This window comes from Monodelphis domestica, chromosome 8 (assembly GCF_027887165.1).
Source record: "Monodelphis domestica isolate mMonDom1 chromosome 8, mMonDom1.pri, whole genome shotgun sequence".
NCBI lineage: Eukaryota > Metazoa > Chordata > Mammalia > Didelphimorphia > Didelphidae > Monodelphis > Monodelphis domestica.
Window position 1 is genome coordinate 241934459 of NC_077234.1, and position 72089 is coordinate 242006547.

The window sequence follows — 72089 nt, forward strand, 5'->3', positions numbered from 1 at the left end:
GGCTTATAAAGATACATTGAATAAATGCTATGTGGTCTGAAATAAATATATCTGATGATTTTTGTTCTGAGAAAGGCGAAGTATGATAAGTAAATTTCTGTATTGCTTAGAAATAAAACAAAAAGAAATGTGCCTTAAAATGAAGCTCAAATGATTCAGGTTGCAATCAGAAAAGCCAAAAATATACTTCACAGGGAAAAGAGGGAACATTTTGACAGACAAATAGGGAAGAACAGAGAGATGAGGAAAGGAGGGGAAAGACAGGAGAGAGAGGGAGAGAGAGAGAAACAGGAAGGGAGGGAGAGAGAAAAGTCAGAGGAAAGAGGACAGAGGAAGAGGTAGGGATGAGAGACAGAGACAGAGAGAGAAAGAGAGAGACAGACAGAGACAGAGGGGCAGAGACAGAGAGATATATACAGAGAGAAAATAAATTAAAAATAATAGTGAAAAATACTCAGTTGATTATGGGTGTAGATATTAAGGGTATATATTTGTTAGTAATTGCTGGTGTCCGTTTGGTTTGTGGAGAATGAAGGCAGCTGTAGTAGTAGAAGGAGGGCTATTTCAGGTGTCCCAGCAGATCTGGGTTTAAATGCTGCCTCTACTCTTCACTATATGTGTGATTGTGAGCAAGTCCCCTAATGTCTGTGTCTCATTTTATTCATTCATAAAGTGGGCATAAAGATAGCACATACTTTATAAGACTTTTGAGATCAAATGAATCTATTTCAAGTGGTTTTAAAACCCTCAAACTTGATATAAATATTGGATGTAATTATTAGAATAAGCTGACAATGCACTTTACCAGTGGGAAGTTGCTTGTCTGATTTTCTTTGGAAACTTCAGTAAACTTTTAAAGATTCGTTTTAAAACAATCAGAATTCTGGAAGTTTTACAGTGAGTATTTGTCAGCTTCCTCCTCTTACCTGGAAGTTCCCTGGATGTGTGTAAACTGTTTTATTTTTGTTCTTTGAGGGATCAGGGATACTTTACTCTAAAAGGCCTGCAAGTTATACCTGTGAGTGATATTATCTTTTGGTACTTGCCTAAGCAGGATTAATTTAAGTCCAAAAATGGATACTGCCATAGAAATAGAGATTCTTTACTTCTCGATGAGGCTTCAGTATTGGTAAAATAAGATAATTCTGCTTTCTGAATGGATTTGAGCTTTGAAATAACTTGTCTAATTATATCTTTGACCATTGATCATTGAATGGCCTATACTTCACTATTTTGTTATAGATTTGATCAATGAGTATTTGAAGGGGAGATAGATAAAACATTGTTAAAAATTATTTTCCTAAAAACCTCAAAGATAGACATTTCTAGGCAATTATTTTAAAGAATCCACACCATAAAGAGTGATGGATTCTGCTTGACACAATATTAAGTCCCTCTGTCCATTCACAATTCTATGACATTAGAGTATTTCATGTTTCTGTCTGGCTTCAAGATTCTCCTCTTATAGTTCTTCTCTTAAAAGGAAGGAATATGTCATCAATAACTACAGCTTTTAGAATTTACCTCAATATTCTAACAAAGAAAAATGATCAATTATGAAGAAATCATTGGAAGTCATGTAATCATTTTAATTGTGATCTTTGCCCATTTACTATTTTCTTTTACATATTAGAGTTTAACATGGAAATATTTGATGGAAAAGCAAAAAATTAATCCCTCTGTATTTTAGAATTTTGCAGGGAAAACATCCCAGGGACTGAATTGGCCAACCTATTGATTTTTCCTTAAAATACTTTGGCTTGAGAGTATTTTAAACAAAGGTTAAAGTTACTGTGAGAAAAAATGTTTTCCATTTATTACATTTTCTTTAAAACAAAAAGGTAAAGAGAGAAAAAAGAATAGAGGTGAGGAGAGGAGGAGAGGGGAGAAATAGGGCAGAGATATATTTCCTTAGAAACACCAATCTTAAGATACCTTTAGGAAAAGAATTTTAACAATATCTTATCTATAACCCCTTCAAAAAGTCATTGATCAAATACATAACACAAGTCGTTAAGTATAAGCCATTTAGTGATCAATAGTTAAAGATATAATTAGAAAAGAGGAGAGGAAAGAAAATAGAGGAAAGGAAAAGAGGAGAGAAGAAATATTATAATCCCTATATACTCACATAGCTCTGAAAAAAGGATTCAGAAGGGAAAGTACAGTTGTTCTTTGTGAAGATGCTTTTCAGTGACTACATTTCAAAATCAAGCACTTATTTCTATTTGCTTCAAAACCAATAATCATCATATACAAGACTGGGTTCTGACCTTGGGGACTTTCTGTATATGTGAGAAATGCCTCCATAGTTTCCAAGATTTCTCCTTAGGATGAAGTAAATTTGCCCTAATGAGACTTGGAGACTTGATCAACAAATCCCATCAGACATGCCCAGTTGTGACAATTAAAATTGCACTAAATGTCTTCAGTCACTTGCAATTATAACTTCCCCAAGAAGTTTATGATACACTCCATAGTATTTAATACATATCTAATAAATTGTTTTAGATATTAAGAATACCACATCCATAAGGAGCTTACAATATGATAGAGAAGATGAGTTGCACAAAAATAATGTAGCTACTAGTAGTATACGAATAATGTATACAATATAATGGAGACATTGAAAGTGTAATAGAAGAGGTCTTCCAAGAGTCCTGGAAAGGAGAGAAGGAGACAGAGATACATAAAGAGAGACAGAGTTTTGGATTCATTTCTCTGTGTGCAATTACTAGTACACAGGACTGCAAGTAACGTGAAGATGAGAACAAAGCACTGTGTCCATTTATAGATACATTGATACAGAGAAAGGTTTTCTTCTCTCACAGGTGACTCCTCTATTTCCAAGAGTACATCTTGCAGATCAGTGCCCACTTCTCGCAATGGGATGCTGGCTATGGGATTGTGGGTAATCATATGTGCAGGAGAAAACAGACATGTCATGTAAGCTCCTTGAGGTCAGGGACTGTTTTGCTTGTCATTAAATCACCAGGACCAACATAGTACTGCAAAGGGTTGTTGATTTACTGCTTTACCTAAGCCAACCAAAGGAGAGTGTTCAAAGCAAAAGATACTTAATTGAACAGCATGATAAAATAAGTTACAAGGAAGAGGGAGAGGTTTCTAGGCTACAAGGGTGGGTTTCTATGTAAGCCTGAGTTTTGTTTTGGATCTGCTAGTGTAGCCTCACTGCTGGTAATATGGGAGATGGGCTAGAGAAGCTGAATGATCTCAGGGTCAATGAGCACCAGTTCCCAGGTTTAGGGTTTTTCTTTTTAACCTCATTTTGGGTTCTTGGTGCCTTGGATCATGGAGACAGCTAAAGTTGCTTTATCTTTGATGCATACTTTTTGTTTTGGAAAAGTTTAAGAGGTTTTAGGGATTGGGAACAATGTCTAATTTGCCAATTTTTTGCTTACACGACCTTATATTGTCTTTATTAATGTCTCCTGTAAGTTATATGTATTTAGACAACCTTTGAGCATCCTATATGGGCATACACAGCTATGTATATTAAATATCAATATCTATACCTACTACTATTACCTATATAGTAGAGAAAATATTGATGCATGTTCTACATAAGAGATGAAGTTAATTTGAGATCTTCAGAGAGGAAAAACATTTCTATTTTCAAGAGGACCTATGGGGCCAGCATTCTTTCTACAATTGGAGGATGATAGTGCAAGATGTCACTGGTTTGACTAGAAACCAGTGTTACAAAAAAAATCTGTGGGAGAGAATACTATTAGTCATGGTAAAGTACAGAAAGAACTATGATTGTTATTCAATGCTAAGATGAGATGAGATGGAAGCAATGCCAATGATGATGAATGGCGCTAAATTAGTAGACTTATATTGCTGCTCTTTTCTACTCCAAGAAGAATTATGATTGGACTGAGAAGAATGGAATAAAAACTATTATCCAAAAGTGGATAAATAAGATAGTCAATGTCTTCAAGTCATAAGATAAGACCAGGACAAATTACATCCCAGAATATGGAAAGAATTATTAAATATCATTGTTGAGTTGCTATTGGTGATCCTTCACAGATAAAGAATGGGAGAACATACACAAGATTAGAGAAGGTTAAGTGTCCCAGTGTGCAAAAAAGAAAGTTTGGTAGAACATAAACCAACGGACAATAAACTTGATTTCTATTCCTAACAAAATTCTACAACATTTTATGAAAAGGAACTCTAAGAAAAGGAAGACTGCTATCATGAATGGACAGACTGCTGGCCTTAGAGTCCAAGAGAATAAGATTCATGTTTTAATTGGACACTTCTTGGAAAGGGAGAGAGTTTAATTTGACACAAATCACATAAACTCTCAGAACTCTATGTAACTTTCTGAAACTATAACTAGAAGTGCCAACTTGCATTTGTAAAAGGGAAATTCTTCATCTGAAAGATACTTCAGCCAATGAAATCATAGATCTATCCCCTAAACCTAGACTAAGAAAAGGAAATCAGTGATCACTAAAAATCCAACATAGTTTCATAAAGAATACATGCCAGACTAATTTTATTTCATTTTAATAGGGTAAAAATCTAGCACATAGTAGGTACTTAATAAATATTTCTTGACTTAGTGACTGACTAGTAGATAAGGAGAATGCAGTAAAGATAGGATTGTAGAGTCACAAACTCAGGGCTGATAAAGACCTACATTCTCATTTTACAAATGAGAAAACCCAAAAAGATAATATGACTAGTCCAAAGTCATGCAATTCGCAATTATTAAATATTGTTCATTTAGGGTTTTCTTGGCAAAGATGCTGCCCCCACTTAATAAATAGGAGAACTAGAATTTGAACTTAGATCCTTCAATACAAGATCCAGTCTTCTTTTGAAATTAAACTTCAGTCAACCACTTAACAAAATCTCTCAGATTATCCTTGTGAAGAGGACAGAGATATGGTTTCACTAATAGTATAGTTAGGTAGGTGTGAAATACTAGACAAAGTGTGCATTTAGACCTTTAAAATGGGCAAATGCTACAAATCAAGGATTGATTTATTGTTTGGTTAATTGTCTTAACTTAAGAAAGTGATAAAGAATAAACTTAAAAGTATAGTACATACATATTTTTGAGGGAGAAGAGCTTGGTTGTTAAACATTTGTCAATACACTTCTATGTATAAGTAAGAAGGATAATCCTCATTTAGGAGGTTGTAACCAATATTAGAAGGGAAACAATAAGAAGGGGTATGTGGGGGTAGTTATAACAAATTTCTCTGATAAAAGCCTCATTTCTTAAATATAAAGGAAACTAAGTCAAATTTATAAGAATACAAGTCATTTTCTAACTGACAGATTATTGAAGGATAAATCAAAGCTATCAATAATCATATGAAAAAATGTTTTAAGTCACTCTTGGTTAGAGCAATGGAAATTAAAACAACTCTGAGGTACCACCTCACACCTATCAGATTGGAAATTATGACAGTAAAGGAAATGTGGAAAAATTGGGACATTCATGTTTTGTTGGTGGAGTTATGAAATGATCCAATCATTCTGGAGGGCAAATTCAAACTATACCCAAAGGACTATAAAACTTGTGCACACCCTTTGATCCATTAATACTACTACTAGGTTCTGTATCCTAAAGAGATAAAAAATGGGGAAAGGACAAACTTGTGTGAAAATATTTGTAGCAGTCCTTTTTGTCACAGCAAAGAATTGGAAATTGAGGGGATGTCCATCAATTTGGGAATGGCTAAGCAAATTGTGGTATATGATGGTGATGGAATAATATTGTGCCATAAGAAATGATCAATAGGATGATTTCAGAAAAAGCTAGAAAGGCCTACATGAACTGATACAGAGTGAAATAAGCAGAACCAGAACATTGTACACAATAATAGCAATTTTGTTGGATGGTCAACTATGAAAGACTTAGTTACTTTCAGCAATAAAATAATCCAGGAAGTTGAGGTAAAGTGGCACCTCTTCCTTCACTAACTGTACCGTGATATCTAGCACCATGGTTATACGTCTATCCTTTTCCTAATATTGAAAAGAACAGAAGATCAATAGATTAATCAAACTCCTACCTGGCTCACCAGGCTGTGAAGGGTTAAAATTTCTGATAGGAGTTTGAACAAAGGTCAGGAGAGCAGTTTGATAAAACACAAAACAATTAGTTTAATTTAAGGAAAGTTCATAGAGGAGATAGAAAGGAAGAAAGTGAGAGTAATCTTATAACTATACCTAAAATCCCAATCCTAATTAAAAATTAAAAAAAAAAAACCCTAAATCTATTTGCCTTTGAGGGAAGTTTCTTCTGCCAGGGCCAGACCTGACCTACTCTGCCTACATTGACTAAGAATTTAATCACCATCTAACTACCTATATAAGCTAATCAATAAGCATTACCTTCTTATAGGCTTTAAGACCTTAAGTCTGTTTTCTCTATCCCAAACTGTTAGTTAGTCTGAACTGCCAGTCTCAGAGACACAGAGCCAGACTATTACTCTCTAGGGAACCTGGAGATAAAAGCCCCTTCCAACTGACACTTTTACTTATATACCTCCTTCATCATCTAGGTAATGGAACCTTCCACTCCCTTTCACTGAGGCTGCCAGTTGACTTTTACTGAGAAATGTTTTTGTCCCTCTGCCTCTTAAAGGGACAGGGGGAGAGATTAAGAACACTTCTTTAACACAGGTATAGGAAAATAATATAAGATGATAACAGATTAGAAGGTTTTTTAGGCTTTACATGACAGGATCATGAGTTTATACTTTATTACTCAAAGGAATAGGATGGCCTTTGGCATATATTTGGGAAGATTATTCCCAAATATATACCAGCATGGTGAACAGATTTAAGAAGAAATAGGCTAGTATTAAAATTATCTGGGTGATGAGAAATTAGGGTCTTAACTACAGTGTTTGCAAGGAGAGTACCTAGGAAAAACCAGGTGAGATAAATGTGGCAGATATAGAAATGGTAAGACAGCAATTTTCTGATTTTATATGAGGTGAGAGAGAATTTAAGGTCAAAGATGATTATATATTAATGTATACCAAGTCTGGGTAACTACAAGGATATTGATGATATTAACCGACATAGAGAAGCTAAAGATATTTATAAAGTAAGAAAAGGAAATCAGTTTGAGACAGCTTAAGTTTGAGATTCTAGAAAAAGGGCTCAAATTGTAGTTTATGAACATTTTAAAAATACTTTGATAACAATATTTAAATAACATTGGATTCCATTGTTTTTGATTTTGATTTTTCAAACATTTTGAGAAATATGTAAACTTCATCAGATGATTAAAGGGGGAAAAAGAAATGTTCTAGGAGGACATACACATATAGACATCAACAAAACTGTTGGAAATATGAAACTCAGGGAAAGGTTTGAGATCACTATAAATTTGAAAATCACTTGTAGAAGTTATGGAAGATGTGAGAATGTAGAGATCAGAAAGTGACAGAATATGGAGGGTAGAAGAGAAGAGGACCTTGGACAGAACCTTGAGAGTACACATTTTTAAAGAGTGGGGGAATGAGGATCCAGCAAATAGAGTGGTGAGAGAATAATCAGAAGGAAAAACTGTGAAAATAGAGTCACAGAAACCAAGAAATTAGAGAGTATCAAGAAAGGGATGGACTTATGGGTAAATATGGCAGCAGTCTAGATGCAGGACTCTTCCTCTCCCCACCACCTACCGATACAGATTACCTCAAAAATCCAAAGAAACCCAAATTCGTAGGAACAAAGGGACTTTATAGTAGGGCACAGCACTTGAGGTACATGATATTTGGGCATTTCCACACCATAAGGGGGTTACTCCCACCAAAACGTGAACTGATCCACCCTCCCCACCTATGGAGCCAGAGCCAGAGTCAGCATATGTTAGAATCAGAGTGAGCAAGGGGCACCTCTGGAGTGAGTGAGGGGCACCTCTGGGTCCTTGGCAGCTAACTGAGACCACTGATCACCTACCCCTGAGAGAAGATAGACTTGAGGCCCCAGCAGGCTGAGGAGCGCAGACCATGGGTGCCCGCGCAGGGAGATAGCACAGAGAAGGGAAGCAAACAGCGGAAGCTGCAGAGACTCCAGAGTGAGCCTTAGCCAAAATCATTGCTCCTTAGCTTTATACACAGAGGGCCTGCCCATCTCACTCAGATTTCTGACTGAAAAGGGAAAACGACCACAGTAATGGCAAATAGTGCCCAGTAAAAACAACTTCCCAAATAAATGCAACAAAATCTCCCCCCCCCCAATGGAAATTGTCAACAAGTTCTTGAAGAATTTAAATTGGAGCTTATCAAAAAGATGGAAGCCTTCTGGCAAGAAAAGTGGGAAATAGTCTAAAAAGAAAATAAGAGTTTAAAGGACAAGAACACCCAATTGGAGAAACAGCTGGAAGTCACAAAAAGCAGGATAGACAAAACCAAAAAGGAAATTCAAAACATTATAGCAGAAAATCAGAAGACTAAATCAGAAAACCAAAATATTATAGCAGAAAATCAAAAGATTATGACAGAAAACCAGGCCCTTAATGACCAGAATTGGGCAATTGGAAACCAATCATCTTGTAAAACAGCAAGAATTAATAAAGCAAAGTCAAAAGACTAACAAAATAGAAGAAAACATAAAATATCTCACTGAAAAGATGATGGATCAGGAAAAGAGAGCATGAAGAAACAATTTGAGAATCATTGGTCTACCTGAAAACCCAGAAATAAAACAGAAATCTTGACATCATACTATAAGAAATTATCCAAGAAAATTGCCCTGATATTCTTCAACAAGATGGCAAAATAGACGTTGAAAGAGTTCATAGAACACCCTCTACACTAAAGACAACTCCAAGGAATGTAATTGCCAAATTCAAGAGCTTCCAAGTTAAGGAGAAATTTTTGCAATAAGCCAGAAAGAGACAATTCAGAGATCAAGGAACACCAATCAGGATTACAAAAGATCTGGCAGATTCCACACTAAAGGATCATAAGGCTTGGAATATGATATTTAGAAAGGCAAGAGAATTGGGTCTTCAACCAAGGATCACCTATCCATTAAAACTGACTATATACTTCCAGGAGGGAAGTATGGGCATTCAACAAAATAGAAGATTTCCAAGTATTTGCAAAGAAAAGATCAGAACTAAGTGGAAAGTTTTTTATCCAAACACAAAGATCAAGAGAAACTTGAAAAGGTAAATAAGAAAGAGAGGGAAAAGGGGAAAAATGTTTTTTTTTCAAGCTCTCTTCTTTAAGGGCTACAATTAGATCAAATTACATATGTTAATATATGGGGAAATGTTATTTGTAACTCTCAAAATCATATTTACTATTATAGTAATTAGAGGAATCATTCACCGGAAGAGACTGAGGTAATAAATGCTATAAGATGATATGTAAAAAAAAAAAAAAAGAAAAGAAAAAGGGAGGCAGGGATCGAAGATGGCACCAAGAGATACTTGAAGAAATAAAATAAATAGGACAGTCTTTATCACATAAAGATACACAAGGGAAGGGGAGGGGAAGAATACTCTTATAAGGAGAGGAAGAGAGTGCTAATAGGTAATACTTTAAACCTTACTCTCAGTGAAATCAGTTCTGAGAGGGAAGAGCATCTAGATCCATTGGGGTATTGAATTCTATCTTACCCTACAGGGAAAGTAAGAAGGGAAAACTAATGGGGGGTAGGAGGGCAGGGAGTCCAAAAAGGGAGGGGAAAAGAGGGGGGAGGGAACTTAACAGACCTTAAAAAATAAGAAGGGAAGAAAAAGGGAGGGGGCAGAAAGGAAAGGTTATTAAGGGTGGTGATTAGGGGGACTGATTAAAAGTAAACCACTGTTTTAAAAGGATATAGCAAAAGAAGAAAGGACAGAACTAGGAGAGGATATCAAAATGCTGGGGAATACACAAGTGGCAATCATAACTTTAAACGTGAATGGGATGAACTTACCTAAAAAAATGAATAAAATAGGAGAGTGGATTAGAAATCAAAATCCTACCATATGTTGTCTGCAAGAAACACACTTGAGGCAGGGAGACACTCAAAAGGTTAGAATTAAAGGTTGGAGCAAAAACTATTTGGCCTCAACTGATAGAAAGAAGGCAGGGGTTGCAATCATTATATCTGACAAAGCCAAAATAAAAAGAAAGCTGATTAAAAGGGATAGGGAAGTTAACTTCATCATGATAAAAGGCAGTATGCACAATGAGGAAATATCAGTAATCAACATGAATACCTCAAATGGTATAGCATCCAAATTTCTAAAGGAGAAACTAGCAGAATTGAAGGAGGAAATATATAGTAAAACTATACTAGTGGGAGACCTGAATTTACCACAATCAAATTTAGATAAATCAAATCAAAAAATAAATAAGAAAGAGGTAATAGATGCAAATGAAATCTTAGAAAAATTAGAGTTGATAGATATATGGAGAAAAATAAATAGTGACAAAAAGGAATACACCTTTTCAGCAGCACATGGTACATTCACAAAGATTGATCATGTACTAGGGCATAAAAACATGGCAAAAAGACGCAGAAAAGCAGAAATAATAAATACAATCTTTTCAGATCATAATGCAATAAAAATAATAATCAGTAAGGGTACATGGAGAGACAAATCAAAAATTAATTGGAAATTAAATAATATGATTCTCCAAAATTGGTTAGAAAACAAATCATATAAATAATTAATAATTACATTGAAGAAAATAACAATGATGAAACATCCTTCCAAAGTCTATGGAATGCAGCCAAAGCAGTACACAGGGGGAAATTTATATCCTTGAATTCATAGATTAACAACTAAGAAAGGCAGAGGTCAATGAATTGGACATGCAATTCAAAAACTTTGAAAGCAAACAAATCAAAAATCCCCAGATGAAAACTAAATTAGAGATCCTAAAAATTAAGGGAGAGATTAACAAAATCAAAAGTGAAAGAACTATTGAACTAATAAATCAGCCTAGAAGCTGTTATATTGAAAAAAAAAACAACAAAATAGACAAAGTCCTGCTCAATCTAATAAAAAAAAAGGAAAGAAGAAAACCAAATTAAAAGTATCATAGATGAAAAGGGAGATCTCACCTTCAATGGAGAGGAAGTTAAGAAAATCATTAAAAACTATTTTGCCCACTTATATGGCAATAAATATGCCAATCTAGGTGATATGGATAAATATTTAGAAAAATATAAATTGCCTAGATTAGCGGAAGAAATAGAATTCTTAGGTAATCTCATATCAAAAAAAAAAAAGAAATTGAATGAGCCATCAAAGAACTCCCTAAGTAAAAATCCCCAGGGCCTGATAGATTCCCAAGTGAATTCTATCAAACATTCAAAGAATAGCTAATCCCAATACTATACAAATTATTTGACATAATAAGCAAAGAGGGAGTTCGACCAAATCCCTTTTATGACACAAATATGGTACTGATTCAAAAGCCAGGCAAGTCAAAAACAGAGAAAGAAAAATATAGACCAATTTCCTTAATGAACATAGATGCAAAAATGTTAAATAGAATACTAGCAAAAATACTCCAGCAAGTGATCATGAGGGCTATTCATTATGATCATGTGGGATTTATGCTAGGAATGCAAGGATGGTTCAATAGTAGGAAAACCATCCACATAATTAACCATATCAACAAGAAAACCAACAAAAATCACATGATTATTTCAAGAGATGCAGAAAAAGCCTTTGACAAAATACAACATGCAATCCTATTGAAAACACTAGAAAGTATAGCAATAGAAAGTCCTTTCCTAAAAATAATAAACAGAATTTATCTAAAACCATCAGTCAACATCATCTGCAATGGGGATAAACTAGATGCATTCCCAATAAGATCAGGAGTGAAACAAGGATGCCCATTATCACCTCTATTATTTAACATTCTACTAGAACACTAGCAGTAGCAATGAGAGAAGAAAAAGAAACTGAAGGTATTAAAATTGGCAATGAAGAGATAAAGCTATCACTCTTTGTGGATGATATGATGGTCTCCTTAAAGCAGTGGTTCTCAACCTTTCTAATGCTGTGACCCCGCAATACAGTTCTTCATGTTGCAGTGACCCCAAACCAAAAAATTATTTTGGTGGCTACTTCAAAACTGTAATTTTGGTACAGTTATGATTTGGAATGTAAATACCTGATATGCATTATGTATTCTAATTGCTACAAACCACAGGTTCAGAACTGCTGCCTTAAAGAATCCAAGGGAATCAATAAAAATCTTAGGGAATCAACTAAAAAGCTATTGGAAATAATCAATAACTTTAGCAAAGTTGCAGGATACAAAATTAACCGACACAAATCATCAGCATTTCTATATATCTCCAATACATCTCAGCAGCAAGAAATAGAAAGAAAAATTCCATTTAAAATCACCCTAGACAATATAAAATACTTAGGAATCTATCTGCTGAGACGAACACAGGAACTATATGAACACAACTACAAAACACTCTCTATACAATTAAAACTAGATCTAAACAATTGGAAAAGCATTAACTGCTCATGGGTAGGATGAATTAACATAATAAAAATGACTATCCTATCCAAACTTATTCACTTATTTAGTGCCATACCCATCAAACTACCAAAAAACTTTTTTTACTGAATTAGAAAAAACCATAACAAAGTTCATTTGGAAGAACAAAAGATCAAGGATATCCAGGAAAATAATGAAAAAAAAATGTAAAGGAAGGTGGCTTTGCACTCCCAGATCTCAAACTATACTATAAAGCAGTGGTCATCAAAACATTATGATACTGGTGAAGAGACAGAAAGGAGGATCAGTGGACTAGACTTGGGGTAAATGACCTCAGCAAGACAATCTATGATAAGCCCAAAGATCCCAGCTTTTGGCACCCAAACCCACTATTTGATAAAAACTGCTGGGAAAATTGAAAGTCAGTATGGGAGAGATTAGGTTTAGATCAACATCTCACATCTACACCAAGGTAAATTCATAATGGGTGAATGACTTGAACATAAAGAAGGAAACTATAAGTAAATTAGGTGAACACAGAATAGTATACATGTCAGATCTTTGGGAAAGGAAAGATTTTAAAACCAAGCAAGAGTTATAAAATAATCACAAAATGTAAAATCAATACTTTTGATTACATCAAATTAAAAATCTTTTATACAAACAAAACCAATGCAAACAAAATTAGAAGTGAAGTAACAAATTGGACAACAATCTTCATTACAAAAACCTCTGACAAAGGTTTAATTACTTAAATTTATAAAGAGCTAAATCATTTATACAAAAAAATCAAGCCATTCTACAAGTGATAAATGAGCAAGGGACATGAATAGGCAATTTTCAATTAAAGAAATCAAAACTATTAATAAGCACATGAAAAAGTATTCTTAATCTTTTATAATCAGAGAGATGCAAATAAAAACAACTCTGAGGTGTCACCTCACACCTAGCAGATTGGCTAACATGACAGCAAGGGAAAGTAATGAATGCTGGGGGGAATGTGGCAAAGTTGGGACATTATTGCACTGCTGGTGGAGTTATGAATTAATCCAACCATTCTGGAGGGCAATTTGGAACTATGCCCAAAAGGCGCTAAAAGATTGTCTGCCCTTTGATCCAGCCATAGCACTGCTGGGTTTGTACCCCAAATATATAATAAGGAAAAAAGACCTGTACAAGAATATTTATACTGTGCTCTTTGTTGGAAATTGGAAAATGAGGGGATGCCCTTCAAATGGGGAATGGCTGAACCAATTGTGGTATATGTTGGTGATGGAACACGATTGTGCTTCAAGAAACAATGAAATAAGGGAATTCCATGGGAACTAGAACAACCTCCAGGATTTGATGCAGAGTGAGAAGAGCAGAACCAGGAGAACAATGTACACAGAGACTGATAAACTGTGGTACAATCGAATGTAATGGACTTCTACATTAGTTGCAATGCAGTGATCCTGAATAACCCAGAGGGATCTATGAGAAAGAACACTATCCACATTCAGAGGAAAATTGTGGGAGTAGAAACACAGAAGAAAAACAACTGCTTGAATACATGGGTTGAGGGGATATGATTGCGGATGTAGACTCTAAATGCACATCCTAGTGCAAATACCAACAACATGGAAATAGATTCTTATCAAGGACACATGTGATACCCAGTGGAATTACATGTGGGATATGGGAAGGTTGGGGAGAGGGTTGGGAGGGGTAGAATATGATTCTTGTAACCAAGGAATAATATTCTAAATTAACTAAATAAAATTTTAAAAAAGGGATGGTTCCCGGTATAAAAAAAAAAAACAAGATAAATCAAGAATAATGAAGTTAGATAAAAGTCCAGTGAACTTAGTGAAAAGAGCTCATTAGTAATCTTGGAGCAAGCCATTGCAATAGAGTTGTGGGAGCAAAAAATTCAGACTGCAAGGGAAGAGTGAATTGTTAGTGAAGAATTAAAAAAGGTAAGTGAAAGGAACCATAATATAATAGAAAGAACTGATGTCAGACTAGACATGGGTTTTTACATTCTTACATTCTCTTTCGGAAAAGTATCTATCTTAAAGAGTCAGATATTTAAAGTACTTTGCAACAAATATGCTTTGTCAAGTAAAATAAATTTCTGCATTGGCCCTGTCCAAAAATGTATGTCTCAGTCTACACCTTGAGTTCATCACCTTTCTATGCTCTAGAAGGCATATTTGTTACAAGTTTTCTTTTTCTTTTTCAGTGAAGGAGAAGGAGGAATAAAAATTGTAACTGAAAAAAGTTAATTTTTTAAAATTAAGGTATTTTGCAAGCCTTAAAACCCTGTATAAATGCCAGTCCTTCTCTCTCTTTTTTTCTTTCTTCTTTCTTCTTCTCCTGTTTGTCTTGGATTTAAGATAATAGCATTAGAGGGCTTTGGAGTTAAAGTTTTTTGTTTGTTTGGTTGGTTGGCTAGTTGCGTTTTTTGGGAAAAAAGAGAACTAAACATGTCTGTAGACTGAGGAAAAAGATCCATTAGAAAAGAAAACATCAAAGACAACAAAATAAAGATGATGGTTGGAACACCTCCTTTGTCCCTTGATAGAACAAAGTCATGGAGAAAGTGGTCAAAGATGGAATCAAGGCTATACGTAAAACCATTTACTTCAGCAGAAGAGAGAAAAGAAAAGGTGACTGGAGGAAATTCATGTTATATGAGCATCAGAAGCAGCTGGTGGAAGAGTAGATAGAGTACTGGGTCTGGAATCAGGAAACCTTAAGTACAAATTTGGCCTCAGACACTTACTAACTGTGTGACCCTGGTCTAACTTCTGTTTCCATTTCCTCAACTGTAAAATGAAGATAATAATAGTGCCTACTCCTCAGTGTTGTGACATATTTGTAAAAAGTGCACCTGGAACATAATAGGCCCTTCCCATTTCCCACCTCCCTATGGGGTCTCATTCACCATAAAATAGTTTAGAAAAGTATTATTATACTGACTCAAAGAGATTAACTGTGAGATCACAGATTATAAGAAGGATGATTAATAGATATGTGATGAGTAAATGAGTGGGAAAGATGAAAGAATATGAAATTTTTGTTAGCAAAAAGAATTAGAAAATCCAAGATCCTGAAAGGGAAGCAGTTTTGAATAATCCTTATATCTAACTACCCCAATATGTAGCAAAATAGAGAGAAGCTGAACATGATGGGAGTTAAGAAGTCCAAAAATTGATATTTGTTGTCAGAGGATTAGAAGGTCATCTCCCTGTTTATTGTAATCTCAGAGGGTGAAGACAATAGATGACAATGTGAAGAAGAATATGAGCTAGATACCAAAATCAAGGGCAGGGGTGGAAAATGACTAGTATCCATTCTGTAGGTCCCAATAAATGCATTTTGCTTTTGGCATGAAAACAGAAGGATCTAACATAGAAAATTTGGTGCAATTTTTGTTCCATACTTGTGATTTCAATAGGTATAGGGAACTACCTATGAGGAAACAAACTCCTATTTACATAGATGGCAATTGTAGTGTCACACAATCAGAATATGTTAGAGTAGGACTTCAGCTCTGGTCTTCAATACTTTATCCATGTTTCATGTCCTATATGAAATGACACGGACCAAAACTGGCTTGGGGAAGTGAATAAATGGATGCTTTTGGTCTATAGATTTTGCAATTTTTTGGAGAAGTTCCTCAGCTAAAGGAAGAATGGGGATGGGTTGGAAACTCAAGAAAGGAAGAGGATCAAGAGCTCTTTATAATTGTAAGTTAGAGGAAGCCTGAGCATATTGATAGATAGATGTGAAGATGTCTGAAAAAAAATAAATGAACATCTATAGATGTAATTTGTTTAGACAAAAACTGAAAAATGAACAGTTTGGGAGTACATTTCAGAAACACCTATTTCTTTATTACTTTTTTCAGGGAACTGAGGACTTCTTTGTTTCTCAAACTATAGATAAATGGGTTTAACAGGGGAATTATGATAGTGTAAAACAAGGAATACATTACATCCTGATCTTTAGCAGCACCAGACCCAGGACGCACATACATAAAGAAAAGAGTTCCATAGAATAAGGAGACAGAGAGTAGATGGGCACTACATGTTGAAAAGGCTTTGCTCCTTCCGTTTTCAGATTTAATCCTCAGGATAGCAGAGAGGACGTAGACATAAGAGATTATAATGATCATAAAAGTGAAAGTTTGAATAAAGGCAGAGAAAACAAAAACCACCAGTGTGTTAATCGATGAGTCAGTACAAGAAATTTTAAACAATTGTAAAATTTCGCAATAGAAATAATGTATTCTAGTTGATTTGCAGAAGGTTAATCTGAATAACAAACTCACATGAATCATTGAATGAAGAAAGCCAACTATATTTGAAGTAATCACCAGTTGGCTGCATAATCTGTTGGACATCCTCACTGGATAAAGGAGAGGGTTGCATATGGCTACATATCGGTCATAAGCCATCATAGCTAACAGGAAACATTCTGTGGTTGCACTGGCACCAAAAAAATAAAATTGGGCCATGCATTCAAAAAGGGATATAATTTTGCTCTTAGTACAAAAATTCACCAGCATCTTAGGGGTCACTGAAGAAGAAGTCAGTGCATCTGAAAAAGCTAAACTACTGAGAAATAAGTACATGGGTGTGTGAAGGTGAGAGTCCATCCAAACAAGCAAAATCAGCCCAATATTCCCCACCATGGTTGTGAGGTAAATCAACAAAAACACCAAGAAGAGAGGGATTTGAAGCTCAGGGAGATCTGTGAGTCCTGTGAGAATAAACGCTGTCACTGTCTTGTTCTCCTCCGCCATGTCTGCTAAAAGAAAAAAGAAATATTAAGTAAAAAACACATTAATAAAAGTCAGGATAAGTACCATCATGGATGCAATAAAATGCTATTCAATGCTGCATACACTTTAATTAGTATGTTTTTAAAAATCATTTCATCTCTTTTAATAAACATATTTTGAGAATATTAGCCCTTTTTAGAAGCTGGTTGTAAAAATTGGGAAAATTAAAAATAATTAAATTATTTAAATAATTTGTGTAGTACTTTAAGGTTTGCAAAGCACTTCAGAAATATAATTTCATTTTATCCTCACAAAAACCCTGAGAGAGGGGCTATTTTTTTCCCATTTTACAGATTAAAAAAAAAAGCAAATGAAAGTTAAGTAACTTACTCTTGGTTATATAACTAATAAGTGTCTAAGGTTTTTAGTTTCCCCAACTCCAAGTCCAGCATTCTGTTTATACACTTGGAGAAATCATACTTCATTAGTATATGTCTTTAGAGGATATGTGCAGATTGTAGAAAAAAACTAGAAATATTCCTCACAAAAATATCTGAGAAAAAAAGACCTCAATTCTGATTAAAATGTGCCCATTTTAAATATGTAGCATTTATGTAGGGTAACTATTTGAAAAGCTAGAATGTGTCTTTTTGCATTTCCCATTTTTCTGCCTTTGTTCTGTACCTTTGTTCATGCTGTTCATTTATAATTTGTGTCTATGTTCATAGCTGTCTATATCTGCATATATGTTCTATACATGTTAATGTCTTTTACTATGTCTCTATATCAATATCTGTATCTAAGTCTATGTTTGTTTCTCTATATTCCTTTTCATTTTGTACACAGGGTCATTAGATTGAAATGAGATGGAAAGCACGTTGTGCATTTAAATCACAATATAAAATGTGTCAATTGTTATCATTTATCTCAGTGATAAATACTGTAATAGGTCAGTTTATATACATAGATCTTGTCATCCTTTTATCTTCAAAATATTTCAATCACTCCTTTATACCTAATAAATAATATACAGTTTCATGAGCCTGATCCTTCACAGTCTGCTTCCATCCATCTTTCTAAATTTATCTGATACAATTTCACTCAGTGCAATCTATGCTTCATTCAGAACTGAACATAATATTCTCTGTGCATGCCCAAATAGGTGGTACAGTAATAGAGCCCTGAGCCTATAGTCAGGAAGACCTGAGTTCAAATCCAGCCTAAGACAGTAGCTAGGTGATACTAGGCAAATCATTTAACCTCTATTAGCCTAAGTGTCTTCCACTATAAAATGGAGATATTTCTTTCCTAGGGTTATTGTAAGGATCAAATGAGATGATAGTTTTAAATTGCTTAGGACAGGACATCATACATATTATGCACTTTATGTTTATTTTCTTCCTTCCTACCTCATTTCCTCTCTCCCTTCATTTCCTTTCTTCCTTGTTGTTCAGTCATTTCAGTCATGTTTGACACTTCATGACCCCATTTGGGGTTTCCTTGGCATAGATATTGGAGTGGCTTGCCATTTCCTTTTCCAACTCATTATGCAGATGAGGATCTGAGGCAAACATGGTAAAGTGACTTGTTCAGGGTCACACAAATAGTAAGAGTATGCTTTGATCTCCAGATGAGTCTTCCTGACTTCAGGTCTGGTACTCTACCCACTACATCACCTGGTTGCCCCTCTTTCCTTCCTTCCTTCCTTCCTTCCTTCCTTCCTTCCTTCCTTCCTTCCTTCCTTCCTTCCTTCCTTCCTTCCTTCCTTCATTCCTTCCTTCCTTCCTTCCTTCCTTCCTTCCTTCCTTCCTTCCTTCCTTCCTTCCTTCCTTCCTTCCTTCCTTCCTTCCTTCCTTCTCTACTGCCATTCCTGCTCAGGCTTTTCTTACACTGGGATTACCCTTCACTACTTCCTATTAAATTCCTACTAATCCTTTAAAGTCCAGGTTAAATACCACATGGTGGAAAATCGCTTAGATCTCATTTGATTCTTTGTTTATACATTTATAAAGCATTTATCATTTTTCTATTATTCATTATCTATCTTTCATATCCCCTTTTCTATAAGTATCATCGGATTAGGTACTTTATAAATGTTTTTAATTAAATTGAATTACTAATGAAATAACTTTGCAACATGCATTTTTCTTTTGGTTCAAATATATTCCTTGTCACAGTCTTCAACATGTAGTAGGTATTTAATAAATATATGTTGATTGATTAATTGATTAATATAATTTTCTAATCTCAAAAGGCATTGATTATATTTTTATATCATCTAGTCTTCTCAACTTAAATGAACACAAGCAATTACTCCCACCCATTTCAACATAAACAATTATTATGCACAAAACACTCTGCCATACCTCAAAATGAAAACTCCAAATTGTGCTCATGATAACCTGCAACCTTTCGATTCACTCATATTAATGAAAACAATTAGACAAGCACGTTATTTTCATACCTTGGGCCAAATCAGGTCAAGCTAATCAGAATTTTTAAAGTTCTTGTTGTTTGCCAAGAACTGTGAAGCACTGAGGATACCAAAAGAAAGGCAAAAACACTGTCTTCTTTTAAGGAGCTCACATTTCTAATGGGAGAAACAACATGGAAATCACAATGTATCATATTCAGCTTAGAATGCTTTGAATTCTACCTAGGCAAATAATTTTGAATGCATAATATGAATCATTTTTCTAATTGCTTGTCAACTCTGAGAAGGGGGAGGGAAGAGAGGAGGGAGACATCACGGGATGATGGGGAAAATTTTAAATAAAATTTAAAAACAATTATTTTCCTAGGTATCTTTAAAGCCCTACTCATTCTATGATCATTTGTTCAGAGAAAAAAAAATCACGAAATATTTATGTAGTGAATAATTTCAAAGGATGACAAAAATCTTGGCAGAATTTTTGGAGAATTGCATTTAAATATATTTGTAAAATTAGAAATTTTCTTAAAGAAGTGAATGGAATATACTTTAATGTGAGAATAACAAATGGTGCTTCTAGTTTAGTAGGGAATTACATTGAGGTCACAGTGAGTCATAAACTGGCAATGAACTAATATTGTGATTCATTCCTAGGATGCATAAGTGGGAATAGCAGGAGACAGTTATTGTTCAGTTGTCTCAGTCATGTCTTACTCTTGTGACTTCGTTTATGGTTTTCTTGGCAAAGATCCTGGAGTGGCTTGCCATTTTCTTCCCCAGCTTATTTTTACAGAGGAGGAATTTGCCCCGAATCACACAACTAGTAAGGGTTGAGTGACTTGCCCAGAGTCACACAGCTATTAAATGTTTGAGGTCAGATTTGAATTCAGAAAGATTATTCTTCCTGACTCCAAGCGCAGCACTCTTTTCACTGTACCATTTTGCTGCCACCAAGAGAGAGCAATAACAAAAAATATTTCTTTCCTGACTACTCATGCATAGCTCTATACAAAAAGAAAAAAAATTTCTTCATAGTGCTTACATTAGAGGAATTTTAACTGGGCCTAAAATTATGTCAATCCAATTAGCTGTAGCTTATCTGTGTGTTTGTACCATGTATGGTAGGCATGAAAATTTGCTGCCCACATTTTGCTAGGACAAATTGGTTTATTAGAAATTAGCTTTAGAAGCTCAGTGGATTGAAAGCCAAGCTAGAGACAGGAGGTCCTAGATTCAAATCTGACCTTAGACACCTCCTAGCTGTGTGACCCTGGGCCAGTCACTTAACCCCCATTGCCTATCCCTTACCACTCTTCTGCCTCAGAACCAGTATACATATATATAAGATATATACAGATATATAAGATAAGATATACATATAAGATAGAAGGTAAGAGTTTTAAAAAAAGAAATTAGCCTAACCAAAAATCAAAAGCCAACACTTACTTCCTGATAAAAATATTGATTGCATTTCTATCATGTTCCACCCTAATCAGAACTTCACATAATTATTTATTTGATGGTTTTGAATGGTCCACTTTGGAACATCTCCAATAAGTAAAGTTGTAGAAAATTTTCAAGACACAGAGTTATGTCAAATGATAGTAATGTTTTTTAAATGTAAAAATATAACCTTTGAGAAGAATTTGCCACTAAAAGAATACTTGGGAACACTCGGCGTTTTGATATTTGTCTTTGAATCCCAGTTGACTATGATCATGAGTATATTAGTCATTGAAAAAAAGTTTGATGAATTAAGTTGAAAGAGTTCTTCTATGAAGATAAGAAGAAGGTTCCCAGAAATTAAACATAGACCTAAAGGAAGTGACTAGAAGGTACTTTCCATCTTTACTGGAAATAGAATTAAAGAAATTATTTTGAGAGTTAACAGAGTCATAGAAATTTAGAACCAGAATGCATTTCAGCAGCCACCTAACCAAACCTTTATCTAAAGGTATCTTCATTATAATCAACCTTACAAATGGTTGTCTAATTTCCCTTTGAAGACTTCTAATCAGAGAAAACACACCAAACCCAAAGCAGTTCATTTCACTTTCAGACAGTTCTAATGGTTAAGAAGTTTTTTCTTGACATCAAACTTAAAGTGGCATCTCTTCAATTTCAACTTATTGCTTCTGATTCTGCCCTCTGTGGCCAAACAGACCAAAGTTAGTGCCTCTTCTAAATGAAAGTCCTTAAGATGTTTGGATACCATCATACCCACTCTGAACCCTTTATTCTCTGTATTAAATATCTCTGGGCCATTCTAATGTATGTGACATGAATTTATAGCCCATTGCCGCCATGGTTGCACTTCGCTGCATGTTTTCCAGTTTATCAATATCCTTTCTAAAATGTTTTAGTTCTTAAAAAAACACAGGCTAACAGAGAGGGGAGTAGTTAACAGCACAAACAAGTAAGGGAATATATTGAAAATTCACTATTGAAATGACTTTGTAAGCATTTAGAAAATATCTTAAAAACTTCAAAGTGAATTTTGATGATGAAGGAGCTGGTCTATATATCTATTCAATTTCATGTTACTGAATAATCATTGTTCTCTATTTCACTTTCTGCTATGACACCTTAATCTAAGAGTTATCAGACTTTGGAATGTGTTATTTCAGAAGGCAATGGCGTCCCCTTTCCTGAAGTAGAGAGCTCCATCTGGAATTCATTAGAGAAATTTAATCTGAATGCAAAAATTGAAGCAGATGTTATTGAAATTTTCCATATTCTCAAGTTTCTAGGAATTTAGAGAAGTTTACTGTTTCCAGGAGTTTCAGGATTCATGGCCCACTGATGACACTCCAAAAGCATGGCTGTTCTTGAAACTTGCCAAGGAAAAGGGTACAAATCATGAAATGATCTCTCAAGGGATGAAAACATTCCTTCTATGATCATTTGAATTTTCCAATTTCCTTTTATTCCTTCTAGTAACCAAAGTTTATCCCCATATTCTACTACAATTTTATCTACATGTTACAAAAACTTCTGGCTGAAAAACAAGAATTCTCATCAATCATATGTATCATTTGTCAATTTGGATTCTGAAATAATGCAGCCAAACCATCTGGATGGTTGACAGAGCTTCCCTAGTTTTAACACAGATGCTTTCTTCTTGCACAGATGTGGCTTTGCAGATGAACAAACACATCTATGTAATCAGGAATTTTTAAAAAATTGTTGCGTCCTTACCAATGTGCTTTAAGGTACTTTGACTTCTCAGAAGAAAGGAGATCTTTCCTTTGGAAATGGTAAAGATGTAGGAATTAAGATGTCAAGCAGCAGTGATTCCTTTTTCATGTATTCTTAGTACTAATGACAAATCTAAGGGGGGAAAGTATTTCTATAGGTTTCTAAATCTGTCAAAGCACTATTTAAAGTCCTTTTGCTCCAAAAAACTCCCTAATGAATAAAGACAAACTATTTTTTTTAATCTAGGCATTGTTAGAAACCTCAAATCACCCAAAGCACACCCAGTTGTAACAATTAAAATTGGCTTGTGAATCATCAGAGTGCACTCCAGATACAATGAAAAATTTCCGTGCAGACTTCAGGGTATCATTAGCTCCCTTTCATGAATATTTCCTTTGAAAACAATATCTTTTTTTCACATAATCCTCTAGGCTCAAATATGATTATTATTATTCTAGTGCCACTCCCTGCCCTACATCAAGCCACCATATTCAGTAACATTTCCTTTATAATATTTTTGTTGTTTAGTTCTTTTCTATTCCCACTGTGAGCACCTATATTCATACCATTTTCACCTCATAATTATACCATTTCAATCACCTTCTAATTGGTATATGTCTCACCTTCCATTTTTCTCTAATTCAATCTATATACTTTGGCCAGAATTCCTCATTAGATCTGGATTTCATTAACATGGGCATTCCTTCCATCAGTGTAAGTTGTAATGCATTTTCTTCTCTTCATTCTATACATTCTTGTTCTCTTTCTCCTATAAATTTTAAGAAAGAGATCTACCTACTTCTTACTTCCTTTTCTGGTTTGATAGTCTTTTAAGTTCCATCTTATGTAGAAGCCATCATTAATAATATACCATGGTCTATTTCTTTTCTTTTTTGAAACCCTTACTTTCTGTCTTATAATCAATACTGTGTATTGGTAGAAGAGTTGTAAGGGCTAAGCAATTGGGATTAAGTGACTTGCCCAGGGTCACACAACTAGGAAGTATCTGAGGCTAGATTGGAACCCAGGACCTTCCATTTCTAGACCCAGCTCTCAATCCACTGAGTAACCCAGCTTCCCTCCATGGCCTACTATTTACATCAACCAAGAAGATTGTCATTGATCTCAGTTTCCTGAAATTTTCATTATGAGGAAATTACAGTGGCTGATCATTACTAGGATATTATACTTTTTAGGAATATGAGCCTTGGCTATAGGGAAAAGCAGTATCATTGTTAGCACCTCTGAATTTCTGAAATTTAATAATCTTCTCCTTATGAACCCAACAACTCATAGTTCTTTTACCACATATTTCCAGTCTATGTATTTGTGGATTCACCCAGTAGCACATCCATCCAACTACAGCTCATCACCCAGACAATATGTAGGTTTCTCATTCATTTGGTTTTTTCTGGGTGTACTATTTTTAGTTACTAAGGATTTTTAGAAGGATGAGCAGCAATATTTGAAGGCTTAATTGTGTCAACAGCCCTAAGAAGCAAGTCTAGTATGCTTTGAACTTCAACTTGGTGGAAGTCATAGGAAATGAATTAATGGTGTCCTCCACAAACAAAATCACTTGGAGAATCTCACCATCTATACCAGGCTTCTTAATCTTCTTTTTTATGCCATGGACCTCTTTGGTAGTCTGATGAAGTCTATGAATTCCTTCTCAGAACCCCTTCTTTGGGAAAGAAACTAATTAAAAAGAATTTGGTTATGGAATTATAGAAAATATGACCACACAACCCAAATGAACCCTCTCTATATAATAAATATAAAGAATTATAATGAAAATTATAAAGAAACTAATTATATTGAAATCATCTATCCATATCTATCCATAAATCGGTGACCCCAGATTAAGAACCCCTGGGAATACCACTTCCATTCTTGGTGTATTATGTCTTCAACAACATGTCTCATTGGTGCTTACAAACATACAACTGTACTTAAGTGTATTTCTCTGTGATCACATTTATCAAAATTTTTTGAATGATCAGAAAAAATTATGGGAAATGCTTTGCTGAAAAAAACTTTTGCATTGCTTTTTGCTTTTCTGAATAAAATGCTTTGTTTGGAAGTCAATGAACAATGAAGACAGATTATGTATTCTCTAAAATTTCTCAAACTACTTAAGTGAATATAATCTGCCTTCCTTTTCTGTATTCACAGTCTGCAGGGCATCTTCCTCTTCTGTGTTGGCAGTGCATCCCTGAAACACGGGTCTGGGATTTTGGTTTGTTTCATTTGTCCCTTTCAATTCCAGGTGTTCAATTATTTGGCCATGGGGATGCCGGAGCCCAGAACTCCAAGCTGAATGCTACTGCCAACCCAGCAGTGAAGCCCTAAGAAGCAAGTCCAGTATGCTTTGAACTTCAATTGGGTGAAAAAATGTAGCAAATGAGATAAGCTGTGAGTCTAATCTTCTTGCCCTCTCTAGGGAGGGAAGTAGCTTAGAGGAAATTATACACCATACGAAAAAATGTTTATGTTTGTACTTGCTATGTATTTGAAGTAAATATGCCTTTGTAAAAAGTAAATGGTTAAATAAAGTAGAGTGTCAACAGTCCCTAAAAATGGACTTATATTTTATAACCGTGCTGCCTTGGGTGGTTGTGACTCTCCATTTGTCAAAGATATCAAGTGTGTCCCAGCTATGTTGGTTTCTGCTCTCTTTTATCTCCATTATTCTGGCAATTGTTTTATATCATTTAAAACTTATCAAAGAAACAATACTATTCAGAATCTATGTCCTTTCAAAACCATTTTTCAGAATCAGCAGGTGTTATAAATGTCAATCTGAGATGTAATTGCACAAAGCATCTTCTGCTCACCTTTACATTTATCTTAATATAGTATTAATTTTGGTCTTTGCTCTAATTAGTAAGTATCCTAACAATTAAAAAACAGCTGGTTCCAAATTGACTTACAGATTGGTAAGAAGTTGTTTCTTATTTATTAAAATATAGTCAACTATTGTGGCACAAGGGACAAGATTATGATCTAAACATTTTTTTTTTACCAGACTACTTTTTAGTTCTCCCAGCAGTACTTGTCAAATTTTTAAAAAATCTAATTGGTTATGTTCATGCATTTCTCAAATAATAGACTATTGAGTGAAAATGTTTCTAGGATTTAGTTATCTGATGCATTCCACTAATCTACTTTTCTTTTTTTTATCTACTACCAGATGGTGTTGATAATTATTGCTTTGTATTATGGTTTGAAATCTAGGCGCATTAAGCCCCTCTTCTCTCTACTTTTTAAAATTTATCCATTAATATTCTTGAATTTTTAATATCACAAATGAATTTCATCATTATTTTGTCTCATTCTACAAAGTATGTCTATGATAATTTGATTGATATTGCACTAAATTTGTGGAATTAATTTGGGTTGTATGGTCATATTTTCTATAATTCCACAATGAAGTTAAGAACAGTGACCATCTCTTCAATTATTTGGATCTTTCTTTATTTCCACAAAAATTGATTTAACTTTGTATATAATCGAGTATTGATGCTATGTGGATATAAATCCTACATATCAGAGGAGTTTAATTCACATATAGTAAATGGCTGTTATATTAAATTATCTTTTTCTTCTTTTTTTTCTAGTAACATTCATAATGGCTTTAATGCACATATAGCCTACCAGTTTACCAGAGCTATTTTTAAAAATTTTCTATAATTCTTTAATAAGCCCTCTATCATATGCATTTAAAGATGAAATTGCTTCCTTTGCCTATGCATATTATCTCCCTCAATTCCTTGTTCTTATCTTACTGTTATATGCAACATTTCTAATACCAAGTCAAATAATATAAATTCTTGCTTCACTTCTGATCCTACCTGGAAGAATTCCAGTCCATTTCCAGTAATGCTAGTTCCTAGATTTAGAAAGGTACTTTTCATCATATTAAGAAACATTCCTTTATATTCCTGTAATTTTAGTGTTTGTAAATTCAATCAGTTCCATATTTTTTCAAATGCTTTCATATCTAAATTAATATAATCGTGTGATTTTAAAGAATAGATTATTTCTTTTTTCTTTATTTTTTTTTAAAAATTTAGTCAATTTAGAATGTTATTTCTTGGTTACAATAATCATATTCTTTCCCTCCTTCCACTCTCCCACCCTTCCCATAGCTGATACAGAATTTTATTGGGTATTACATGTATCCTTGATAAGAACCTATTTCCATGTTGATGTTTGCACTAGGATTTTCACCCAGAATCCACATCCCAATCATATTCCCCTTGACCCATGTAATCAAACAGTTGTTTTTCTTCAGTGTTTCTACCCCCACAGTTTTTCCTCTGAATGTGGTAGTGTTCTTTCTTGTAGATCCCTCTGGGTTGTTCAGGATCACTGCATTGCCACTAATGGTGAAATCCATTACATTTGATTGTACCACAGTGTATCAGTGCAATGTTCTCCTGGTTCTGCTCCTCTCACTCTGCATCAATTCCTAGAGGTTGTTCCAGTTCCCATGGAATTCCTCCATTTTATTATTCCTTTGAGAAAAATAGTATTCCATCACCAACATATACCACAATTTGTTCAGTCATTCCCCAATTGAAGGGCATCTCCTCATTTTCCAATTTTTTGCCACCACAAAGAGTGCAGCTATGAATATTCTTGTACATGTCTTTTACCTTATTATATATTTGGGGTACAAACCCAGCAGGGCTATGGCTGGGTCAAAGGGCAGACAGTCTTTTAGTGCCCTTTGGGAATAGTTCCAAATTGCCCTCCAGAATGCTTGGATCAATTCACAACTCCATCCGCAGTGCAGTAATTTGCCAACTTTGCCACATTCCCTCCAATATTCATTACTTTCTGTTGCTGTCATGTTAGCCAATCTGCTATGTGTGAGGTGATACCTCAGTGTTGTTTTGATTTGCATCTCTCTGATTAAAAGAGACTTAGAACACTTTTTCATGTGCTTATTAATACTTTTGATTTCTTTCGCTAAAAATTGCCTATTCATGTCCCTTGCCCATTTATCAATTAGAGAATGGCTTGATTTTTTTGTACAATTGGTTTTATGTTTATAAATTTGAGTAATTAGACTTTTGTCAGGGGATTTTTGTTATGAAGATTGTTTTCCAATTTGTTGCTTCCCTTCTAATTTTGGTTGCACTGGTTTTGTTTTTACAAAAACTTTTTAATTTGATGTAATCAAAATTATTGATTTTACATTTTGTGATTTTTTTCTAGATTTTCCTTGGTTTTAAAGTCTTTTACTTCCCAAATATCTGACAAGTATACTAGTCTGTGTTCACCTAATTTGCTTATAGTTTCCTTCTTTATGTTCAGGTCATTCACCCATTCTGAGTTTATCTTGGTGTAGGGTGTGAGATGTTGATGCAAACCTAATATCTCTCATACTGTCTTCCAATTTTCCCAGGAGTTTTAATCAAATAGTGGGTTTTGGTCCCCAAAACTGGGATCTTTGGGATTATCATAGACTATCTTGCTGAGGTCACTTTCCCCAAGTCTATTCCACTGATCCTCCTTTCTGTCTCTTAGCCAGTATCATATTGTTTTGATGACCACTGCTTTATAGTATAGTTTGAGATCTGGGACTACAAGGCCACCTTCCTTTGCATTTTTTTTTTCATTATTTCCCTGGATATCCTTGATCTTTTGTTCTTCCAAATGAACTTTGTTATGTTATTTTTCTAATTCAGTAAAAAAAGGTTTTTTGGTAGTTCAATGGGTATGACACTAAATAAGTAAATTAATTTGGGTAGGATTGTCATTTTTATTATGTTAGCTTGTCCTACCCATGAGCAATCAATGTTTTTTCCAATTGTTTAGATCTAGTTTTAATTGTGTGGAGAGTGTTTTGTAGTTGTGTTGATATAGTTCCTGTGTTTGTCTCAGCAGATATATTCCCAAGGATTTTATATTGTCTAAGGTGATTTTAAATTGAACTTTTCTTTCTAATTCTTGCTGTTGAGATGTGTTGGAAATATATAGAAATGCTGATGACTTATGTGGGTTAATTTTTTATCCTGCAACTTTGCTAAAGTTATTGATTATTTCCACTAGCTTTTTAGTTGATTCTCTAGGATTCTTTAAGGAGACCGTCATATACTCCACAAAGAGTGATAGCTTGATCTCTTCATTGCCAATTTTAATACCTTCAATTTCTTTTTCTTCTCTCATTGCTACTGCTAGTGTTTCTAGTACAATGTCAAATAGTAGAGGTAATAATGGGCATCCTTGTTTCATTCCTGATCTTATTGGAAATGCATCTAGTTTATCCCCATTGCAGATGATGTTGGCTGATGGTTTTAGATAAATACTGTTTATTATTTTTAGGAATGACCCTTCTATTCCTATGCTTTCTAGTGTTTTCAATAGGAATGAATGTTGTATTGTGTCAAAGGCTTTTTCTGCATCTCTTGAGATAATCATGTGATTTTTGTTGGTTTTCTTGTTGATATGGTTAATTATGTGGATGGTTTTCCTAAAATTGAACCATCCTTGCATTCCTGGTATAAATCCCACATGATCATAATGAATAACCCTTATGATCACTTGCTGGAGTCTTTTTGCTAGTATTCTATTTAACATTTTTGCATCTATGTTCATTAAGGAAATTGGTCTATAGTTTTCTTTCTCTGTTTTTGATTTGTCTGGCTTTGGAATCAGTACCATATTTGTGTCATAAAAGGAATTTGGTAGAACTCCTTCCTTGCTTATTCTGTCAAATAGTTTGTATAATATTGGGATTAGTTCTTTGAATGTGTGATAGAATTCATTTGTGAAGATTATTTCTTTTTTAATTTTGTTATATTGCTTTTCTATCTCCTCCATTCTTTTTTTCTTGATATGCATTGATTATTTTTTTTTGCTTTTGCTTTTGCTCCATTAGTTTCCCTGTCATTTTAAATGAAAAACCAAAACTATTGTATTAAACATTCATAGTCAAGAAAAACAAACTCATATTGGATACATGCAAAAATTTATGTTATCATTCTGCATATTTAGACTATCACCTTTATGTCAGAAGTTGGGCCAGTTTTATTTCTAAGCTATTAGCTTTCCTTCTAAATTTTAAAATAAGAAATCTAAAAAATCTTGTCCTTTAATTCCTTTATAGGGCTCTGAATTATACTTATGGTTCCATTCTTCTTATGGCATTCAAATGTGGTTATTAAAATTATTCACTTCTGGAAATTTTCTGGTAGTTTCATAATTAATAGCATTTCTTTTATTAAGAATGCAAACTTCTTTTGAGGACAAAAATTGTTTTTTTTTTTAATTTCATGTTTATATCTCCATAGTTTTTCTTAATTATTTGCACATCCATCTTTAATTCAGACCTGTGATTTCAGTGAAGTGAAGAACTAGTGTGGAAAACTCTTTTTACCAGTGTAGATTAACTGTTAAACCACTTAATTTGTCTGAGAACTGTTTCAGTAATGATTTACCCATAATCCCAAAGTTATTATGTGTCAGAGAAAAAATTTAAATCCTGGTATTTCTGACTATATGCCCCCTAGGAGGGCACGACAAGCCCTACATACCAGAGATACTACCCCTCCCTGAGCACCCCATACACCTCTATCATTTCATCCTATACAGTTTATCACTCTTCCCTCTAAGTGTAATTCTTCTAGCAGCCCAAGTGATAACAACAGTTTTTAAGAATTACCAATGACCTCTTTTATTATATGGATACATATCACTTTAACTTATTGGTTCTCTTAAAAAAAGGTTTTTTTGTTGTTTAATTTTGTTTTTATTTTTTCCCTCTTTTTGATGATTCTCTTGAGTTCTGTGCTTGGGCATCAAATTTTCTGTTCAGGTCTGGTCTTTTCTTTACAAATGCTTAGAATTTTTCTATTTTGTTGAATGACCATAGTTTCCCCTGTAAGAATTGGAAGGATAATTTAGGGTGGTGACCTTATCTAAATTTAATTTTTGGTTACCAGGAGATATCCCAAATAAAATACCCAACTCTGTTTGGAAATATATGGTGATTTAATCAATATTTAGGGAAGAGATCAAGGAAAAGAGAGATGGAAAAGTATAGGATTTCTTCCACCTGGCCTTTGCTAGGGTGAGTTCAAAGTCCTCCGCCATGAAGTCTGAAGATTAGAGGCTTTCTCTAAGAGGATAGTGTTTGGAAGGTAGTGAAAAATCAGCCTAAATTCTGAGAGATCTCAGAGAAGACACCTCACCTGAACTAGGTTACTAGGCTTCTGCCAGTATGGTATCAAGGAAAACACCACTAAACACAGACAATAGCAGCCACCACACCTAGATGGTGACACACTCAGCAAGCTGCCGACAGCCACCTCTCTGCCGTCCAAGAGGCCGGAGAGAGGATATGATGTGAAATATATAGATGGTTTTACATCACTTTCCTTCATCTCACATGTACCAATGATATTTTAGGCTTGACTTAGGACAGCCCAGGGGTCTGTCAGTTGTTTCTGATTTGTCATTTTCCAGCACATGTCTGTTTTGGCCATCCTCTTAAATACTTAATCCTTAAGTAGGGGTATAGACATTCCTAATTTTTGTTAGACTAAGTAGGGTGGAATAATCTAAAATTCACAGAATATAGTCAATTTTGCTGAATCTTGGTCATAGACCTAGTTCCCTTGCTTTCTGGAATATCATATTCCATGCCTTTTGATCCTTCAGTGTAGATGCATCCAGATCCTGTGCTATCCTCACTGTGGTTTCATGGTATCTGAATGACTTATTCTTGGCAGCTTGTAATAATTTTTTCCTTGGTCTGATAGTTCTTGAATTTGGCTATAACATTCCTGGGTGTTGTCAGTTGGGGATTAAGTACCAGTGGTGATCTGTGGATTCTTTCAATCTCTACTTTTCCCTCTTGTTCTTGGATAATTTCCTGTAGTATGATATACAGGCTTTTTCTTTTGTCATGGTCCTCTGGTAGACCTCTAGAGTTATTTTAAATGGAATTTCTTTTTCTAACTCTTGCTGCTGAAATTAGTTGATAATATATAGAAATGCTGATGATTTATGTGGGTTTATTTTGTAATTTGCAGCTTTATTAATATTATTTCAACTACTTTTTAAGTTAATTCTCTAGAATCTCTAAGTATACCATCATATTATCTGCAAAGACTGATAGTTTAGTTTCCTCATTGCCTGTTTTAATTCATTTAATTTCTTTTTCCTCTTTTTGCTAAAGCTAACATTTCAAATACATTATTAAATAATAGTGATATAATGGGCATCTTAGTTTCATTACTAATTATATTGGGAAGGTTTCTAACTTATCCCCATTGCAAATGATACTTGCCAATGGTTTTAGATATATACTATTTATTTTAAGAAAAAGTCAATATATTCCTATGTTTTCTAGTGTTTTTAATAGAAATGTATGTTGTGTTTTGTCAAAGGCTTTTTTTTACATGTTTTGAGATAATCATGTGATTTTTGTTAGTTTTGTTATGGATTATGGTCAGTTATGCTGATAGTTTACCTAATATTAAATCAGCCTGTCATTTCTGGTATATTTCCTACCTGGTCAATATTGAATGCTCCTTGTGATATATGGCTGTAGTATCTTTGCTAGTATTTTATTTAAAATTTTTGCATCTATGTTTACTAAGGAAATTGGCTTAAAAATTTCCATCCCTGTTCTTTATCTTTCTGGCCTAGATATCAGCACCATAACTATGTCATAAAAGGAATTTAGTAGGACTCCTTTGTCTATTTTCCCAAATCATTTATATAGTATTGGAAATAATTGTTCTTTAAACATTTGATTGGCACTTGTGAAACCATCTGGCCCTGGGGAATATTTCTTAGGTAGTTCATTGATGGCTTGTTAAATTTCTTTTTTCTAAAATAGTATTATTCAAGTATTATATTGCCTCTTTTGTTAATTTTGGCAAATTATATTTTTTGTAGATATTTGTCTGTTTCACTTAGTTTGTCACATTTATTGGCATATAATTGAAAAAAATAGCTCCTTCAAATTGCTTTAATTTCCTCCTAATTCATGATGAATTCACCACTTTTATTTTTGATATTCATAATTTGATTTCTTCTAACTTTATTTAAATCAAATTCAACAATGCTCTATCTATTTTATTTGTTTATTCCTAATACTAACTCCAAGCCTTTTTATTAGTACAATGTTTTTATTACTTTCAATTTTATTAATTTCTCCTTTGATTTTTTATAATTTCCAATTTGATCTTTAATTGGATATTGGTAGACTGATTCTTTAAGTGCAGACACATCTTTCATCAAAATGAAAAGTGGGAAAAAACTTACCTTTTCCATATGGAAATTAGAAGGAAATGTGGTGAAATAAAGAATATTAAATGATGACTAAATCTCAAGGCAAAAATTAAAACAGTAGTTTAGAAGCCTATGCAGGAGTTAGATTAATTAATAAATAATTTTCTGTTGAAAAGTACAATAGTTTTATTGGAGGACAGAAAGGCACAGGAAAATATGAAAACAGTAAACAAACCTTAAAAAGTTATTCAACTACAGACAAGGAACAGGTTAGGTGGATATAGAAAAGAAAAAATGTATGCATTAATAGGACGTTTGAAAACTCTGATGGAGAAAATTATCTGACAAACTTTCTCTTGTTTTCTATTTTTCAATCAATGAGTATTCCTCTTTTCTCCCTCTTAGTCCCAAAGAAAAGCAAAAAAAAAAAAGCCCTTGTAACAAAAAAAAGTTTTTAAAGACAAAACAAATTCCCACATTGATTATGTCTAAAACTTATGTCTTATTCTGCATTCATGACTTTATCAGTAAATAGTATTCTTCATCATCATCCTTCAGCAATGTTTATTCAACTAATGTCTTGTAATCCTTCTTTGACCACTGAGTCAATTAATTTTTAATTCTTTCCAAATATTTTTATAATGTTATTGTACATTTTCCAAATTCTGCTAACTTGAATCAATCAATGATTCAATAAATAAATACCTACTATGTGCCAAAATAGTGTTCGGTTACCTTCATATACCATAATTCAGTCATTCCCTAAATGATAGATGCCTCTGTAGTTTCCAGTTATATTCCACTAACAAAAGAGCTATTATAAACATTTTTGTATGTACAGATCCTTCTCCTCTTTTGTTTGATGACTTTGAGGTGTAGACCTAGTAATGTCATTCTTATTTTATCCATCATTTTCAATATATTTTTATAATTTCTTTTGAAAAATTATATTTTCTAGGATTAGTTTACAAATGAAAAATCTAAACTTCAGAGAGGGAAGGTAATTGCATAAGTCCTTTCTTTCAAGAAATAATACAAATAAATTGAAAATGATTAATGCACAATATGTCTATATATACAACACCCAAATTTAATTCACTCTGACACATCATTGCCAAGTTTCCAGGAGAACTAAAACAAGGACATTATTGTGCATACAATGAACAAGAAAGGCATACCATATAAAAATATCTTTTTTAATTTTGTAAAATTTTTCTACAAACAACAGAAGGTAACATATGCTACTCTCCCAAATTATGAGATCAAAGACTGGATCTGAAAATAAGTTTTCCTACAAAGCTAAACATAAAATTTGAATATAAAAGGTTACTTTAATGCCAATCGGAAATTTAATAATTTTGGCACAGAGTACTAAACTTAAAGTCAAGAAAATCTTGAAAATAAATACTAGCAAATTCACACCAGATTGCTGCTTACCATCTCAATATGGACAAAAGGTAGATGAATGAAGGAGATAATTTGATATTTAAAAATTAATGTTAAAATATGTTTTTACATATAATTGGGGGTAAATTAAAATTTTAAAAAAGGCATACTGCTTTAGACAGTTGTTAACTGCATGAATGTGGGCATGTAATTTGATTTCTATGATCCTCAAGTAACTCCCTAGGATTAATTTTAAAATGAAAAATATGAAACCTAGAGAAGGGAAGGAATTGAATAAATTCAAGCAGCTGATGAAAATAGATGAAAAACTTGGGTTGGAATTTAAATCTAATCCATAGGAGAACAAATATATGTTCTATTCATGGTTACATCCCGACTCCCAATATGAGTTAATCCAACCCTTATCAGTTCATTTTCCAACAGTTTCATTTAGCGAAGGAAGTGAAACATACCTAGAAGTCAGAGTCCTTAACTAGATTTAATTCTTGAGTTTTACACAATGGGTGGAGTTAAGAGCACTTGCCAGTCTGTGAAATTAGTACCTGGGTCATAGATAGGATGCTATTAGCCATGATGGAGGGAGTTATCACTCAAGACATTCCCATGCAGACAAAAACATAGATTTTTCCTGTATTCAGTTATGGATAGAATGATCAGTCTTAAAGCAGGTTTCATTTGCCAAAGTAAGAACAGAATACCTTCAAAATAGACCTATTTCATCTATCTGCTTTAGTAATTAGATACTTTGAAAGTATTATTAACTAGCATCAATCTCACTATGATCATCATAGGAGGATTAAATACAAAAGTTACCATGTTTTTTGAGGAGAAAAAATTATTTCATAGATATGCATAAGATAGGCTTGTACAGTGAATATATGTATGCACATATTTTACATATATGACATTCAATCTACAGAAGGTTTTATATATACACATATATGTCAAACATAATATTTGCTCAAATAACAGAAATTAATATAGATAAGGAGAAGGAATGGATCCTATAGCATAACAATCATCTTAAAGAGTAAGAAGGGAAGAATTTTCACTAAAATTTGAGTTATTATTTATAAAAAAGGACAAGGGAATATACGTTATGTCTTTGAATGAGATTAAATTGTGTTGATGGGGGGGAAAGTATGTTAACTATGAGATAAGATTAGTGTTGATGAAATGAGAACTTTTTTCATTAATTAAATAAGAACCCTCCCAACAAAACTAATGATTTATCAAAAAATAATGTAGGATAAATAAGATATAATCATCACTCCATATCACCTTTTAAAAAACTAATCATATTCCAGGGAGTGCATGAGAAAATGTAGAAAGAAGTTAATAACCTATATCCTGTAACAATTATCATGTGATAAAAACTGATCAATAAGAGAAATATAAAGTACAAATAAATAAAAAAGAGATTAAATAATATTATCCTGAAAAAGAGTGGTTCAAAAGCAAATCAATAATTAAAATATTAATAATGTGATAAAAAATTAGTGGGGTAAATTTAAAGCAATGGAAAATTCTAATCAATGTCAGAGAGAAAAATTGACAGATTATGAATTGAGCAAATTAAAAACAGGCAAAGGCAGAAACAAACATTCTTATTTGATTGTCATTAAGAAAACGGAAATATTTCATTTCAGTTTTGATAGCATTCATTACTATTTTTTTATTCATGGTCAAATTGGTTGGGAAAATATGTATTTTGAATAGTGTTAAGGTCTTTCTCTTTAATTAGTGGCAGTATTAAATTGGATAGTGTGTCAGCATACTATGCAAACTCTCTAAAGTCTACCCCCTTCAAAAGCCATCTTTGGCTTAAATTAAATATTTTATTTCTACCAGATGCATTGTGGAACACAGGGAACCTATCTTCCACATAGCACAATAACTATATACTGTGCAGAGATATTTTCAGGTGTCACTTAATCATTTTGGACATTGAGAATTATCTCAGGCATGGCCAAGTCTCTTCTGAAAGATCTGAATATTTCATTAAATTTAACAAGAATAATTTACCAACTTCACTTGAGAAATTTTACTTTTTTTATTACTTTTCTCAAGGCAGCAAGAACTTCTTTGTTTCTCAGGCTGTAGATAAATGGGTTTAATAGAGGAATTATGATTGTGTAAAACAAGGAGTACATTATGTCCTGATTCTTGGCAACACCAGATCCAGGACACACATACATTATTAAAAGGGTGCCATAGAATAAAGAGACAGAGAGCAGATGTGCACTACAGGTGGAGAAGGCCTTTCTCCTACCATTTTCAGACTTAATTCTCAGGATGGCAAGAAAGACATAAGTGTATGAGACTAAGATTATTATCACAGTAAAAGATTGTATGGAGAGAGCAAAAATGAAAAGTACTATTGCATTAAGGGATGGGTCAATACAGGAAATCTTAAACAACGGTAAAATTTCACAGTAGAAATGATGTATTAGATTTGGTCTACAGAATGTTAATCTAAATAACAAACCCACGTGTATCATGAGATGAAGAAATCCAAGGGTATATGAAGCAATCACCAATTGAATGCAGAGACTATTAGACATCCTCACTGGATATAGCAGGGGTTTGCATATGGCTGCATAACGATCATATGCCATCACTGCCAAAAGGAAGCATTCTGCTGTCGCACTGACACCAAAAAAGTAAAATTGGGCCATGCATTCTGAAATGGATATAGATTTGTCTTGGGATAAGAAGTTCATGAGCATCTTAGGGGTCACGGAAGAGGAAGTCCAAGCATCTGCAAATGCTAAACTACTCAGGAGTATGTACATGGGTGTATGAAGGTGAGAGTCCACCCAAACAAGCACAACCAGACCAATATTCCCCACCATGGTTGTGACATAGATCACTAAAAATATAGGGAACAGCAGGAGCTGAATTTCTGGGCGATCTGTAAGGCCAGTGAGAACAAACTCTGTCACCAATGTCATATTCTCCTCCATCATAATCCCATTGTGGATGCTCACTGAAAGAAGAGATGAGAAATAAAGAAAACATTTGCCAACTATCCTATGAAATAAATTTTTTTCTAGCTCTTGCTGCCCTCTCATCTGCATGTCGTCAGATTTAAATTTACTTCTTTTAGATAATAAGCATTTTAAATAATTATTCCCATTTTCCCTGGGATTAGAATAAAATAAAATATCTTAACTTTAAAAGAAGATATGGAAGAATGCTTTAATGCAAAGTAGAGAAAAATGGGATTTAACAATTTTCTGTGATTCTGGATTCTATGAACAATGCATTATATGTATATATATATATATATATATATATATATATATGCTATGTAACTTTTTTAAGATTTAAAAAGCAGTTGATATACATGAATTGAGTTGAGTCTTAAGAACACTGAGAGAAGTATTACATAAATTATTATGTCCAGTTTTTCAATGAGAAAATCAGGTGTGAGTGCTTGTGTCAGGAGTGCAATTCTATCCCATGTCTCCTTGATTCCTAGTCCAGTATTATATCCTCTTTGGGTAGATACGGTGGTGCCCACTTGTAATATCTGCTGCTGAGGGAGGCTGAAGGTGGTGGACTGCTTGAGCTCAGGAGTTCTGAGCAGCAGAAAGCCTAAAGTCAATCAGATGTCTGCACTCAATCTAGTAGTACTATTGTGAGCCCCCAGAAGCCTAAGACCATTAGACTACCTGAAGAGAATTGAACCATGTCAGGATTGAAAATAGGAATAGGTCAAAACTTCTGTGAGGATCATTTTGGGGACTGTGTTCATAAGGGACCATAAGACCACGGCACCTCTCACCTTAGTGAAATAAGCAGCCTTAGTCTCAAGAGAAAATAACAATAAAAACTTTGTTACATTGTTAAGTTTATTGTAATGATGGAATTGATCTAGACCTCTTCTCAATTCCAAGTCAGGGGATAAGTCATACTCTTGATTTCAAACTCTGCTGTATAAACATATTTCAATAAATATTATGATTTTAGAATGTGTCATTAATATACAATGTATAGAGAACTTGGTAGATAGAAAGCCAGTACTAGAAATGTGGATTCCTGGGTTCAAATGTAGCCTTGGACACTTCTTAGCTTTATGAGGCTGGGCAAGTCAGTTAAAGCCTATCTCTTACCATTCCTCTGTCATGGAATTGATACACAGCATCAATTATAAGACAAAAGATGAGGGTTTTATCCCTTTTTAAAAATATTTTATTTCCTCAATTATATATAATAACAATATTTAATATGCATTTAAATGTCTATATAAAATATTTTCAAAGACATGTAGTTATGGCTGAACATAGACATCTCATTTGGAGTAGAGGAAATCTCATAATCAGTTAATTCCTTAACTTTCCATTTCAAAATATAACAGAATTTAGAACTGGAGAAGATGAACTAGTATAAATTATTTATTGTATGCATAAGCTTGGGGCCACTGTGGGTTGTGATTGGTCCAATTCTAGCTAGGTAGCTTTTATGTTACTTTATGTATTTATTTTTACATTAAAATAGCCAGTTAACTCTTACTCATCATCCTCCCCAGTAGAGAAAGTATCATTTAACAAAAAGGCCACCATATATATAAAACAATACCTTACCTAATTATATTCATCAGGTTTTCAAAATTGGAACAGATAAGGATTTTGAGAGAAAAAGAGAGAAAGAGAAATTAGAGAGGGACAGACAGACACAGAGACAGACCCAGAGGAACAAGGCACAGACAGACAGACAGACCAAAGAGAGAGAGAGAGAGAGAGAGAGAGAGAGAGAGAGAGAGAGAGAGAGAGAGAGAGAGAGAGAGAGAGAGAGAGAGAGATTGAGAATCATTCCCTGAAGATTTCTTTCTGAGGATAAAAGTATATCTGAATACAAGAAGAGGAGTCAGATAACCATTATTTTCATGATCCACTGAAATGTAAGGTTTGATGCTTTCACAATTTTCCCAGCTCAAGGCGGTAATATTTCTTCTCTATAAAAAAAATTAGGAAATTACTTAACAAATATGTTTCATAGAGCTTATCTTACAACAAAAGAGATTTGCCCAGTCTGAGGTGATTTCAGAAATAGATCAACTCTTCATTTCATGATCATTTTAACTTGTACCATTTTCTTTTTTCTTTTATAAAAAATAAATGACATTGGCAGAGCTTTATGGTTTGCAAAGTCTTTCCCACACATTATCTTATGAGATCCTTAGAACAATGCTCTATAAAGAGCTCCAGCACTTCCTATGTGCCAGCCACCCTGCTAGGACTTTACAGATAGTATCTTATTTGCTGCTCATATCAACCCTGAACCCAAGTGCTGTTTTGTCCCTGTTTTAAAGCTGAAGAAATGGGATCAGACAGAGATCATGACTTGCTCAGGATCTCCCAGTGTTCTAGCTGAAAACAGATTTGAATTCAGTCTTCCTGACTCCAGTCACAGGGCTCAATTTACTGAGTCACCGAGAACTAATGATGATACTAACAACACCACAAATATTACCATTCCTACTTTAGAGTTGAGATAATAGAGAAAAATCATTTCTCCACACTCACACAAGCAATAAGTGTCTGAAACAGGACCTCCATCCAAGACTTCCTCACAATATCATGAAACTTTATCCACCTCAGTACTCAGAGATGAGAGGTTGCTTGTCTTTGTACTCCCAGGGCTTGGCATCCTGTCAGGCAGCTAAGAACCACTTCATGAATGTGGATGATCACAGACAACACTCTGGCCTTGTCTATATGGCATTTAAATTTGAGGCTGAAAAAGTAAAAGTTTAGTGCATAATCTGGATGCTCTTTGCAAAGCAATAGCAAAATATTTCTGAAAGTGAAAGATTCGTTTTTAATTATCTTTGTAAAAAGGACTGAAACTCAGAAATGACTCCACTCTTACCTGAATTCTATAAAAGCCTTGGTTGGGAACAAGCACTTGTACTCTGGAGTTAGAAGTCCTGTGGTCAAATTCCCTTACAAACTGATGGAAGTTACTACGATCAAAGCCCTCCATTTCCTCATCTGTAAAATGAGAAGTTTAGATGAAATGGCATGTTGAATTTCTTTCATATACCTATGAGCAGTTCTTTTAGTAACTAAAGTACATTTGGGAATAGAAAAACAAATAAGAATTCATTCCTATTATGTTAATTCTCTTGGGTGACTTAATACCTGAAGGGAATCAGTATTATTTCCATTCAGTTCCTAATCTATGTATGGAGACACTGAAATTCCCTTAGTCCCAATAAAGCACTCCCTAAAGGATGGATTTAAATTTATTTTACTGAGTGCTGTGAGCTAATCATTAAATCATGCCACATGCATGGTATTATATAGATTAGATTATATTAGATAAATTAAAATACTTTCTTGGCTCTCCAGGGCCTTTGAAGATCTGCCTTTCCTAAATTTATCAGCATAGACTTGAGTTCAAGACTTTCTTGTCTTTGTATTGCTTCATTTGTGAGTATTTGCTTTGGATTGATTGGTTAGCTTCATTAGATTGAGCATTGTGCAAATGGAGTCACCATTTTCAATTCCCCAGGAGCAGTCATCTTAGCTACCCATTCCCTCTCAGAGATTGTATTGATCCCTAGAATATGAGATCAAAACTATTTCTTATTTCTGAAAATATATTCATTAATAAATTAGGGATTAGAATAGAAGATTGGGCACAGTAAAACAGTTCACAAAATATGGCAGTACTGATGCCACCCAACCAAGATTATTGAGTGTGTTCCCATATTAATTGAGTTCAGTGACACGTGTAAGAGAAGACAAGCAGATCCCTCATACTGGGGACCAACTAGAGTGGGGGGAAGGGCAGGAAGGAGAGAGAGTTCTAAAAAAGAATAGAGGAAGTGAGAGAATCTGGACAGCTGGAGAGCACATTCTACTGTGACTTCTGACCCAGTATCCAGTAAAGAGAAGCAGAGTATATAGAAATTTGTTAAAAACCATTCACCACAAGAAGATCTCCAAATCTCCTGAAAGTCCTTGAACTTGGTACAATAGGTAGAGCAACTGACCTCAGTGGATCAGGCAGCCAGAGCCTGACCCTGCCAGACTTTGGGAAGAAGGGGTTCACTTACTTGTAGGGACCTCCCACTTGCTCTTTCCCAATTCCTCATTCCTCAGTTCAATTGCCCAACCCTTCATTTGTTCCCTCAGAATAAATAGCAGTTCATAAGATCAAGTGCCTGCTTCTTAGTATCCAAGTAGGGAGACTTGAAATTTGGGGGGAGGGAAGTTACATTCTCTTCTCAGAGGGAGAAGCTGTCTGGATTATATTTGTTACAAGTCTCTGAGGGAGCAGAGGTTGTGATCCTGAAGGCCACCAGAGTGGGGATTGCCAGGGAGAGGAGAGAGGGCAAACCAGTCTATCCCCTTTCTCTCTACCCTTGACTTCATTTCATCTTCACCTCACTCCTGACTCTCCCTACATTATACACAATACAAAAATAACATATTTTAGGATCCCATTTTTCAAGGGACATACAATTGACTTGAGAAAACAATGTTGCTACACATGAAACAATTAGAGGACAGCAAAATAAAATATTGAGAGCCCTTACTTTTCTTCTAAGTTTTATACATAAATTTCAAAGAAGATACTTTCACCTGTATATTCCACTAGGGACAATAATAACAGTAAAATAACAACAAGCTTGTATTATCTATTCCTGTATGCTGTACACTCTACTAAAGACATTACTAATTTCATTCAAACATCACAAAAACTCTGGGATATAGGTGTTATTATTATCCGTATTCACAGGTGGAAAAATTGAGGCAAACAGAGATGATTTGTTCAAATAGTAACTCTCATAGACTGGATTTGGATTCAGATCTTCCTGACTGCATGTAGGCCAAGTCATCAATACAATAAGGCATTTACATGCCTTTACTAACCCAAATGTTGGTATTATCTTTGACTCTTTCATACCCTCACTCCTTTTACCTAATTATCATCCTGTTTGCTAAAATGACTTGCTCAGAGTCACAGTACTCAGTTTCTGGGACCAGATTTGAACTCAGGAAAATGTGTCTTCCTGAGTTTAGGTCTAATACTCTATCCACTATTCCATTCAGTTGCTCCAAGGGAGCCAGGAGAGACAAGAAATTAAAGATAAGAAAAAAAGAACATCATCAATGAATGGGACATAATCTGAAACAAGGTAAAGATTTAAGATGAAGGGCACAAGTATCAGGGACCATCTTCACAAGGAAAAGGACCAATTCAATCTCTGGGACTAGGGAAAATAAGGAAAGATGAATCAAAACACAAAGGTTTCACATGGAGAGAAGAGTAGCATGGCAAGGCCAATAAAACTTTAAATTGATTTAATGCTTCCCATTATGTCTGCCCTTTATGTTTTTATACCCCTGTAAATTATGTGTATAAACATTTTGCTTCATAAAATTTTGAAACAGCAACTACTAGTCTACCTCACTGGGAAAATGGATGATTCATTATTGTTTTCTACAGAATATTTAACCATACTCATATTTGTATGTAGATATATTAATAAGTAAAGCCTTGATAGAATCTGTGGGCACTTGGAGTTTAAGAAAATCTGAACTACAATTACACATGCAGAATTTCATAAGAAACCCTATTGTGTTCCTATAAGGTCTCTTATTCCTCATTTGAAAGAACAAGGTAAGGTCATTATTTTCCAAGAGGAAAACAGTAGTTGGATTCCTTTTGGGAAATCATATGCCATTATCAATTCAATGCTGTACTTTAATATATATTAAAAATCAAATTTTAAAATTAGTAGTTTTAGCAAAAATATATAAATAAATATACCAAACTGGAGAAAAATGTTACATAGATGAAGGAGGAGTCAAGATGGTGGTCTAGAAGGAGAAAAAGATTAGACCTCTGAATACCCTTCTTTACCGATCACAAACCAAATACTCTAAGGGCACTAAAAATCAAACCTAACAACAAGACAGAGCCAAGGAACCCACCTGCTGGACTCAATTCAAAAGGTACCTCCCCCCAAAAGCTGGAATCCGAAAACACTCAGATTTAAGTGAAAGGCAGAAGGAAAGTCCCAGGACTCCTCCAACCCTGCCCACTGAGAGCTATGAGCCTCCAGCAGCAGAGGGAACCATTGAGCAGGCAAAGGTGCTGGTCTGGAGGGTGTACCTTGCGGGCAGGGCTGTGCCAAGCTCAGAGCATCAAACACAGATGGCGGGGAAGGAGCTGGAGAGGACCATAGAGGTGGCAGGCTGATCAGAGCTGTGGAGATCTTCCATATTTACTCCAGCCTTCCAGGAGGTTTTGGTCTCAGAGCACACCCAGCCCAACCCAGCTGAATTTAATCCCATCAAAAGTCTTCAGAACTCAGGGAAGCCCAGATTCCACATCCCTCCTTCATTGACTGCTAGACTTTAATCCAATCAAAAGCCTCAAGAGGACAGGGAAGCTCAAGCTCCAATACCCCTCCCCGACAGACTGCACCAAGAGATCTTCTGTCAAAGCTCCAAGAGGGGAGACTGACAGAAGCCCCAAAAACTGAAAAATTGAGAGGAGCAAGAGCACACACAAATAAGGGGAGCAAAGAAGGAGTGAATATGAGAAAACAACAGAAAAAGAAGAAAGAAATTACAATAGACAATTTCTATACAGTGAACGAAACAGATGGGGAGGAATCAGCAAAAGATAAATCAGAAATCCCAACAAATTGGATACAGGCTTTGGAAGAACTCAAAATGAAATGCAAAACACAATTAAGAGAGGCTGATGACAATTCGTAAAAGATCTTAAAAACTAAAATAAGTCATCTGGAAACAGAGGCACTTAAACTAAAATGAGAAAATAGTGTCTTGAAAGCCAAAATCAACCAGCTTGAAAATGAGGCAAAGGAGATGAAAGATTAGGCAAAAAAGACGAATGATGAGGCAAAGGAGAGGAAAGATGAGGTAAAGAGGATGAAAGACGAGGCAAAGGAAATGAGAGATGACGTAAAGAGAATGAAAGATGACCTCTGTGATATTGAAATCACTTTAAAAGACTGATATATATATATATTAATTTAAGTTCACCAAGGAATTCACTTATATAATTCCTAAATGAAACACTCAAGTCAGCTGCCAACTATTTTTTATGGTGTTTAATTACAAACAGGAGGAAGAAAGTATTAGAGGGAGAGAGAGAGAGAGGGAGAGAGAAGGATAAGTGAGAGAAGGAAAGAGGGTTTAAATATGCATAAAATGTTGAGTAAACAAGAATAACTTCATAATGGGCCCTTGTAAAGGTCCAATTTAAAGTAATTTCTATCTCACAAGTCTGTAGGAAAGAATGCAGTAATATTTCACTTACCCAGTTCTGGTCAAGACGCCAGCTTAGAGAGAGCTAAAGTTCAGATCTCTGGAAACTCCTTCCTTACCGATCTCAAACTGTATGCTCCTAGGACACTGAAATTCAAAACAAACAACAGGATAGATCCAGGGAACCCTCCTCCTGGACCTGGATCAAAAGGTATGGCCCCCCAAAAGCCAGAACCCGAGATCACTCGGATCTAAGGGATAGGCAGAAGGAAGGTCCCAAGACCCATCCCCCCAACCCAGAGAACTGAGTCTGAGGCAGCAGCGGGAACCTAAGAGTCAGCAAAAGGACCCAGGGCAGGCTATTCTGAGGGCCACACCCTGAAAACAACCTGAGCCAGTCGTAGGGTCACCCAGACAGCAGGGAAACAGAGAGAGACAGAGGAGAGACTGTAGCCCCCTGGCTGAATACTTCCGTCCGAGTCTCAGGGAAGATCCCTGCTTTAAGACACACCCAATCCAACCCAGGGGAAGTTAATACTATCAGGAGCCCTCAGAGCTCTGGGAAACCATGGCCCCTCCCTCCTCAGAGTGCAGGGTCTTCTGAGACAAGAGTAACCCTCAGGACTGGCTATTCAGAAGGCCACATCCTGAAAACAACCTGAGCCACTCACGAGGGCACTCAGACAGCAGGGAAACAGAGAGACACAGAGAGGAGCCTCTAGCCCCCTGGCTGAATACTTCCGTCCGAGTCTCAGGGAAGGTCCCTGCTTTAAGACACACTCAATCCAACCCAACTGAAGTTAATCCTATCAGGAGCCCTCGGAGCTCTGGGAAGCCTCGGCCCCTCCCCCCTCAGAGTGCAGGCCTCTCTGGCCCACAAAGGCTCTGAGATACCTTGGGGACAGTGCAAAGTCAGGCTCAGAGCATGGGAGTAAGGCAACGAAGAAGCATCAGGAGGGAACTGAGAGCAGTAACACCCATGAATGGACAATTTGCTTGGGGCTAAAGCTTCTGAAAACCAGACAGAGATAAGAAAAGCTAGAACTCCACACTCAGATAGAGATGGCAAACAGCAGAGAAGCACAAAAGCCTCAAAACTCCAAGAAAAACAAAAAGAAGGGGGCAAATTTGGACACATTTTATGGAGCAAAAATACAAAATACAGAGGAGATAGAATAGGAAACACAAGCAAATGCTTCAAAACCTTCCAAAGGAAACTGAAACTCTCCACAAACCCGTGAAGAATTTGAATCAGAAAGGATCAAAAAGATGGAAGCCTTCTGGGAGGAAAAGTGGGAAATAATGCAAAAGAAATTCATGCATCTACAAAACCAGTTAGACCAAAATGAAAAGGGAAACCAGGCTTTTAAAGTCAGAATCAGCCATCTGGAAGAAAAAGAGCAAGAATTAATAAAGCAAAGCCAAAAGACCAAGAAATTAGAAGAGAATATAAAATATCTCACTGACAAGGTCATAGACTTGGAAAATAGAGGGAGAAGAGACAATTTAAGAATAATTGGACTACCAGAAAAGCCAGAAATAAACAGCAAACTCGACATCTTAATACAAGAGATAATCAAAGAAAATTGCCCAGAGATTCTAGAACAAGGGGGGGGGGGCAATACAGCCACTGAATGAGCTCACAGAACACCCTCTACACTAAATCCCCAAAAGACAACTCCCAGGAATGTAATTGCCAAATTCCAAAGCTTTCAAGCAAAATAAAAAATCTTACAAGAAGCCAGAAAAAGACAATTTAGATATAAAGAAATGCCAATCAGGGTCACACAAGACCATGCAAGTTGCACTCTGAATGACCGTAAGGCATGGAACATGATTTTCAGAAAGAATAGATTTTCAGATTCAAGAGAGCTGGGCCTTCAACCAAGAATCAGCTACCCATCAAAACTGACTATATACTTCCAAGGGAAAGTATGGACATTCAACAAAATAGAAGATTTCCAAGTTTTTGCAAAGAAAAGACCAGAGCTCTGTGTAAAGTTCAATATCGAAAAACAAAGAGCATGGAATACCTGAAAAGGTAAATATGAAGGAAAGGGAAAAGGAGAAAAATGTGATCTTTTTATTTTACTAAAACTTTCTTCTATAAGGATTATATTTATATCAATCTATGTATATTAATATGTGGGGAAAATGTAATGTGTAAATAGGGGGAAAAGAAAGACCAAATAGAATAATCTTTCTCACATAAAGATTCACACGGGAAGGGGAGGGGAAGAAAACTCCTATAAGAAGGAGAGGAAGAGAGTTTTTACTTAAACCTTACTCTCAGGGAAATCAACTCTGAGAGGGAAGAACATCCAGATCCATTGGGATCTTGAATTCTATCTTACCCAACAAGGGTAGGGAGAAGGGAAAACCAAGGGGGGTAGAGGGGGAGGGAACATAAAAAAGGGAAAGAAAAAGAGGGGGGTGGGGGAGGGACCAAAAAGGGACAGGCTAGAAAGGGAAATATATCAAGGGAGGGGACAAGGGGGACTGATTTAAAATAAAACATTGGATTAAAAAGTTAGAGCTGAAGAAGAAAGGTTAGAATTAGAGAAGGATATCAAAATGCCAGGGAGTCCACAAGTGACATTCATAATTTTGAACATGAATGGGATGAACTCTCCCATAAAATGTAGACAAATAGCAGAATGGATTAGAATCCAAAACCCTATCATACGTTGTCTTCAGGAAACACACATGAGGTGGGTAGACACCGAAAAGGTCAGAATTAAAGGATTGAGTAAGACCTTCTGGGCCTCAACTGACAGAAAGAAGGCAGGAGTTGCAATCATGTTATCTGATAAAGCCAAAGTAAAAATAGGCCTGATTAAAAGGGATAGGGAAGGTAATTACTTTCTGTTAAAAGGGACTTTAGATAATGAGGAAATATCACTAATCAACATATATGCACCAAATAATATAGCACCCAAATTTCTAATGGAGAAACTAGGGGAATTGAAGGAAGAAATAGACAGTAAAACCATATTAGTGGGCAACTTGAACCAACAATTATCAAATTTAAATAAATCACATCAAAAAATAAATAAGAAAGAGGTAAAAGAAGTGAATGAAATCTTAGAAAAATTAGAATTAATAGACATATGGAGAAAAATAAAATGGGACAAAAAGGAATACACCTTCTTCTCAGCACCACATGGCACATTCACAAAGATTGACCATACATAGGTAACAGAAACATGGCACTCAAATGCAGAAAAGCAAAATTATAAATGCAGCCTTTTCAGATCACAAGGCAATAAAAATTATGATCAGTAATGGTACATGGAAAACCAAATCAAAAACTAATTGGAAAATAAACAATATGATACTCCAAAATCGTTTAGTTAGAGAAGAAATTAGAGAAACAATTAATAATTACATCGAGGAAAATTACAACAGTGAGACATCCTTTCAAACCTTTTGGGATGCAGCCAAAGCAATAATCAGAGGTAAATTCATATCCCTGAGTGCATATATTAACAAACTAGGGAGAGCAGAGATCAATCAATTGGAAATACAAATAAAAAAACTCAAAAGCAATCAAATTAAAACCCTCCAGCAGAAAACCGAACTAGAAATCCTAAAAATTAAGGGAGAAATTAATAAAATCGAAAGTGATAGAACTATTGATTTAATAAATAAGACAAGAACATGGTACTTTGAAAAAACAACATAGACAAAGTACTGGTCAATCTAATTAAGAAGAAGAAAAGAAGAAAAGCAAATTAACAGCATCAAAGATGAAAAGGGGAACATCCACCTCAGATGAAGAGTAAATTAAGGCAATCATTAAAAATTACTTTGCCCAATTATATGGCAATAAATACACCAATTTAGGTGATATGGATGAATATATACAAAAATACAAACTTCCTAGAATAACAGTAGAAAAAATAGAATTCTTAAATAATCCCATATCAGAAAATGAAATCCAACAAGCCATCAAAGAACTCCCTAAGAAAAAATCCCCAGGGCCCGACGAATTCACAAGTGAATTATATCAAACATTCAGAGAACAGTTAAATCCCAATACTCTACAAACTATTTGACATAATAAGCAAAGAGGGAGTTCTACCAAACTCCTTTCACAACACAAACATGGTACTGTTTCCAAAACCAGGAAGGTCAAAAACAGAGAAAGAAAATTACAGACCAATCTTCCTAATGAATATAGATGCAAAAATCTTAAATAGGACACTAGCAAAAAGACTCCAGCAAGTGATCAGAAGGGTCATTCACCATGATCAAGTAGGATTTATACCAGGGATGCAGGGCTGGTTCGATTTTAGGAAAACCATCCACATAATTAACCATATCAACAAGAAAACCAACAAAAATCACATGATTATCTCAAGAAATGTAGAAAAAGCCTTTGACAAAATACAACATTCATTCCTATTGAAAACACTAGAAAGCATAGGAATAGAAGGGTCATTCCAAAAATAATAAATAGTATTTATCTAAAACCATCAGCTAATATCATCTGCAATGGGGATAAACTAGATGCATTCCCAATAAGATCAGGAGTGAAACAAGGATGCCCATTATCACCTCTACTATTTGACATTGTACTAGAAATACTATCTTTAGCAATTAGAGAAGAAAAAGAAATTGAAGGCATCAAAATAGGCAAGGAGGAGACCAAGTTATCACTCTTTGCAGATGACATGATGGTCTACCTAAAGAATCCTAGAGATTCAACCAAAAAGCTAATTGAAATAATCAACAACTTTAGCAAAGTTGCAGGATACAAAATAAACCCGCATAAATCATCAGCTTTTCTATATATCTCCAACACAGCTCAGCAGCAAGAACTAGAAAGAGAAATCTCATTCAAAATCACCTTAGACAAAATAAAATACCTAGGAATCTATCTCCCAAGACAAACACAGGAACTATATGAACACAACTACAAAACACTCTCCACACAACTAAAACTAGACTTGAGCAATTGGAAAAACATTAACTGCTCATGGATAGGACGAGCCAATATAATAAAAATGAACATTCTACCCAAACTTATTTATCTATTTAGTGCCATACCCATTGAACTCCCAAAAAATTTCTTTACTGATTTAGAAAAAACCATAACAAAGTTCATTTGGAATAACAAAGGATCAAGGATATCCAGGGAAATAATGAAAAAAAAAAACACAAATGATGGGGGCCTTGCAGTCCCAGACCTCATACTATATTACAAAGTAGCAGTCATCAAAACAATTTGGTACTGGCTAAGAGATAGAAAGGAGGATCAGTGGAATAGACTGGGGGCAAGCGACCTCAGCAAGACAGTATACGATAAACCCAAAGATCCCAGCTTTTGGGACAAAAATCCACTATTCGATAAGAACTGCTGGGAAAATTGGAAGACAGTGTGGGAGAGATTAGGAATTGATCAACACCTCACACCCTACACCAAGATAAATTCAAAATGGGTGAATGACTTAAACATAAAGAAGGAAACCATAAGTAAATTGGGTAAACACAGAATAGTATACATGTCAGACCTTTGGGAGGGGAAAGACTTTAAAACCAAGCAAGGCATAGAAAGAGTCACAAAATGTATAATAAATAATTTTGACTACATCAAATTAAAAAGCTTTTGTACAAACAAAACCAATGTAACTAAAATCAGAAGGGAAACAACAAATTGGGAAAAAATCTTCATAGATACCTCTGACAAAGGTTTAATTACTCATATTTATAAAGAGCTAAATCAATTGTACAAAAAATCAAACCATTCTCCAATTGAGAAATGGGCAAGGGACATGGGTAGATAGTTTTCAGATAAAGAAATCAAAACTATTAATAAGCACATGAAGAAGTGTTCTAAATCTCTTATAATCAGAGAGATGCAAATCAAAACAACTCTGAGGTATCACCTCACAGCTAGCAGATTGGCTAACATGACAGCAGAGAAAAGCAGTGAATGCTGGAGGGGATGTGGCAAAGTAGGGAAATTAATTCATTGCTGGTGGAGTTGTGAACTGATCCAACCATTCTGGAGGGCAATTTGGAACTATGCCCAAAGGGCGATAAAAGAAAGTCTACCCTTTGATCCAGCCATAGCACCACTGGGTTCATACCCCAAAGAGATAGTGGGGAAAAAGACTTGTACAAGAATATTCATAGCTGTGCTCTTTGTGGTGGCCAAAAATTGGAAAATGAAGGGATGCCCTTCAATTGGGGAATTGCTGAACAAACTGTGGTATATGTTGGTGATGGAATACTATTGTGCTAAAAGGAATAATAAGGTGGAGGAATTCCTTGGAGACTGGAACGACCTCTAGGAAGTGATGCAGAGAGAAAGGAGCAGAATCAGAAGAACATTGTACACAGAGACTAATACACTGTGATATAATCGAACATAATGGACTTCTCCATTAGTGGTGGTCTAATGTCCCTGAACAATCTGCAGGAATCTAGGAGAAAAACACTATCCATAAGCAGAGGACAAACTGTGGGAGTAGAAACACCAAGGAAAAACAACTGCCTGTCTACAGAGGTTGAGGGGAAATGACACAGGAGAGACTCTAAATGAACACTCTAATGCAAATACTAACAACATGGCAATTGGTTCGAATCAAGAACACATGTGATACGCAGTGGAATCATGCGTTGGCTATGGGGGGTGGGGGGGAGGAAAAGAAAATGATCTTTGTCATTAATGAATAATTCTTGGAAATGATTAAATAAAATATTATTAAAAATATTTCACTTACCCATTTGCAGCCAATACTACAGGAAGTTGCCATATTATAAGAAGGAAAGGAACTAGAATTATATTTTGATAGGGAAGCGTCATTCCCAGGTCTGACTTTTTCATTCTCAGGGATATAGGGAGCCAGCATGAGAGTCAAATTTTTGGTACTTGTATGAGTACTTCATAAAGAGTGTAGATACAAGGAAGTCCTACAACTTAATGTATGTCAAGCTCACAACCTCAAGTCCACATTTGTATTTCTGGGTGCTCTTTTGGCACTATTCAGGTTAAGTCTGTCCTCCTTGTTTTTATCCCATTTCCTGGAAACAGACACAAAATTTAATCATAGTCCCATAACATTTTATCAATAAATGACAGGTTCCCACAGTCTAAAGCTGTTTCGGTATGTCTTAATAATATAGGAAGTATGTATATTTAAACTTATATTACTGAAGAGAGAGAAAGAAAAAATTAATTGTATGTACCTTTTGTACAAGAAATGAGGAATGGGGGAAAATTCAAATATTCAAAAGAAAAGAAATAATAAAAAATAAGGGAAAGAGAAGAAAAAATCAGGAATTCAGTGTGTTTTTGAAAAGCAGCATCCACTTGTCAATGGATTATTATCTTCAATGCATGTGATAGGATACAGTCAATCAATCTCAACAGAAGATGCTCTCTTTACGTGTGAGCAATGAATTCAAGAGTCCTTCTCTCCAACCTTTATAGATGTTGGAGTAGTTAACAATATTTGGAATGATCCCTCCCAGGAAGGCTGAGTTGCTCCAGTATGCTGGAAATTCTTAATATATACCTTGTCTCCTGGGTTAAGGTCGTGAAGTGAAAAGTCTAGTGGTCCGGCTTTACTGCAGCTCCAGATTCATGGAGTTCATGCAGTTTGTGCTGTAATTCCTGTATATAGAAAGCAATAGTAGTATCTCCCCCTAATAGTGAGGTATATGCAGGGGAGAAAGGCTTAGCCTGTATAGGCTGATGTCCAAAAAGCATCTCAAATGATGAGATATGTAAGTCTCCTCTAGGGCTGCTTGTAAGATAAAATAGGGCCATAGGGAGAATTTCAGGCCACTTTAAATGGGTCTCAGTGCATAATTTGCCAATCATAGTTTTAAGTTCTTTATTCATCCTTCCAACTTGGCCTGAGCTCTGGGAATGATATGGAACATGGAATTTGGGAGTTATCCCTAAGCAAGAATATATTTGGCTTAAGTCAGAATCAGTAAAATGACTTCCTCTATCTGAATCAATATGTGCCGGCAGGCCAAAGCGAGGAATAATTTCTTTTAAAAGCACCTTAGCAACAAAAGCCGCTATTGCTCGGGTCACAGGAAATGCTTCCAGCCATCTGGTCAGTTGATCTACTATGACTAGACAAAATTTACAATGTCTGGCTTTTGGCATTGTTATGAAATCTATCTGTAGATGCTCAAAAGGTGTGTAAGCCAGAGGACATCCACCAAAAGCTTTGCCAAGAAAGGCATGTTGGTTATATGCTTGGCAGGTAGAGCAGGCTGAACACACTTTAGAGGCTATGGTAGTTATACTGGGGGCTATCCATACTCTCTTAACAGAGTTCACGATGCCCTGTGTACCAAGTGTCCATTTTTATGAATAGATTGGCAAATTTGGTGATAGAAACTTCTAGGGAGCAGGGATTTCCCTTCAGTCGATACCCATACTCCATTAATCTGTTTTGTTTTAAATGTTTGTTTCCATTTTTCTACTTCCTTTTCATTATAGGAAAGTGATGAATTTAAATCATCAGTGGTTGTTAATGTTAAAATTAATCCAGGTCCTTCTATGGCTGCTAGCTTTGCAGCGGCATCTGCTCGGTCATTTCCCCTAGAGACATGATCAGAGCCACCTGTATGGGCAGAGCAATGAACTACAGCTAGAGCTTCAGGCAGTTTGAGAGCAGAAAGAACTTCATTAATAATTTCTGTATTAGCTATGGATTTTCCAGCTGAGGTTAAAAATCCTCTCTGTAGTCATAGCATCCCAACTGAGTGACAAATGCCAAAAGCATATATAGAGTCTGTATATATTGTTGCCTTTTTACCCTTGGCAATTATACAGGAATATTTGAGAGCTATGAGTTCTGCTCCTTGAGCACTAATATTAGAGGGCAGCAAAGCTGACCACTAACTGGCAAATTCTGTGATTATAGCAGCTCCAGTGTAACTTATGCCATCTCTCATAAAAGAAGAACCATCAGTAAATAAGACCAGATCTGAGTTGTTTAAGAAAGTGTCCAAGAGATCATCTCGAGGGTTTTCTGCCATGGACACTAGTATTTAACAACTATGTAATGGTTCTCCTGAAGTTGGTAAATCTGGAAGCAATATGGCAGGGTTAAGAGCTAAACAGCTCTTCAAGGTAATGTTTTCATTGTTTAACAAGGTCATTTCATACCTTATAATTCGCTGATCAGAAAATGCCTGTGTTCTATGTCTTAGCAACAATGCTTCTACCTCATGTGGGCACATAATTGTTAATGGGCATCCCAATACAAGATCAACAGTTTTTGTCACTAGTAAGGCTGTAACAGCTACTCCTCTAAGACATGGTGGTGCTCCTGGTGCTACTGGGTCCAGTTGGGCAGAATAATAAGCAATTGGGTGCTGAGAAGGTTCCAAAGTCTGAGTTAAAACACCTGAATCTACCCCTCTTTGCTCATGTACCTACAAAGTAAATGGCTTGTTGTAAACTTGGATGCCTAGAGCGGGGGAAGATAGGATAGCCTTTTTAGATCTGTTAGAACTGATGGGTGTTCTGGTTCTAATTTGAGGGGTTCAGGGACCAAATCCCTTGTTGGTGCTATAAGGGGGTTAGTAATTTCCCCATAGCAAGGAATCCATTGTCTCCAAAACCCTGTTGCTCCCAAAATTGCTCTCAACTGTTTCTTAGTGGTAGGAGCACTTAAATTTTGAATATTATCAATTCCTTTGGGAGAAATAAAGTGAGCACCTGCAGTCAGGATGAACTCAAAATATTCTACTTTAGGGAGGCACCACTGAACCTTATCCTTCGATATCTTATGCCCTCTTTCGTGCAACTCCAAAAGAAGGTGTTTGCTCTCTTCCTGGCATGTTTCCTCATCTGTTGAAACCAAGAGTAGATCATCTATATACTTGATTAATTTGCTGTTTTTAAATTTTATATTATTTGTATCTTGGCTCAAAATTCCCGCAAATAAGTTCGGGCTGTCTATGAAACCTTGTGGCAAATGACTCCAGGAGTAATTATGGCCTGCCAGATGAAAGCAAAGATATGCCTGGAGTTCTCATGTATGGGTATGGAAAAGAAGACTGAGCACAAGTCTACTACTGTAAAGTATGTAGCTGTGCTAGGAATAGAAGAAATAATAGTATTGATATTGGAAACTACAGTGTCTCTTTATAATGTGATTGTTCACAGCCTTCAAATCCTGCACGGATCTATAGAGGTGTTTGCCATCGGGTCTCTTTTTGGTTTTTTAATGGGCAGGATGGGTGTGTTGCATTCAGATTTACAAGGGATTATTGTTCCCTGTGCAATTAATGAGTTCATTACTGGGGCAATCCCCTCAATTGCCTCTTTCGAGAGGGGATACTGAGGAATGGAAAGAGGTGGGCTAGATTTAGTTTTTATTTGCACAGGAACAGCCGACTTAAGTAAACCTACATCAGAAGAAGATGTGGTCCAAAGAGACTCAGGTATATCTTCAGGTATTGCAAAGGTGGAATGCTCTTTTTCCTCCTGACTCTCTGAGAGAATTACAGGGAGTAAATTTAAAGATTCCTCTGGTACTTCCAATGATAAGGAACCATCTGGGGATAAAGTTATTGTGGATCTAAGTTTGCAAAGAAGGTCACTCCTCAGCAAATTTTAAAGGGGAATCAGGCATTAAAAGGAAGAATGTTGTACCTCTAGGGGTCCTACAGACACCATTCTAGGGGGAAGTCTTTTAACTCTTTGGGATATTCCTGATACTCCCATTACATTCTCTGAGCCAACAGAATAACATTGTAAATCAGGTGTTCCCTTTAGTATAGACCAGGAAGCTCCAGTGTCTAATAGACAATCATAATAGGTGTAACCCACATTTAAAGTAACATGGGGTTCATTAGTATGGGGGGTAGTAGATAGGGACAATGGGTAGTAGGACATAAGGGTCCAGAAAATCAAAGGTTGTCCTCTGATTCTTGTGCCCCAACCCCCCCCCCCCGCCTTGGACACCTTTATTGTGTTTGGGAAGTTCCTTGGGTACCCCCCTGAAAAGCACCCCCCTGAAAGGCACCCCCCTGAGGGGCATTAGCACCTCAAGTATTTTTTGGATGAGCACCATTTTTTTATATATCATTGTGGAGTTATTGCATTTGAGTTATCATTTCCCCAATATCTATTCCTATAGTCATCATTCCTAAAGTTATGGTTTTCATTGTCATAATTATATTTATTTCTATAATTATCACTTCTGTAGTTGTTATTAAACTGTTTATTCCTTCCTATAATCTTGAGAAAAGCTCTACACTGTACCGTATTGTGGCCCTTCTTCCCACAGAAGTGGCAGGTAATGGATTGATAATTAGATTTCTGGAGAGGGGCAAGTGTCATTGGTTCATTATCATGCCCACTTTCTAATTTAGCTATCTTCTCTTTTACACATCTCATTTCTTTCTTCATTTCCTCCATGGCATCATTATTATCTTCCTCCTTTTCTTTGTTTTCCTTTAAAACATATATAGCTGTTTTTCACAATTCTTCAAGGTCCATCTCTGACCATCTTGGACATTGTGTTCTAAAATAATTCTTAATTACTTTGCAAGAGTTATTGACAAAGATCCTTCTAACTTGTCATAAGCTATTTTCTTTAGATAGGTCAAAATCCAGGTATCTGTCCCCAAACTCAATTAATCTATCCATGAATCTGGAGGGTGTTTCTTACTCCTTTTGCTTAATTTTTTCAAGTTCCATCCATTTATCTGTACTGTCTGCACATTCCCTCATTGCTGTAAGGATGGCCTTTCTACAATGGTATAGTTGTAGATAATCCTCAGGGTTGTTATAGTCCTATTTGGGATCCTGAGATGGCCAAGGTGCTGCATTATGTCCCCGGGTTTTGTTGACATGAGCAACTAATTTATTTTTCTCACATTCAGTTAAAAAGGCTGTAGCAAGTTCTCAACGTCCTTGTAAGATGGATTATACTGAAAAAATATGTCTGCCATCTTTTTTGTTACTAGAAAGGGATCTTGTTCATATGTGTGGATATTTCATGTAAATTCATTTATTTCTTGGGGAGTAAATGGTATCCTGTGTCTTAAAGTCATCACATCCCCATTCCATCCTATTTCAGGTACTTCTCTTAGAGGAAACAAACCTCTAGTTGAATTTTGTACCTGTGGGTCAGTTTTACTAGGACAAGTTTTTCTAGGAGGACGAGATCTCCTTTGGGCTGGAATTTGGTTTCCTGTAGGAGAGGGAACATGAGAAACTGGGATTGCAGGGGGAGGTTTTTGGGGATTAAAGTCAGTCAAAATTTGCACTACATGAGAGAAGCAGTCTGTTAACTGAGCTATAGGGAAGGTGTTTTCCATCTCTATTTCAGGGAAGGAAAATTCCTCATTCAAAGGTTCTGAAACAGGTCTGTTTCTGGTAGGGTGGATGTTTGCCAATTGATCCTGTAAGAAACATTTTAAGTTTTCAAACTGGGCTTGTATGTTTTCTTGCATCTTTTTTATGTCCTCATTTTTTTGAGTGTTTTTCTGAATTTCAGCATCAATTAATTTTTTTATGTTAGCATCTCTAAACATAGTGCTGAGGAGTATAAAAATTATATTACCTATTAATATAAAAAATTGTAGGTATCATGTGTATCTCAATGTTCCTAATTCTTCAATTGCCATATAAATGTCGAAGAATGTAGTATTCATTTATATATATATATATATATATATATATATATATATATATATATATATATATATATATAGTAATTATCTTTCTAATGAATAGTCTTCACAAAACACATGGGGAGCAAGAAAAAAGCAAGAACTTTCCACAGGTTTTTTCCACTCCTAATCTAGGCAGTAGATCCCTAAGGGAAAGGATATTTAGAAATAGCTCCCCCAGCCAAGACTTTAGGGCCCTATTGCTAAGATTTAAAACAGCTGTATTCTATCTAATTTAAGGAGAGAAGCCAGAAAGCAGGAAAATGGGCTTTGTATTCTGGTGGTCTAGCTGTTTTTGTTGCAAGAGATCGAAGCAAGGGCTCCATTTTCCAGAGTTTCCTTGCTGCTAATCAACAAGGGTCAGCTAATTATATTTAGCTATCTATCTAGCTATCAGAGTAACACAGCTGGGAAGTATCTGAGGCCAGATTTGAACCTAGGACAGTCAATCTCTAGGCCTGGCTCTCAATCCACTGAGCCACACATCTGCCCCTTAAGATTGAAAGGAAGAAAAAAACTGCTGATTCAAATTTAACTTAAGGAGAAAAGAGAAGAGAGAAGAAGTTTTTTATACTCACCTGTTCTAGCAGCTGGGTCTTTAAGCCGAGTTTGCTGTTAAAAAGGACTGACTGAGTAGGGAGAAAGTAGAGTAAAAAGGGAAGAAAATTCAGGAAGTTTATTGAGGGAACTCGTTAGACTTTCATGGTCAGCCACACTGTGATATTGAAATCACTTTTAAAGACTGATATATATTAATTTAAGGTCGCCAAGGAATTCACTTACGTGATTCCTAAATGAAACACTCAAGTCAGCTGCCAACTTTTTTTATGGTGTTTAATTACAAACAGGAGGAAGAAGTATTAGAGGGAGGGAGGGAGAGAGAGAGAGAGAGAGAGAGAGAGAGAGAGAGAGAGAGAGAGAGAGGGAGAGAGAGAGAGAGAGAGAGAGAGAGAGAGAGAGAGAGAGAGAGAGAGAGAGAGAGAGAGAGAGAGAGAGAGAGAAGGAAAAAGGGTTTAAATACCCACTTTGGCTCAGTCTGAGCCAAAGCGAGCTTTAAGGCCCTGGATAGCCAAGGCAAGGAAAGAGATCAGTCCTCATCACTCACGTGACCAATCTGGAAAAAAACAGTCTGCAGGCTCCTCCAACTCCAAGCACCAGCCTCCAACTGCCTCTAGCCCTCCTCATAGGAAGTCATGAGAACTCCAGAGGTTGTTTTCTACCTCACTTCCTGTGTCTCACATGTGCCAATGGTGACTCTAGCTTGACCTAGGACTGCCCAGAGGTTCTGTCTTTTTTGCACATGTCTGTTGAAGGCCATATTCTCAAATAATTAAATCTTGAGTTTTGCTGCAGCCCTTCCTAATCTTGTTACTCTGCATAGGGTGGAGATTGTAGTTTCCAAGACCTTATTCTGTTATTCCAAGTATCTCTATTGCTATTGATCAGAAAATGACTAAATCCCATCTTCTAAAGAATGGTCTGAATAGGGTGGAGTTGTTTTGAAATTCACACCTCCAAAGAAAATCAGACCAGTAAGAGAAGGATGACTAAAAAGCCAGGATGAAATCCAGTCATTAAAAACCAGAATAAAACTACTAGAATTAAGTGACCTCACAAGGCAGCAGAACACTATGAAACAAAACCAAAAGAATGAAAAAATTGAGGAAAATATGAAGCATCTCATTCACAAAACAGAAGATTTAGAAAATTGTTCAAGGAGAGACAGCTTAAGAATCATTGGTCTACTGGAACACCATGACAAAAGAAAAAGCCTGGACATCATACTACAGGAAATTATCCAAGAAAACTGCCCCAATGTTCTAGAAGAAGAGGGAAACATGGAGATTGAAAGAATCCACTGATCACCTCCTGTACTTGATCTCCAACTGACAACACCCAGGAATGTTAAAGCCAAATTCAAGAACTATCAAACCAAGGAAAAAATATTACAAGCTGCCAAGAAGAAGTCATTCAGATACTAAGGAACTGCAATGAGAATAACACAGGATCTGGCAGGATCTACACTGAAGGACCAAAAGGCATGGAATATAATATTCTGAAAATCAAGGGAACTAGGTCTACAACCAAGAATCAACTACCCATCAGAACTGACTATATTATTAGAGGGGAAAATATGGTCATTCAACAAAGTATAAGGATTCCAAGCATTTGAAAGTAATGACTGGACCTGAACAGAGAATTTGATGACCATGGACAGAACTCAAGATAAACATCAAAAGGAGCATGTGCCTAGAATCTTATGAGCCTTGGAGTCTTGGAATCTTTGGGATTCAGTTGAGAGAAATGGCTCTCTGTATCTGAAGAGGAAAGGAGGGAGAAGTGTGGCTGGATCTTTCAGAAGATCAATTCCTAAGACACTAGCCTGTGATGATCCTTTGGCTATTGTGAGGATTTATTTTCCAATTGATAATACAGGCAAGGGACATGAATAGGCAATTTTCAGTTAAAGAAATAAAAACTATTAATAAGCACAGGGAAAAGCGTTCCAAGTCTCTTATAATCAGAGAGATGCAAATCAAAACAACTCTGAGGTATCACCTTACACCTAGCAGATTGGCTAATATGGCGGCAATGGAAAATAATGAATGCTGCAGGGGATGTGGCAAAGTCAGGATATTAATGCATTCATTGCTGGTGGAGTTGTGAATTGATCCAACCATTCTAGAGGGCAATTTGGAACTATGCCCAAAGGGTGCTAAATGACTGTCTGCCCTTTGATCTAGTCATAGGACTGATGAGTTTATACCCCATAGAAATAATAAGGAATAAGACTTGCACAGAATATTCATAGTTGCGTTATTTGTGGTGGCAAAAAACTGGAAAACCAGGGAAGCCCTCCAATTGGGGAAAGGCTGAATAAATTATGATATATGTTGGAGATGGAATACTACTGTGCTCAAAGGAATAATAAAGTGGAGGAATTCCATGGGACCTGAAATGACCTCCAGGAATTGACGCAGAGTGAAAGGAGCAGAACCAGAAGAACATTGTGCACAGAGATTGATACACTGTGATACAATTGAATATAATGGACTTCTCCTTTAGTGGCAATGCAGTGATCCTGAACAACTCAGAGGGATTTATTAGAATTAACACTATCCACATTCAGAGGAAAAACTGTGGGAGTAGAAGCACAGAAAAATCCACTGATTGTTTATATGGGTCAAGGAGATATGATTGGGGATTGTAATAATTAAAATAATATTTCTACCCAGATATATATTTTATATAGTTTATTGGAAGGGTAAACAACATTCCTTTAAGTAACCTGACCACGTCATGCCTAGCCTACCAGTCTCTTCCACATTCATTCCCTCATCTGCCTGCTCTGTCCTTTCTCTGTTCTCCCTTTAAATTCTCCCATGGTTCTCTCGTGGTTCTCCCAATTCTGCCCCAAACATTAATTTTTATTGACTTACAGAACATACATCAACGCAACCTTGGAGCAACTGTGATATATAAAGAATGTTTGATAGACAGGTAATGTTACTTATGAGGGGAAGGGGATGAGCTCCCTTGACACAAATCCCCCTGTGATCCTTTGGGAGACACGTCTCTCCAATGGATCATTTAAATATAAATATCTTATAACTCTAAATACCTTCTAGCTAAAAGTACTTAAAATATTGCATTTTTCTAAGAGGGAGTTACAATAGTTAGAGATGGGAGGAAAATACAAAAACTGATTGATAGATGCATTGACAAAATGCCAATTATGGGGCCTTCCTCTTTGGCATAAATGTTTACATTCAGAATAAATACATTCAAACCCCTTCTATTCAGTTCTTTATATCCCAAAGTCTATTCTGGATCTTTTGATACAGTGGGTAGCTTCTTCAGACACCTTTACAGTACCTTCTCCAAATGGATCCACTTCCTTGATTTGGAATGTTGGGAAGCTATGTGAGATCATGAGTCAGCAGATATAGTTTTGGGATGTCCATTGACTGTATATTGTTCACATCAAATAGGAGCACCAATGAGGAAATTTTATACTCAAGCTTATTCAGATCAATGAATTTCTAAGTAAGAAATTATACTCCTAGGTAGTAAAAACATCTAGTTTAGAAGCTGGAGTATATTAAATCCAGCTATACTTCTTCCTGATTTGCCAAAGAATAATGAACCATTACATGAGTGTGTAGAAGTAGTTGATTTAGTGGATATGCCTAGGATGGATTTGAAAGTCGCTCCTATTGAAAATACAGACGTGGTATTATCACTGATGGTATTTTATATTTTGTAATGGTGCTGTACTACAGGTGCTGTAGTTGTCAAAGAATTTGAGACACTGTGGTATGGATCGTTACCTAGTAACCTTAGTGCTCAAGGGACAGAACTGGTCACTTTAAAGCAAGCATGTCTTCTAGTTGATGGTAAAAGTGTAAATATTTATACCGACTCTCCTTATGCATTTTCTGTATGTCATGCTACAGTACAAATCTGGAAACAACAAGGTTTTATTACTGCGTCAGGAAAACCAATTGCTCCTGCAGAAATAATAACTGAGTTGTTGGATGCTGTCCAAAAACCTAAACAGCTAGTGGTGATCCACTGTAGAAGTTATACTTATGGCAGAGATTCAATCCCTAAAGGAAATTATAGAGCCGATATAACTGCAAGATATGCTGCCAGAAATGTGCCAGTGTATGTAATGAATTTGTCAAGTATTGAATCTGATGATCTAGAAAAAGTTCATGTAGACTCAGAAATTCAAAATTGGAAGAAGAATTTTCGAGCAAGGAAAGAACATAGAATATGTAAATATTAAAATTTAGGGGAGACTGGGAGACTGAGGCAGGTAGAAATTAGTTTCTCTCTGCAAGGAATATATATTTTTTAGAGGTTTATTAAAGGTTAAAGATTAAGAATATACAAGTAAGAAACATGTGCCTAGGCCAGAGGCCTAGACAACATAACCTCACATCATGGAAGAGCCTGCCTGCTCCAAAAACGGAAGTCCAAAAAGGGGCCGAGCCCTTCAAAAGCCTTTGCTTAAATATCTTCTCGATCTCGGCCCAGGTGAGATTACAAGGCATTCTGGGGAAGTGGAGCAAAGGCTCATGGGGATTGTAGTCCTGTATTCGAGTCTATTTTTTACATCCCCCCGTGTGATCATTTGTGGAAAAATTAATTTTTCCCCAAAAGGATCATAAAAACATAATAAACTTAAAAGATTACAATAGTGTGAGGATAAGAGAAAAAAGAATAAAACCAATAATTTCTGAACACATTGACAAAAAGCCGTTAGGGGGCAGTCCCCTTTGGCATAAAAGTATACATACAAATAAATGTTCAATCAACCACACCCAAAGTTCAATTTTGTGCAACTTGTGGTCTGGAGGCTTCTTCATGGTGGCTTCTCCAACAGTTCAGTTTCTGAATTCAGGGAAGTAGCATCTTCTTTACCTAAAATTCTTCTCAAAAAGAATTTAAACTTTGCAATTTGAATAATGATATTTTTTACATTCCCCCGTGTTGTGGGTGATTGATCAAAATCCCCAAAATTCTCAATAGCCCAATTAATTACAATAGCAAACACACTTTCATATTTCACATAAGTTGCTGTGTGACATTTTTAAAACCTATGAATTGATGGACATTTGTCACAATTTTTACAAACGTAGCAATCTTTCAACCTTGGTAATAAACATATTTTTTTTTTTAAAACAAAGTAAAACTCATCTTGGGTTAAGAACATAATCAAGAAATCTATATATCATCCTGGTAGAAGTAAAATAGTGAGCTGAAGAGTATAAATAAAGGGGTGCTCCTTGTTCTTGGAGGCTTTTCCCAAGGGTACAAATGCCCTGAAATTAACTGCCCAACTTCCATTCGCATGTGGGAAGGTTGGGGGTTATAAAATACATTTCACTTCAGCTACTAGAATGGGCCTTACCTCGTGGTAGGGGCAGGCAAAAATAACCAGACTGTTAAAATAAATTCCAAAAATCATATTTAAAAAACCCTTAAAATCAAATCATTTGAGGTATTTAGCACATTAAAATTCCAAAGGTTGTTAATACAATTATAACCAGTTCTGAAGTCCATCTATCCTCAGCAAAATAGAAAAAAGCTGTTTTTCCATATATGGGCTTATTCACAATAATATTTTTTCAACACAGTTATAGGGGAAAAACAACAGAATTTTAAAACTCAGTACATTCAAAATAAATTCAATCAACCTTCAGTTCACAGAATAATATTCAATCCAGTAATATATGAACTTAAAATCACAAAGTTAAACCTTAAACAAAACAATGCAATAGAATACAGAGATTTTTTTTTTTATAAACCATTAGAGTCTGAAATGCCTTAGAGCCTTTAGTCTCTTCAAAGTTCCTTGGGTTGTTTTTTCTTGTTTGTTTGTTTTTAATTATCCATTTAAATGTCTATTGTCCGAAGGTAGAGTAGTAAAGGCTAGGCTAAGGGGTTCAAGGGATCCGTCCAGGGTCCCATAGCTGGGAAGCATCAGAGGCCAGATTTTAACTAGAGACCTCCCGTCTCTGGGCCTGGCTTCCAGTTTGCTGGGCCACCCATTTTCCTCCCCAAAGTTAAAGTTGAATCTTTGGGCTGAGTCTGCTCCCAGACAGGCAGGCAAAATCAATGAAACTGCCAGAAGAGTAAAAAATCCTTTTAAACAGCCCATTGCTTTTTAGGTTTCTGTTTGAAAAGTCTGTTTCTTCTCTCTAGTCTTTTCTCTCTTTCCCCTCTCTGATCCCGCAGTGGCGAATACCCCCAGCCACGTGGAGGCTTAGCCTAAGGGAAAATCTCCTTTCCCTCTGGTCTCTCCCCTCCGCCCACGTGGCCAATACTGTTACCAGCTGGTCGCAATGAGTCCTGAGCGATCTGCTCCAAGGATCTGGGTGATGAGCCGGCTGGGTCGGGCTCCTGGGTCTGGGGGCAGGCAGCGGGCCGGTGAGAGGCCAGGAGCAGGAGCGGCTGCGGGGGTGGTCAAGGCCGGGACCAGGTACCAGGTGAGGATGATCAGGGCTGCAGGCTGCAGGCAGGAAGCGGCGGGGCCGAGCCAGGTGGGGTGGGCAGCAGGTCCGGAGCCCGTAGCAGCTTTGTGAGGGAAGAAAACCTTGGCCAGAGAGTTATGGCTCAAAAAAAATTTCTAGGTACTAGATATTAAAACTGAATTTAAGATCAGAAAAGAAATCAGAAGATTGAAAGTTCTTTTTCCCGTAGTGGTTAGCCAAACTGTAAATATTAAAATTTAGGGGAGACTGGGAGACTGAGGCAGGTAGAAATTAGTTTCTCTCTGCAAGGAATATATATTTTTTAGAGGTTTATTAAAGGTTAAAGATTAAGAATATACAAGTAAGAAACATGTGCCTAGGCCAGAGGCCTAGACAACATAACCTCACATCATGGAAGAGCCTGCCTGCTCCAAAAACGGAAGTCCAAAAAGGGGCCGAGCCCTTCAAAAGCCTTTGCTTAAATATCTTCTCGATCTCGGCCCAGGTGAGATTACAAGGCATTCTGGGGAAGTGGAGCAAAGGCTCATGGGGATTGTAGTCCTGTATTCGAGTCTATTTTTTACAAATATGGATTGCAGACAGTGGAAAAACACTGTTACCAAAAGATTTGTCTACCTATTTGTGTCAAACCATCCACACAAAAGGTCATTTTGGTACTCAAGTTGTAATGAACTCTGTAAAGAGGCAATGGGTAACTCCTGGAATAAGTACTGTAGCTAATAAGATCTGTACAAGCTGTTCTGTTTGCCAAAATTCAATCAAGGGGCATTTAGACAGAAGGATTTAAATGGTAGACCTTTAGCATATTGTCCATTTGAGGGTCTGCAGATTGATGTATAAGTATGCTATAAGCTGGAAGATACAAGTTTTGTCTGGTAATTGTAGACAGATTAACTGAGTGGCCTGAAGCATACCCATCAAATAAATATACAACCAGCTTTGTGGTAAAAGTGTAGATTAAGTAAATCATTCCTAGATTTGGAGTACCACTTACCATAGACTCTGATAGGGAATCTCATTTCACTCAGGATATCCTGAAAAGAGTCTATGAGCATCTAGGAATAACACTCAAATATCATGTTCCTTATCACCCACAAAGTTCAGGTCAGATGGAGCATGTAAATAGGGAACTCAAGACTAAAGCTTACATCAGGACCCACTGAATTTGAAAGACAGAAAGACTTAGGGAAATGGGGAAGTGTTTGTTGAAATTTTGATAGAAGCATAGTGTCAGCCTTCTAGACCACTGTCAATGCACAGCTGTACTTGGGAAGTCCCCCAGGAATGCCATTTGTCTACATTTATTCCCCATGTTTTTCATACTTAGTAGCAGGGTCAAACTTTTTAGGCACACACCCTTTTGTCCTTTCTCTGTGGTCAGTGGTATTGACCTTACTCACAAGGGGTATGTGTCAACTGGATTTTTACAAGTTTCTAGTTTGCCCCCAACCCTTTAGAATTCACCCCAAGGGAAGTCCCAGACTCACTTCTTTCAGACTGAACAATAGACCTTGAAGTGCTTGGTGAATTCAGATTGGGTGGAACTAGTGGACAATGTTAAGTACCCTTTTTTGTCTTAGTAGCTTCTCCCATTGTATTAAATTCCTCTCCCACAAAACCCAGCTCTTGGCTTGACCCTTTGCTTTTGTATTCATTGTAGTAAAGCACTCCCTGCTACCCCAGGTGCTGGCTGTAGCCTCTTTCCTAAGCCTGCTTGCAACCTATAAATGTATGTTTGCTGGACCAAGTTCCCAGAAAGGTATAAAAGATCCCCAAAGTCTTGTAGTCTTTGGGGAATCATCTCCCCTGGTGATTCTGTTCTGTCCATTTCTGGTTTGGATTCCAAGGAGAAGACACCCACAGTAAAGTAATACACAAGAGGCATTTTATTCAAGCTATAGCTTGGGCCTCCACAAGAAGTGGAAGACCCCGAGCATTGTATAGACCTGGTTTTTATAGAGGAGCTAGAGCTGGGGGTCATCTTGAGAATCAGGCGCCAAAAGGGAAGACACATCAATCTTAGTCCCTGGAACCCAGATGTTTCCTTTTAACATATGGTCTGGCCAGTGACCCAGGACAGGTCAGTGAAAGCTGAAGTCTTGAGATAACAGATCCTTATGGCACTACATAAATAAGGATATGTCAGTTTTAGTTCTTGGGACAAGGGGCCCATTAGGGTGTCATCTGGAGGGAAAGTTCCCATGATAACATGTTTCTTCATTCTCCACTTCTTTTAGGACAATGAGGAATCCTACTCATGGGTACAGTGTCCTCCTAGGGGCATGGATGTTGTTTAGGGGCAGGTATTGCTGCCTTAGGGCCACGAGTTGGACTGTGTTAATGCGCTCCTTTTCAAAGCTCACAAGTCTATTAATGATACAAGGACCAAAGGTCAGCAAAATGATGAGAATGAAAAGGGGACCTAATAAAGCAGAAATAAGGGTCATGAGCCAAGGGGAGTGATAGAAAATACCCTCAAACCATCCTTCTTGGGATTCTCGCTCTAATTGTTGGGTAGCGAGGCCTTCCCTGAGTTTAGTCATGGATTCTCGCAGGACCCCAGTGTCATCTGAATAAAAACAGTTTTCCTCCCCAAGGGCTGTACGGAGGCCTCCCTGTTGAAACAAAAGGAGATCCAGGCCTCTGCAATTCTGGAGAGCTACTTCCGACAGAGAGGGAAGGGATCTTTCGAGATGGGCGATGGAGGTCTGTATTCTGGCTAAGTCCTCATCTACTGCAGTTCTGAGTGCTAAAAGGCCTTCATGGTGGAGGGTCAGGGAGGTTATTAATGTTCCTACCCCCACTAGGCCAAAATGGTTGCAAGGGGGATGGCCATTATAGGTTCTCGATTAGTCCTGATTGGTGTTGGGGACCGAACTTCCCAGTAGCGGAAAAGGTCCTCCCCAGGGTGGAAGAGGATACAGGGTAGGACTGTGACAAGGAGATGCATTTCGTCCATGGAGGACAGGGCTATACAAGGTGTTAGTACAGAGATGGAGCATAGCCACCTTGCTCCTAGAGGGGGAATATAGAATTTGCCTGTACTTGCAGAGATTCTATTACACATCTGGGCTAAGGGTTTGGAGATGTTCCCTATACAGTGGCCAGATCCTGAGACAGACTGCAAAATGAGGCCTGTTTTCCTGTCACCCCAGTCACACTTGGGAGGGGTTTCTTCATTGGGGGTTTTGTAGGAAGTATTCAGCGCTATAGTATCATAGTACAGGGTTCGAGCATCTAGGCAGAGCCAGCAACTCTTAGTGAGTTTGGGAAAGGATCGGTTCAGTGAGAGTTAGGAGGCCTGTAACAGGGGCCATAAGGGGTCCGGGTCTTGGATCGGGACAGGAGTCGAGGGTGTAGGTGGAACTGGGGAGTTGAGAGCCATGGAAGGTAGTGGGGAGGGTTTGACGGGGAGCCTGAGGGGGTAGTGTGGAAGTTTGTTGGGGTCTGGAGAGGTCCATTGGGAGTTCAGTGTTTTATTGGGATTTGTGAAGTTCTGGACAACTGTCCGCTGGGGATCCAGAGCTTTATTGGAGCCTATGGGGTTCTGGACAGGAGATGAGGACTTGTTTATCAGGAGCAACCCTCCCAGGTTAGGGCCATCCTCCCAATAACAGACACCCCAGGTGCGACCTACCAACCATCCTTGGTCCTACGGATTGAGAATGGTAAGGTTTAACTTAGAGCAATACTAATCTTGGTACTTAAAAAGGAAGGACTTGGGGTGCCTGGGGGGGATTTCATCATGTCCCTCCTGATTTATCTACCCTCCATAGGCCAGGGAATTTATCAGCAGTGGGAGGTGTCCAATGGGTTGACAGGGTTACACATCCCCAGTAGGCATAGTAATAATACCCTGGAGAGTTGTTTCCCAGGGTTGGAGACTGGGCAAACATAAACAGGGGACAGGTTGGCCAGGAGCCTTTAGGGGGGATTTCTCCCTGTCAGGAGCACAGGGTCCCCATGGTATAAGGTCACAGGGGTATATGCTAAATGTGGGCCCTTTGGCACCGAGGTAGGTACTCACAACATGAGAGTCCTCCCATAGAGATAGCGTCCATTGCCAGGGTTGATGGGGTTTGGAGAAGAAGCTGCCATGGGGCTGATATCAGTCACTTGAGATTGTCAGACAAAGCAGGAACAGGAGCAGGAACAGAAGGGGATTCATGAGGCCAGGTCAATCAAAGTTTCAGGGGGTTTATTGGATGATGTGTGACTTGCCACTGGTCCAGGGAATATAGGTCAGGAGGTTCTGCTTTTTGGACATGGGAGTGGTGGACCCAAGGTCTGATGCCATCAACCATAAGGGCAGAAGGGGTAATGAACAAAATAATGTAAGGACCCTTCCATCTGGGCTGCAGGGAGCCCTTCTGGTGTTTTTTTACCCATGCCCAATCTCCTGGTGGGTAAGCTCTCTGACTTGAGGCCAAAGGTCCTTATGAAATTGTGCTAGACTCAATAGCATAGGCCAGTGTTCAGGGGGTATGTTTTTTCCCTTCGGGTTTGAGAGCATGGGAAGAATGGGGGGGGGGGGTAAAAGAACCATACAGGATTTCATTAGGGATTAATGATGAGGGTCCTGGGGTGTTCTGGGCTCAAAATAAGGTCAAAGGAAGGAAGGTCACTGAGTCTACACCAGTGTCAAGGACCAATTTGGTTAAAGTCTCCTTAATTGTGCTATTCATTCTTTCTACCTGGCCTGAAGTCTGGGGATTAAATTCACAATGCAATTTCCAAAGTGTCCCCAGAGCTGCAATCACCCCTTGTGTAATTTTACTCACGAAGGCTGGACCATTGTCCAAGTGTAATAGTTAAAATGGTTGAGGTTATAGACTGTAGTGAGTTAAAATGGATGAAGATATAAATTGTTGTAGATAATAAGAGTGGGTGGGTAAATTTGTGACCGCAGAAAATATGTTTTCACTACAGTGTTTGTTTAAAATCAAATATAAGGTGGTCTCCAGGGAAATATTCCCAATTATGAATATACCCAAGTCAACTGGGTTTTATAGAGAATTTTAATTAATAATACAATGAGGAATTAAAGAAAGAGAGAAAGAGTAAGAAAGGAATAAGTATGAAGGGCCTTAAGCCAACATGGCCTAGACCTGAGTCTTAAGAGAGAGAGATCAGTCAGTCAGTCTTTTATAACTCACCACAAGGTCTGTCTAAGCAAGGATTCTAGTGACACCAAGCCAGCTCCATTTCAGCTGACTTCACCAGAGAGAGTTCCAGCCAGAGTCCTCCTCAAAGAGAGATCCAGCCAGAGACTGTTTCAAAGGGCCTCTCTCCAGAGCCTCCAGAGGGACAGAGTCCCCTTAGAAGAGCTCCAGCAAGACCTCCTTAGAGATTATCCTCCAAGAGCTTCCCTTCTCCAGAGCCTCTCTCAAGAGATTCTTCCCAAGCGATCCTCATAAGAGCTTCTCCAAAATGATTTTTTTCAAGAGATTCTGCTTTTTCTTATATAGGGGGTTTTCTCCTATGTCACCTCCCCTAAGTCCCTACATCTACCAATCACAGTAGATGTCTTCCAAAGGACAACCCATTCTAAAAACACTGCTGGGTCGACTAATCCCCTCAAGAGAAAACCTCTAAGTAAGTTTTCACCTCTTTGCTCCCGGAAAGTTTACAAGTTGCCCGACCTTTATAGGGACCTAGCATCCCATTGTATCAATTCTAAAAACAGGCATGGCTCAAAGAACTCCCTGCCTCATCATAAGCATGGGTCCAAGTACTTTTATTGTTTAGCAAGGAGTTTTCTCCCCTAAAGCAGTCTTAAGTACGGGTGGAGTAAAGGTCCTCCCATTTCTGATCCTGGCGAGTTCTTACATTAAAATGGGGAATGTTCCCAGTAGGGAATTTGTTCCAATGGAGGATTCCCCTATGGGGAAATTTTTAACATTCACAAGTCTGAGAAATTTCAAGATTTACACAAGGCAATGGTCTCAGGTAACCCATAACGAGGAATGATTTCTTCAAAAAGCTTCTTTGCAAATATTAACGCAGTTTTGGTCTTAGTCGGAAACACCCCTGGCCATCCTGAGAAGGTGTCAACTAGAACAAGGAGATATTTAAACTTAAACTTCCCCGGTTTTATTTTAGTAAAGTCAATTTCTCAATGTTGGCAAGGCCTTTGACCCCTTATTCTCTGTCCAATGAGTTTGTCAGTTTTGGCTGCATGGAGGAGTTGGCATGCTGTGCAAGAATTGACCAGCCGGCGAAGGAATTGGCTTCTCTATATATACTTGAGTTTGCCTTTGTCCAAGAGTTGTGCCAGTTTTTGGTCTCCTAGGTGGGAGAGGTGGTGTAAGTGGGTAGTAAGGAGCTGCCCTAATTCCTCTGGAAGGAGCAGATTCCCTTTGGAGTCATGATACCATGCCCCCTCTGCTCGTCCTAGGCAGCTCTTGATCCAAGTAAGGACTTCCTCAGTATATTGGGGTTCTCCATCTGGTGGTGGTGGGATGGTAGTTGTGGTGAGGATCGTGACTTATCACCGAGCCACCTGTGTGGCTGCCTAATCTGCCAATCTGTTCCCTCGGGCTTCCAAGGAATCTCCCTTTTGATGCCTTGGAATATGTACCATGGCCACTGTTTTTTGTTCCCAGACCGCTGATAGGAGATCCTGAATTTCAGGAAGATTATGGACTATGGCTTCACCAGAGTTAACAAACCCCCTTTCCCAATATATTGGGGCATGTACATGCAGGGTGGCAAAGGCATACTTGCTGTCTGTATGTACTATGGTTATTTCCCCTTCTGCTTTCCTAAGGGCTTGCATTAGGGCAACCAACACAGCTTTTTGGGCTGAGGTTCCTTCGGGGAAGGCTGCTGACCACACGGTTTCACCTGCTGAGTTCATGATGGCTGCCCCTGTCAAGCGGTACCCATTTTCAGGGAAACTGCTACCATCCTTGAATAGGATTAGGTCACCATTTGGTAGAGGTTCATCTTGTAACCTGGGTCGAGTGGTGATTGTGTCTGCTAAAATCTCTCCACAATCATGTATAGGGGCCGATTGGTAGGAGGTAGGTTGGGAAGTAGGGTAGTCAGGTTGAGTGAAAAGATGACCCTGAATGAGATGCATGAAGTATCTAATAATAGTGATTGGTAATGTGCCAGTCTGGCATGTGAAAACCAGCAGCTCAGTGGCTGTTTCAATACCGCCTCAACAGCATGTGTTGTAGAGAGGATTAAAGATTGTCCATAAGTTAATTTGTCAGCATTCTTGGTTTACAAGGTGGCCACGGCTATAGTGTGAAGAAAAGGGGGCCACCCAGCAGCTACGGGGAAGGTGTTTTGATAGATATGCTATTGGTCTATTCCAGTGTCCTAACCATTGGGTTAACACGCCCTTTGCCACTCCATATTTCTCCTCAATAAAGAGTTGGAAGGGTTTTTCAGGGTTGGGAAGTGTTACAGCTGGTGCTTCAAACATGGCCCTATGAAGGTGTTGGAAGGCCTCTCTGGCCTGTGGGGTCCATTCCCAGTCTGGGGATTCTTTGGTCAGATTGTATAAGGGCTGTGCAATTTCAATGAAGGAGTGTATCCACAATCTGTAATACCCCACAGTCAAGGAACACATGGAACTGCCTGACTGTGGAGGGAAGTGGAATCTGCAGAATTGTG

General features: G+C 36.7%; 2 protein-coding genes across 2 annotated transcripts; both read right to left on the minus strand.

The window, feature by feature from the left end:
* Positions 1-16347: 16347 nt before the first annotated feature.
* On the minus strand, positions 16348-17268 carry LOC100031296 (olfactory receptor 5AC1-like). Its single transcript, XM_001380560.2, has one exon. The coding sequence runs from the start codon at positions 17266-17268 to the stop codon at positions 16348-16350; it is 921 nt and encodes a 306-aa protein (XP_001380597.2).
* Positions 17269-36567: 19299 nt separating this feature from the next.
* On the minus strand, positions 36568-37506 carry LOC100619116 (olfactory receptor 5AC1-like). Its single transcript, XM_016424667.2, has one exon. The coding sequence runs from the start codon at positions 37504-37506 to the stop codon at positions 36568-36570; it is 939 nt and encodes a 312-aa protein (XP_016280153.2).
* Positions 37507-72089: the final 34583 nt, after the last annotated feature.

What these genes read in the sequence shown, in the direction of transcription:
- LOC100031296 (XM_001380560.2), bottom strand. Translation starts at nt 17,268, where the DNA reads ATGGCGGAGGAGAACAAGACAGTGACAGCGTTTATTCTCACAGGACTC.
- LOC100619116 (XM_016424667.2), bottom strand. Translation starts at nt 37,506, where the DNA reads ATGATGGAGGAGAATATGACATTGGTGACAGAGTTTGTTCTCACTGGC.